Source organism: Mustela erminea, chromosome 7 (genome assembly GCF_009829155.1).
Source record: "Mustela erminea isolate mMusErm1 chromosome 7, mMusErm1.Pri, whole genome shotgun sequence".
NCBI classification, from domain to species: Eukaryota; Metazoa; Chordata; class Mammalia; order Carnivora; family Mustelidae; genus Mustela; species Mustela erminea.
Genome location: NC_045620.1, coordinates 79,760,215 through 79,832,303, shown reverse-complemented (window position 1 = coordinate 79,832,303; position 72,089 = coordinate 79,760,215). Strand labels below are relative to the sequence as shown.

The following is a 72,089-nucleotide window of genomic DNA, read 5'->3' as shown; positions in this document are numbered from 1 at the left end:
TGATTTATTTGTCTATTCTTTGTAATCAAACTATATCAAACTTTATGATAAGGCTTGAAATCATATAATAAAATTCCTCTGATTTATTATTCTTTTTCACATGTTTTGGATATTCTATGCCCATATAACTTTTAGACATAGTTTATAAATTTTTCAAAAAGTCCTGCTGGAATTTTGGTTGGAATGACATTGAATCTATGGATCCATATAGGTGGAATGGACTTTTAATAATACATGTCTTCTAACTTGTGAGCACAGTATATCTTTCTATTTCTTTACCTCTTCAATTTCTCTCTGTAAAACTTTTTTGTGCCTCATACATTTTCCAACAGATTTATTTCCAGACATTTTATGTTTTTTGATGATGTTTTAAATAGGACTTAACATTTTTTTTCTTTTTTTAAAAAAAGACTTTATTTATTTGAGAGAGAGAGAACATGAGAGAGAGTGAGCACAAGCAGGGTTGGAGGTAGAGGAAGAAAGTAGACTCCCTGCAGAACAGGAACCTCTGGAACTCAATCTCAGAACCCTGGGATCATGACCTGAGCCAAAGGCAGATGCTTAACCAACTGAGCCCCCAAGAACCCCTAAAAAATTATTTTTTAATTATTCATCAGTATTATATTGAAATTAAATTGTTTTTGGTATCTTAGCCTTGTATCTTATAACCTTGCTAAATTCATTGATCACTTCTACTCCTTTTTTAGAGTCCATAGGATTTTCTACTGTTCAGTCAAATTGTCTGCAAATAATAATGGCTTTATTCTTTTCTAACATTCATGTGTTGCATTTTTTTTCTTGTCTTATTGCATTGGCTAGGACTTCTAACATATACTGAAAAGAAGTGGTGAGAATGCATATAAGTATAATATTACCAGTAGGTTTCTTATAGATTCTTTGCATCAAATTAATGAAGTTCTCCCTCTCTTCCTATCTTCTTAGTTTGCTGAGAGGTTTTATGTTTTTTTTTTTTTTGATTGAATGGATATTGAATTGTGTTAATCGCTCTTTCTGTATCTCATGAGATGATTATGTAATTTCTTTTCTTCTTTAATTTTATTGAACAATTTTCATATGTTAAACCAATCTTGCATTCCTGGATCAACTTCGTGGAAATAATCTCTCTCTATATAACCATCTATCTATCTATATATGTAAATTGTTTTTGCTAATATGTGGTTAAGAATTTTTTGTTTATGTTCATGAAGGATGTTTGTTTGTTCTTCTTATTATGTCTTTGTCAGGTTTTGATATCAGTGTTATATGAACCTCATGTGATGAGTGGGGAAATGTTCTCTGTAATTTCTGAAAGTAATTGTGTGAAGTGGATATTAATTCTTTAAATATTTACATAATTAATTGGTGAGGCCATCTGTGCCTGGTGATTTCTTTATTGGTAGGTATTTTATTATGAGTTTAATTTCTTTAATAGGCATAGGGCCTTTTCTATTTTCTGTTATTCCTTATCTGAATTCTAGTAAGTTTCATTTTTCAAGGAATTTTTTGATTTGGTAGAAATTGTTGATATTTTAGCATTCATTTTTACATAATATTCCCCTATTATTCTTTTAATATTTGTAGGATTTTCAGCGATGTCTCCTCTTTTACTCCTTGGTAATTTGTGTTTTTCCTTTTTATCAGTTTTGGTAAGGATTTATGTGTTTTATTAATTTTTTCAAATATTCAACTTTTAACTTTTTAATTTCCTTGTCTATTTATCTTTGCTATTAATTTTATTATTTGCTTTCTTCTAATTAATGTCAGTTTTAATTTGCTCCTTTTTTCTTGATTCTTATGGTAAAAATTTAGGACTTTAACTCTTTCCTAATATAGGCACTTATAGCTCTAAATTTTCCTTTAAGCTCAGCTTTATCTGTATCTCACAAATTTTCCTCTGTTATATTTTCTTCATTAAGCAGAGATGTTTTCTAATTTCTTTTTTAAAAGATTTTATTTATTTACTTGACAGAGAGAGCACACAAGCAAGGGAAGCAGCAGAGGGAGAGAGAGAAGCAGTTCTTTGCTGAGCAGGGAGCCCAATGAACGGCTTCATCGTAGGACGCTGGGATCATGACCTGAGCCAAAGGCAGGTGATTGACTGAGTCACTCAGGCGCCCCACTGAATTTTTTCTAATTTCTCTTATGATTTCTTCTTTGACTTACAAGTTATTTAGAAATGAGTATTTAAAATTGGAGACATTTCAAGATTTTCTTTTCTTTTGGTAATTCATATCTAATTTAATTCCTTTGTGATCAGAAAGTTTATTTTGTTACTTTAATATGATTTTGAGCCTTGATCATCTTTTCAGCATTGATTTATGGCCCAGCATATAGTCTCTCTTGTTGAATGTTTTAGGTGCACTTGAAATTAATGAGTATTTACAGGTTTGGGGAATAGCATTTTATATTTGGTGGTATTGGTTGTGATCTCTCCTCTTTCATTTGTGATTTTATCTATTTGGATACTTTCTCTTTTCTTTTGATAAATATGGCTAGGGGTTTATCAATTTTATTAATTCTTTTGAAGAACCAGCTCTTAGTTTTGTTGATCTGTTCTGTCGTTTTTCTATATTGTTTATTTCTGCTCTAATCTTCATTATTTTCCTTCTTCTGCTGGCTTTAGGCTTTATTTGCTGTTCCTTTTCTAGCTCCTTTAGGTGTAAGTTTAGGTTACGTATTTGAGACTTTTCTTGCTTCTTCAGGTAGGCCTGTATGGGAATGTACTTCCCTGTCAGGACTGCCTTTGCTGCATCCCAAAGGTTTTGGACTGTTATGTTTTCATTTGCTTCCATGTATTTTTAAAAATTTTGTCTTTAATTTCCTGGTTAACCAATCATTCTTTAGTAGGATGTTCTTTAACCTCCATGTATTTGAGGTCTTTCCAAATTTTTTCTTGTGGTTGACTTTAAGTTTCATAGCATTGTGGTCTGAAAATATGTATGGTATGATCTTGATCTTTTTGTACTTGTTGAGGGTTGATTTGTGTGATCCAGTGTGTGATCTATTCTGGAGAATGTTCCACGTGCACTTGAAAAGGATGTGTATTTTGTTGCTTTAGGATGAAATGTTCTGAATATATCTGTTAAGTCCATCTGGCCCATTGCGTCATTTAAAGTCATTGTTTTCTTGTTAAACCTCTGCTTAGATGATCTGTCCATTGCTCTGAGTGGGGTGTTAAAGTCCCCTCTATTATTGTATTATCACCAATGAGTTTCTTTATATTTATTATTAATTGATTTATATATTTGGTTATTCTCAAGTTGGGGCATAAATATTTATAATTGCTATATCTTCTTGATGAATAGACTCCTTAATTATGATATAGTGCTCTTCATCTCTTATTACTTTCTTTCATTTAACATCTAGTTTGCCTGATATAAATTGGCTACTCTGGCTTTCTTTTGACATCCATTAACATGACAGATTGTTTTCCATGCCCCCAATTTAATCTGCAGGTAACTTTAGGTCTAAAATGAGTCTGTTGTGGGCAGCCTATAGATGGATCATGTGTGTGTGTGTGTGTCTGTGTGTGTGTGTCTTGTCAGAGAGGCAGAGCACAAGCAGGGGGAGTGTCAGAGGCAGAGGGAGAAGCAGGCTCCCCACTGAGCAAGGAGCTTGATGTGGGACTCCATGTTAGGACCCTGGCATCATGACCTGAGCCAAAGGCAGATCAACAAACTGAGTTATCCAGGTGTCCCTTTTATGTTTGTTTTTTTTTTAATCGATTCTGATACCCTGTGTCATTTTTTTTTAAAGATTTTATTTATTTATTTGACAGGCAGAGATCACAAGTAGGCAGAGAGGCAGGCAGAGAGAGAAAGAGAGAGAGGAGGAAGCAGGCTCCCTGTGGAGCAGAGAGCCCGATGTGGGGGTTGATCACAGGATGCTGGGATCATGACCTGAGCTAAAGGCAGAGGCTTTAACCCACTGAGCCACCCAGGCACCCCCCACCCCCCCGTGTCATTTTTTAAAAAAGATTTATTCATTTGTGAGAGAGAGTGTGCTGGGAGAGGGGCAAGAGGGAGAGGGAGAGAGAGAATCTCAAGCAGATTCCTTGCTGAGCGTGGAGCCCGACTTGGGGCTTGATTCCATGACCCTGAGATTATGACCTGAGCTGAGATCAAGAGTTAGATGCTTTATCACTGAACTACCCAGGTGCCCCTCTAATACCCCATGTCTTTTGATGGAGCATTTAGTCCATTTACAGTCAGAGTGATTATTCAAAGATATAAATACAGTTGTATTGTGTTACCTATAGAGTTTGTGTTTCTGGTGATGTTCTCTGCTCCTTTCTAGTGTTTGTTGTTTTTGGTCTTTTTTTCCCACTCAAAATTTCCTCTTAATATTTTTTGCAGGCTAGTTTGGTGGTCATGAACTCCTTTAGTTTTTGTTTGTCTGGGAAAGTCTTTATTTCTCCTTCTAATCTGGATGGCAGCTTTGCTGGATAAAGTATTCTTGGCTGCATATTTTTCCCATTCAACATGTTGAATATATCCTGCCACTTGGTTCTGGCCTGCCAAGTTTCCCTGGACAAATCTGCTGCAAACCTAATCTGTCCTTTCTTGTAGGTTAAGTACATTTTCCCCCCTTACTGCTTTCAGGATTCTTTTCTTGTTTGTGTATTTTGTGAATTTAACTATGATGTGACTTGGTAATGGTTAGCTTTTGTTGAATTTAATGGAAGTTCTCTGGAAATTTTTGGAATTTGATACCACATCCTTCCCTGCATTAGAAGTTTTCAGCTATAATTTGCTCAAATAAACCTTCTGCCACTTTTTCTCCTATGACAGGAATGTTATTCCATTTGAATAAGCTGCTGAGTGTCTAAGTCTGCCTTCATGATCCATTACATTTGTTTCTCTCTTCTTTCCAACTTCATTATTTTCCATGGTTTTATCTTCGATATCACTTGTTTGTTCCTCTGATTCATCCATCTTTGTTTTTATGGCATCTCTTCAGGTCTGCATTTTGGTTATAGCATTTTTAATTTTGGCCTAACTAGACTTTAGTTCTTTTATCTCTGCAGCAAGGGATCCTCTAGTGTCTTCTGTGCTTTTTTTCCCAAACCCAGTTAGTATCCTTATAATTGTTGTTTTAAATTCTAGTTCAGACATCTTACTTATATCTCATTGATTAAATTTTTGGTAATCATTTCTTCCTGTTCTTTCTTTTAGGGTGAATTCCTCATTTTTGTCATTTTGGGGAGCTATAAAGCAAAATAAAACAAAATTAAAACTAAGAATTGAAAAAAAATTAAAAACAAAATAAAATACATAGAGGCTAGACCCTAGGTGCATTTTAGTCTGCTTGTTATGAGAATGTTAATAGAAAAAAGGTAGAAAGAAAGAAAAGAAGAAAAGGAGAAAAAAAAAAAAGAAATATATGAAATAAATTAAAAAATAAAAAATTCTTTCTGTATCCAAAAAACAAACAAAAAACAAAAAGATAAAAACAAGAAACGAAAGACATAAGGACCCCCCAAAGGACACTAGCTGCTGTTTTCCCTAGAGCTAAAGTTTTGAAGCACTCTGGATCAGTAGACTTGGTGTGGACAATGGGTTTGTTCTGGTTTTCTGGGGGAGGGTCCTGCTGCTCTGATTCTAAGCCCTGGTGGAGTTGTGCTTACCCCATGCAGGGGGCAGGGGCTTGGTGTAGCTACTCCGTTCTCCACTTGGTGACGCTGTTCTGCTCACTGAGGTGGATCAAGTTGGTGGGCCAGGGAGAAAAATGGCTTCACCTTGTTCTCTCTCTCTCTTCTGTGGAGCAGGAAATGCATGTCACCCCTCTTCAGTAAGCCCTCACAGATGCAGTGACCCTACCTTTGTCCTTGGTTTCGGTCAGGTCCCTGCCTTCACCCTGTCTGAGTCTGAGCTGTCTGCCTGCCAAATGGTGCATCACTCCTGTGTTTTATCTCAGGCATGGCTGTAGTTTCAAGACCCCACACTTCAGAGACCCTGCACTGTGGTCCCCCATTGATCCTCTGGAGGAGGAGCTCCTTGTTTTGTTACTAGTGCTGGCTTGTCACAGAAGACAGTCACATGACTGCACAGTGGTTCAGAGTTTATGGTAAATCACAACACAAAGATGATGCCAGGGTTTGCAGCCCTTCATCAGTGTCTTTATTCCTACACTGGTGAATGGGTTAGCTCCATGGTGCCCACCGGATCCTCTGTCCAGGGAGAGGCCATATGGCTTCTACCAAATGCACTCTAAGCAGGGGAACTGCTTCTCTCTATGTGATCCCCGGGGATCCTCAGACTGCCCTCTGCTGGGGCTCAGCTCTGCTCTTCCACCAGAGCATGGCTCAGCTTCCCAGGCATGAACATGGCAATGTTGCAGACCTCTGAAACATCACAATCTGTGCTTCACTGTTTATAGAAAACTGATGGTATTGTAACTCTCTCCTTTTCCCCCACCCATGGTTTTGGGGAATGGTTTTCTTGTGCAGTTGCCTGACCATGTTTTAACTCTTTCCCTTCTGTCCCCACTTTTTCTCTTTCCCTCTCTCTTGCTACTCTGGGCAGGGACCATGGCTCTTTTCTCCCACAAACTCTCTGCAGTTTCTATCTTCCATGGGTCATTTGTCTGGTTTGTAGATGTGCAGCTTAGTTCTCTTCAACTTCAGATCATTTTCTTGGGTGTTCAGAATAATTTGATATTTATCTAGCTGTGTTTGAAGGAGGAGGCAAACTTAGCATTGCCCTATTCCTCCGCCATCTTACCTCTCTGCAGCTGGAAAATAGCACTTTATAAATGTTAATTATGTTAAGCTGTTTCAATGTGGTATTCAATTCTTATATTCTCTTACTGACTTTTTTTTTTTTTTTTTGGCTATTACATCAGTTACTGAGAGAAAGGTATTAAAATCTACAGCTGTGAAAGTAAATTTCTCTTTAGCTTTGTCAAGGTCTGCTTTTTGAATTTTGAAATGCTGTTATGAGTCGCTATGCATTTAGGATTAATTTTAAGGTCTTTCTAATGAATTGACTTCTTTTTATTAATTTTTAAAAATGTTTTAATTTTTTAAATTAATATATAATGTATTATTAGCCCCAGGGGTACAGGTCTGTGAATCACCAGGTTCATACACTTATGAATTGACTTTTTTTTATAATTATGGAATGCTCTCTTTATCTCTGGTAATATGTTTTGTCTTGAAGCTTACTTTGTCTGATTTTACCATAGCACACTAGCTTTCTAATACTTAATGTTTATATAGAATATCTTTTTCTGTCTACAGCCATACCACCCTGAACGCACCCAATCTTGTCTGATCTCAGAAGCTAAGCAGGGTCGGGCCTGGTTAGTACTTGGATGGAAGAATATCTTTTTCTACTCCTTTCCTTTTTTATTATTTTTATAATTTTAATTTCCATTATTTTTTCCAAAAAAGTATAAATTTTAGTTAACATACAGTGCAATATTAGTTTCTGGAGTAGAATTCAGTGATTCATCACTTGCACACAACATCCAGTGCTCATCACAAGTGTCCTCTTTATACCCATCACCCATCTAGCCTATCTGCCACCCACCTCCCTCCATCAACCCTGTTTGTTCTCTGTAGTTAAGAGTCTCTATGGCTTGTTTCCTCTCTCCTTTTTTTTTCTTGCCCCCCTTCCCCTATGTTCATCTGTTTTATTTCTTAAATTCAACATATGAGTGAGATCATATGGTATTTGTCTTTCTCTGACTAACTTATTTCACTTAGCATCATACACTTTAGCTCTATCTACATCATTGCAAATGGCAAGATTTCATTCTTTCTGATGGATGACTAATATTCACATATATATATATATATTTATAGTTCCATTGGGTGTACATATATACACACCACATATTCTTTATTCATTCATCAATTGATGGACATTTGGGCTCTTTTTCCATAGTTTGGCTATTGTTGATAATGCTGCTATAAGCATTAAGCATCGGGGTGCATGTACCCCTTTGAATCTATATTTTTATATCCTTTGGGTAAATATCTAATAGTGTAATTGCTAGATGGTAAGGTAGTTCTGTCTACTCTTTTCCTTTTAATCTACCTGTGAATTTATATTTAACATATGTTATTTTTAAATAACATGTAGGTAAGTCTTTTTTATCGAGCCTGACAATTTTTGCCTTACCCTGGGTGTGCTTAATCTGCTTACATTTAATATAATTAATGTATGATTGGGTTTAAGTCTACCATCTTGGCTTTTTACCATCTGTTCTTTGCTCTTTACTTCCTTTTCTCCCCTGTATTTTTTTGGACGAATCAAGTATTTTTTGATATTCTGTTTTGTCTTCTCTATTGCTTTTTAGCTATGCTTTTTTATTATTTTTATAGCACTTGCTCTTTAGAAATTAAACTTTGTGTCTTTAAATGGTCACAATCTACCTTCAACTATGTTTATACTATTTTAGGAACAGTGTAAAAAAACCTTATAGCAACAATTCCATGTACCTGACTCTTGCCCTTTAAATCCTCTTGTTTTTATATATTTTATTTCTTTTTGTATTATAAATCTCATGACATATTATTATTATTATTGTCATTATTATTGTTTTAAAAAGTCAATAATTTTTTAAAAAGATTATTTATTTATTTATTTGACAGTCAGAGATCACAAGTAGGCAGAGAGGCAGGCAGAGAGAGAGGAGAAAGCAGGCTCCCCTTGGAGCAGAGAGCCTGACATGGGGCTCGATCCCAGGACCCTGGGATTATGACCTGAGCCGAAGACAGAGGCTTTAGCCCACTGAGCCACCCAGGTGCCCCCAAAGTCAATAATTTTTATAGAATTTAATATATAATATACATTAAAATATATTACATATATATATAAAGAGAATAAAAATATATATTTTATACACATACACACATAACTTTTGGGGGGCCTTTGTTGTGATACTGGTTTTCTGGGGATGAGTTCTCTGTTTTTATCTATGAAGATGTCTATATATTTCCTATATTTTTAGAGGATGTGGAACATTAAGTTGATAAGTTTTTTCCTTTTCAGCACTATACAGTTGTTTTAGTTTTCTAGCTTCATTCTTACTGTTGTTTCCTGTAATAATATATATTTTTCCCCCTCTGGTTACTTTTGTGAATTTTCTTTTTATTTTTGAGTCTCAGCAGTTTAACTGTGACATTTTAAGGTGTGGTTTTCTTTGTATTTGTCCTGCTTGGGTTCACTGAGCTTCTTGGATCTACATGTTGATTTTGGAAAGCACTTGACTGCCATTTCTTTAAAAAAAGAAGAAAGAAAGGAAAGAAAGAAAAACATATTTGCCCTGTTATCTTTCTTTTTTTCTTCTAGAATTTCAATTACATGTTTTCTAGATCATTTGATATTATCCCTCATTTCTGTCCCCGCCTCCCCTCCACTTTACTCTGTTTTTGTTTGGATATTTTCTATTTTGTCTTCAAATTTATTGATCTATTCCCTGCTATATCTAATTTGATGTTAAATTTATTAGACACATTTCTTATTTTTGATCTTTTTTTTTTTCATTTCTGTTGTTTCATTTGGGTCTTTTTTATAGTTATCTTCTGTTTTCTGAAATCCCTAATTTGTTCATGCTTTTATTTTTCTCCCCTAGATTTTTTAAAATGTCATTGTTATTTTAAAGACCCTACCTAGGCCATTTCTGGGTCTTACTAAATTGACTATTTCCTCTTTTGACATTGGTAAGATTTTCTTGCATTTTTGTATCTTTCATGTAGCTTGATGTTTGGAGACATTTTGTGTAGAATAAGAGTGGAGTAAATAATATTCACCTCCAGAAAAGAGAATCTTTTTTTTTTTTTTTTTTCATGAGGGCATTTGTGAGAGGATTGAGTTAATCTCATCTGTAGTGCAGGTAAGTCTGGGTTTGATTGCAGCTTAAGTTAGAGTCTTTGTTCCACTGGTTTAAAATGGTTTGAGAAAAAAAATAAGATTTGCTTTATCAAGATTAAGGATATGAATACTGGTGAGATTCCAGAAAATTCCTTATGCCTTAGAATCTGGCTGTCAGCTTTCAGCTCCCTCACTGGAGAGTATTCTTTGCTTTCCAATTTTGCCCCAGCTTTCTGCATCTTGAGGGTTCTTTCTCTTGCCAGATGCCCTGTCCACATCTTCTGGAAGATGGCTGCAGTGCACTTGGTGGAAGCCCAGAGCACCTCAGAGTGATTCCAAATTTCTTGTCCCACCCTGACCTTCAGCCTTGTGTAGGGAAGGTTGTGAGGACCTCAGGGGGATCTGTGTCAGCTCTTTTGTCCTCCCAGCCCTCATGATTCTACCTCTGGGCCTACATGAGAACAAGGGGAGCATATTGGTGGGTAGATACAGATTGACAGCTTTTTTTTTATATATATATTTTATTTATTTTATTTTATATATATATTTTAAATATTTTATTTATTTATTTGACAGACAGAGATCACAAGTAGGCAGAGAGGCAGGCAGAGAGAGGGGTAAGCAGGCTTCCCGCTGAGCAGAGATCCCAATGTGGGGCTCGATCCCAGGACCCTGAGATTATGACCTGAGCTGAAGGCAAAGGCTTTAACCCCCTAAGCCACCCGGGTGCCCCCAGATTGAGAGTTTTGCTTGGGTTCCTCGAGGTCCTCATCTGTCATGCCATCCAACTCACTGCTATGTTTGGTGGCTTTCTCCTAATCCCCATCCATGGCATATTCTTCATTCTCTACTCCTTCACTAATGATGAAAGCATCATAGCACTCTTCTTGCCAGAAGGGTAGCATCACTTTTTGAAATTTAGTTCAGTTTCATTTCTTTGCATCTTAGCTCTCTGATTTTTGTGATGTTGTAGCTTATCTGGCTTTTTTCTTCATGGTTAGGATGGAAGCAACAATTTCTTGTCATTTTCTGCATTCTGATTGGAAATAATGTTTAGTTTTTTCTATTTTTATTTACTTTCTGTTTCCAGGACCTAAACACCTATCCATTGTAGCTGGGATAGGGATAGGTTTGATTGATTCCAACTAAAAATCTTTACTCCCTTTCCTTGTGGAAAGCTTTCTCTTGGGTGAAGCTCAGAATTTCTGATTCCATCTCTCAGGAGGAGTTGTCCCTCTAAGAAGTTCTCAGACCCTATTAAATGTGTTTCTGTTGGGCCCACCCCATCAGTGTCAGAGATATCTGCATCTCACTATTTGAGATGTGGCAAACTCCCCCACTCCTCAGGTACACAGTGTGTCACTTTGATGTGAGAATACCTCAGAGAGGGGTGACATTTTAGGGACATTTTCAGGTTCGTGACATTAAGGCCTATGGGAAGGAGAGAGATCTCAAAGTAGGGGTGGGGTTGGAAACTCCTACCTACTAATATTTACTTGGTATCTACTTTGAGTCACCCTCTTTCACAGTGGTGGCACTTGACATAAATTTTCTCACTTTACATGTGAGGGAGTTGAGACCCAGAGAGATTATATAACTGCCTAAGTGGCAAAGCAGGGATTTGAGCTCATAGCTAACTCACTTCAAAAAAAATTTTTTTTCCCTTTACTTACATGGAGGAAGGCATAGCAGAGGATGGGAGTGGGCTGACCACTGCATCCCAGTCTAGGCTGGAGCTGACCTTGCTAATGTTGGACATAGGGTTGGAACCAGCATAGGAGCTCTAGTTTCTAAGACTAGAGCTCTTCCTATTAGGATCCCACTATAATCAAAACATGCATTCACTGGGTGACCTTGAGCAGTTTACTTTTTTTTTTTTTTTTGGAATATTTGTATTTTTCTGAAAATCTGATGTTCCCAAATTCTTTGAAAATACTCCTAAGGGAAATTGGAAACAGTACCTCCTCCATGGGTCCTCTTTTCAGCAGGCCTTCCTCCCATTGACTGGATTTGTAGGAAGGAAAGGAGAGAAAACAGCACCCCCACACCCACCCCAACCCCTGCTCATCCCAATTCGCATAAGCCTTCTCTCCATGCCAAAGGCCACTTCGCACTTGGCCTCTTCTCCCTGGCACTGTGACTAACGCAGGAAAAGCCAAAGTGTAATTAGTTAATAGCAGAGCTCCTCTGTTAATGGAAAGGGCATTTCAAACTTACTTATGCAAACCGATACTGTAAGATTTGTCAGAAACTATCAATAGGATGCAACAGAGAGGATTCACAGGTCACTTGTCAAGTGGGGACAAAGCTTTTCTAGCCTAAGCTTTGAGACCCAGAGTGGCTCTCTGGACCACAAGCTAGCCTGCAAATAAGACTGCCGGGATAAGAGGCTGGAGACCCTCTTCTGAACATCTCCCCCCAGTAATAGCCATGTGTCAGAACAGTTGTTGCATACCCAACCAGCATTATCTCAGCTTTTCCTCTCTATAACCTGATGAAGTAGGTGCTGTTACTGTCCTCATTTTATAGTTGAGGAAATTGAGACTTAGATGTGTTATTGACTAAGGCCAAGAAAGTGGTCAGTGGTGGGACTAGGACTTGAACCCAAGACTACCTGAATTCTAAGTCTAGGTGGCACCTCCCCACTCAGCAGTTAGAGCACTCTAAAACCCTAGTTACTAATAGAAGATGACCTTTGGGTCTTCTTAGGGCTGGCAAATGATCACCATACCTATTTTTTCCCTTTTCCTGGGCTCACAGTTATACTACATCTCCTCCCTACCCCACTCCACTTCCCACATGTGATCCTCATGCTCTTAAGCTTTCTGCTGGTCTGAAGTGGACATGATTCCCAGGGCAGCCTTGTGAACCATGTGTCAAAGAGGGTGGATCCACAAGTTAGAAAGAGCCTACCTAGGTCCTTGATTCACCATTTGGAGGAGAACATTCCTACCAAGAACACCTGTATCAGATTCTTTTATTGTGTTAATCCAGTTAGATATGAAGGTTTATCAGTTACAGCAACCAGTGTTGCCTTAAGCAATAAAAGTGTTACTGACCAGGAAGAAGTTAGAAGGTCACTGAGGAACTGAGGGAGCCAACCTTAATACTCTCTATGATTAAGCTGCCTCAGGTCGTAGGGTTGAACAAGCTTGATCTTTGTTCTATAGATTCAGGTTTGGATGCAGCCTTCACCACAGGTTAGCTGGGAGAGCTTGAGCAATTCATTAAATTTTTCTGAACATCATTATTTTTTGAGAATGAGAATGACATGTATATTGTTCTGTATGAATTTAATCCATTAAGCAAATTTTATTGAGCACTTACTACTTGCAGCACTTTTTCTAAGTGTTGATAACAAAGACAGAATCCTTGCCCTTATAGAATTTACATTTGGGTGGGAGGGCTGGACAGTAATCATATAAATAAATATGTCATATGGTGATCAATGATATGGAGAACTAATAAAGCAGTAAGAGGAGATGAGAATACCAGGAATAATAATACAAACAATTCATCTAGGAAAAGTATCTCCAATTAAGGATACTTGAGCTGAGACCTGAAGGTCGTAAGAAAGTGAGACATGCAGGTATTTGGGCAAAGTGCTTCAGGTAGAGGGACTGGCAGGTTAAAAGGCCTGAGGCTGAATGGTGCTTGGCATGTTGGAGGAGTAGCAAGGTGGTTGGTACAGCTGAAGTGCTGAAGGCAAAGGGCACATGTTACAGTGTGAGAAAAAACATCCAGCATAATATTTTTCAATAAATGTTAGTCCTTTCTTCCTGTATGATGGCTTTATAGTCACTCTAGGAAGTCCTCATTGCCAAAAACAAACAAAAATTGAAGCATATCAAACTCAAGTTTCCTTTATTGACTGGGCAAATGCTTGGAATTTCACCAGGGAGTATTGTTCTTTTGGTCCATGGCTTTGGTCCATGCACATACTCCTGGCAAAGGATAAGATTCTAAGCTATTTTTCATTATTTTACTTTAAAGGGGTTGATTGGAAGTTTGAGGTTGGAGGGAGAAAAGAGTTTGAGAGAGGAAGCAACTGGGAGTATGGAAAGAGTTGAAGGAAAGATTGAGCTACAGCTGGGGAAAGAGGGAGAAGAGAGATCATGACCTGGCTTGAGGTCACAGTTTGAAGCTCCTCTGTGTTGTAGCTTACATGGGTGTCAAAGAAACTTACATTTTGCAGACATCACTGATTGAAAGAAAAGATTGCTCTTAATTTACAAGGTTGCCTTGCATTGAAAGAATGAGTTCCCTATGTCCCCAGGAAACCATGACCCTTGTCCTCTACCCTGTCACTAAAGACTAGCTGAGGAAAGAGTCCCCACAAGAGCATAGACAGTATCAAAGTTCTGTGTGCCCCTAAGCTACTGTGCCCTTGACTCCTGAAATGCCCTTGGTCAGCACTCTTGGTTTCAGACAACAGAAACCGCTTTGATTGTTTCAAGAAGAAAATGGATTTATTATGTGATATTTGGTTCCCACCAGAATCATTGTGAGTTAGGAGAGAAGTAAATTCAAGATTAAACTTCCGGAAAATATGCCCCAACTATACTGCAGCACTGGTCTGAAGATGGAACCAACATTACAGCTGCTGAGAACTCAATGCCAGGAACCCATCACCTCTACAGCATGAATTGCTGCCTCCTTTTGCATCTGGAGTCAGACCTGGTCTTCCAAGGTCTGTTGCCTCTGTGTTCGCTTGGCAGAGCTTGGTTCCTCACATTGTGCACTTGCTCATTTCCAGAACAGAGCCATGTATGGATATGTGTAATGACAGAGCTAGGTCACGGTCCTGTATTATACTTGCAAAAGAAGCTCGGAGTTTGAGTCAACTAGGGGTTCGACTCTATTGAGGATGCAGGGCTGATATTCGGAATGTCCCCCAAAACAGATAGGACTGGTAAAGATAGGTCCAGTGTTTCTTGCAGACAATGTCTACAGAAAACCCTATTAAAATTCAAAATTTGTACAAAGAACAAAAGGGTCATATTACTTTTTCAGGCCCTAGAAAGAAGGATGACTAGGAGGATGGTTTTGGCATGGAGTAATCACCCAGGACAGCAACAGACTTCACTGCAGCATGGCAAAGGGACATGCTGGGGGTGGGGTCCTCAAGAGCAGGACCACTGTCAAGGAACTCGAAGAAGCCCAAGATAAGCTTATTGGGCTTAGTCTTTTGATAGTATCCTGCCCTGCAAAGAGAACAAGGCCTTTGTGGGAAATGACAGGGAAGGCAAAAAAGCCATCTGAGTTTGGTTTGTGTGGGGACTTAATTACTGAGTTATCCTGAAGCCTGCATAAACTCACAGCTCAAAAGAGTGAAGAATTCTTTCTGAGAAAGTTCCAGTAAACAGAAGCCTGTAAGTCTTTAGAACTCAGGGATGTTTTCCATTTATTCTGAGCTGGACTCCAAACAGACGTATGTGTCTTTCCCTAATCACTGAGAAGGCCTCTTCCTGTCCTGGATCAGTAAACTACAGATTTGACAGAGATGATATCCATTGCCATTTTCTGATCTAACCTGATCCCATTTAGAATTTTGGAATAAATTTGGAATAAATTGGAATCTTTGACTCAAACTGCAACACAAGTTAGAACTCCAAGATGACTCAGTAATGAACGCCCCACACAACTCAAGACACAGATGACTTTGGTGTTATCCAAAGCACTTTCCCACAAAGGGTGAGATTCTCTTGGCAGGGCAGGGCATGATCAGAAAGAACTTTGCAAGTATCTTCTCCCATTCAGTGGGTTGCCTCTTTGTTTTGTTGACTGTTTCCTTTGATGTGCAGAAGCTTTTTATCTTGATGAAGTCCCAAAACTTCATTTTGGCTATGACCCAGCAATTGCACTATTGTGTATTTACCCCAAAGATATAGAGGTAATGAAAAGAAGGACCCTATGCACCCCAGTGTTCATAGTAGCAATGTTCACAATAGCTAAATTGTGGAAAGAGCCAAGATGCCCTTCAAGAGATGAATGGATAATGAAGATGTGGTCTATATACACAATGGAGTATTACTCAGCCATCAGAAAGGATGAATACCCAACTTTTGCATCAACATGGATGGGACTGGAGGAGATTATGCTAAGTGAGATAAGTCAAGCAGAGAAAGTCAATTATCATATGATTTCACTTATTTGTGGAACATAAGGAATAGCATGAAGGATATTAGGAGAAGGAAGGGAAAAATGAAGGTGGGGAAATCAGAGGGGGAGATGAACCATGAGAGACTATGGACTCTGAGAAACAAACTGAGGGTTTTGGAGGGGAGAAGGGGGGATGGGTTAGCCTGGTTATGGATATTAAGGAGGGCAAGGATTGCATGGAGCAGTTGGTGTTATATGTAAACAGTGAATCGCAGAACACTACATCAAAAATTAATGATGTACTGGGGCGCCTGGGTGGCTCAGTGGGTTAAGCCTCTGCCTTCGGCTCAGGTCATGATCTCAGGGTCATGGGATCGAGTCCCACATCGGGCTCTCTGCTCGGCGGGGAGCCTGCTTCCCTCTCTCTCTCTGCCAGCCTCTCTACCTACCTGTGATCTCTCTCTGTCAAACAAATAAATAAAATCTTTAAAAAAAAAAATTAATGATGTACTGTATGGTGAATAACACAACATAATTTAAAAAAAATAAACACTGGAGATATAAAATGGCTTTTCACTGAAAAAAAAAGAAAAGAAAAGAAGGGAGAACTTTATTTCCTGTTTCCAAACAAGCTTTCTGTCTTGGCTGGGCCCTATGCTCTCTCACCCCTTTGTTCCCAGTGTTGTGCCTTGTCTTCTGCTCCTTCACCTCTCTGGCTTGCCATTTTCAAGGCAGGCCCATTGCCTCTTCCTCGTGAAGCCTCCAGTCTGACTATTTTGTGAGAAGGGATACAAAAGGGAGGTGCTTTGGAAGTCCTGGAGGCCAGTTTGGTTCTGACTTTTGGACTGCAGAAGCTCCGCAAAGCCCAATTCCTGAAGACATCCCATTGACTTGTTTGGCTCCTGAACTTGTCTTGGTTTTAATTTCCCTGCGAATTTTCTGTTCTCCAGCAACATATGCCCCCCTTTTTCTACTTCAGTAGCCTCAGTGGTAGCTCTCACCATGTTAAACAACGGTCTGATTTGGCATGGAAAAAAAGCAGCCAATTGTTTTCTTTAAATCTTAATGTTTTAGGCCCTCGGAACATTTTAAGTAACTACTTAATGAGAAGACTTCTGGTGAAGCACAGGTAAGATCTTAAAGGCTCTAATTGCTCCCCAGAGAAAGCTGTCAGGGTTAAGTAACCTCATTCAGGTTGTGTACGTGGAGCAGGATGAGCAAAACAAGGCAGAAACGAGGAGCAGGGGCTGCAGGGGAGATGTCCCCGAACCTGCTGGATGAAACTTCTTGGACCTGGAGGCTCTCTAGAGCTATACCTTGAGCTGTCGACAGTCAGTACCTGCTGGCTGACTGCTATGCCCCCAAATGGTCAAACAAATGACAGACTTTTTCCTGGGCCTGGTTGCTTTCTAATTTGGAACCCAAATTACAGTTCTTTCTTCTGTTCTTTCATTTAAATACAAAACAAAACCAGACAAAACCAAACCCCCAAACTCTGTTTTCCCTTGTAATCCCCGCTTGAACTTTTTATTTGTGCATCATTCATTTGTTTATTCACTACACAAGTGTTTATCAAATGTCTCAATGCTTTTAGGCACTGCTCTAGGTACTGGGGATGCACCCAATTATTCAGTGTGGCTTTACCGGCAATAAAATGAACTTAACCACGAGAGGCAAGAGAGCAGATAGGATCACCACATCTGCTGGCAGGGGTGACTCCTGACATAGAATCCCAAAGTGCTGGTGTTTGGGATGGGTCAGTACCCCCACCCCCAAGTAAAAGCTGCATGTGGTATGATGGGGGGAGTTCTGTCAGGTAATAGTAGTCACTGTGTATCTAAGGCATGTGGAGAGTGAGGCACCTTTAAAATGGGGCTCAAATTGACTTCTTATTTCATTGAACCTAAAAGTCCTTTGTGCGGGCCTTCCCTCTTCCCTCTTCCAGGCAGTGGTGGTGTGTTTGCCCAGCAGGCCCTGCAGCCTCCAGGGGTAGAAATGCTGCTGGGCTCCCAAGAGCCATGTTTTCTGGGACTGTTACCCAGACCTAAGTGGGTTTGGGAGCTGTACCTTGGAATTCAGTAAGAAAAACGGAGGTGAGAGAAGGGCATGCTGTAGCCCAGACAATTCAATCTTCTCTTGACTTGTGTGAGACCTAAATTGGGAAGTATTTGGCTGATGGTGAGGGCAGATAAACGTTACGGATTTGATGTAATCCCAGACCTCAGGCTTGAAACTGAGCTTGACCCTTCCCGTTGAGCACTTTTATGCAATACTACTGGACATGTAGTAACAAGAAAGGAAACAGAGGAAGGATATCAGTTCAGCCATATGTCAACTCTGGGAGAGAAGATGACAGGGAGAACAAGGCATGAGATGTGCATCAAGTCAGGAGTTAAAAGAACAAAAGAAAATTCTGTGAAGTTAGAGCTAGTGTGTCCTTGAGGAGACAAATGAGCTGATGTGAGGGGGGCTGATATTCCACTATAGTCCATGGGAGGTGTGCGTGTTATGGGGGGCAGGGGCTAGGCATGTCATCTGGCTGTTTAGAAGTCTGACAGAACCATATGGCCTGAAATTCAATTTATAACAATTACAAATTGCACTCATTTGTCCTCATAAGCCTAAGTGTAGGAGAAGGAGGAATAGCTATCACTCTACCAGCATTTCAGATGGAGAAACTGAGGCACCGAGGGTTTAGCTGACTTCCTCAGGGTTGTACAACTGGTGGCTAAATTTTGCCTAAAGTACAGTGTTTGCACCCAGTCCTCCTATAATGGTGATGCCCTGAACTTATCAAGGACATTGGTGTTTATTATCTCATTGAAACAGCCCAACAACACTGTAGGAGGCAGAATTGGCAGGAAAACTGAGGACCAGGGGAAGATTGAGAATGGACTGGAACTCCCATTTCTTGAGCACTTGCTATGTGCTTTATGTATGCTGCCTCAGAAAATACAATCTTTTAAAGGTAGGTACCATTTATCTCTGCTTTAAGGATGGGGAGGCTGAATTACGGGACAGTAAGAAACATGTCCAAGGCCACCCAACCAATAGATGGTAAACTTGAGATCCAGACCCAGGTGTCTAACTCTGAAGCCTGGGCTATTCCAGCTCACCAGCCACCACCTGCCTGTAGATGCCCTGCAGACAGTCAGGACAGAGTCAGCTTTAGAACTGCATTTTCCCCACTCTTAATGTTTCCATCAAGCTGTTGATACAAGTTCATCGTGAATAGCAGGAGAGAGGAGTCAGAGAGTCCTGGGTTTGGATCTGAGCTTCCCTATATACTAGAGGAGGATCTAGAGTAATTACTGTCTCTCAGGTCCAGTTGCCACATCTGTAAAATGATGAATCGTCCCACCCCCCACCCCTGGCCCCACCGAAAGCTTTGTGGTAGGGGTTAATGAGAGTAAACTGCTTAAAGCAGCATCCAAGATGTGGTGAACACTCAGCAGTGGTTGCAGGGGTAGGTTGGGAGAGCTGGGCATCTGTGTCCTGTCTTGAGCCGCCCACGTTCCCCTCTCCAGGCCCCTCCTCATTTCCATAGGCAGGCACACATTTTCGAAATCTTCCTGTGTGCTCTCATCTCTCTTTTCTTCTTTTCTTGCTTTGAGTTGAAGTAACCTTTTTTTTTTTTTTTTTCCATTCATATATGCCAAAGGCAGGTATGTGTAAGTGTGCAGGATGGAACAGTAGCTTACTTTCTCCCTGCCTCCTCCTCAGCTTCTGTATTAGCCAAGGCTCTTCAGAGAAACAGAACAAGAAATCAGCTTACCCAGTTGTGGGCACCAACAAGTCTGAAGTCCGTCAGGCCGCCCTGCTGGAGGGCAACTCAGGGAGGAGCTGACACTGCAGTCTTGAGGCACTATTTCTTCTTCCACAGGGAGACCTCAGTTTTGCTCTTAGGGCGCTTCAATGGACTGGTTGAAACTTCCTCACGTTATTGAAGATAATATCCTCTACTTAAAGTCAGCTGATTGTAGGGGCAGCTGGGTGTCTCAGTGGGTTAAGCCTCTGCCTTTGGCTCAGGTCATGATCTCAGGGTCCTGGGATCGAGCCCCACATCATCGAGCCCCACTCTCTGCTCGGCGGAAAGCCTGCTTCCCCCTCCCTCTCTGCCTGCCTCTCTGCCTGCCTCTCTGCCCGCTTGCGATCTCTCTCTTTCTGTCAAATAAATAAATAAAATCGTTTAAAAAAAAGTCAACTGATTGTAGATATTAACCATGTCTATGAAATAACCCCACAACACTCATATTAGTGTTTGGTTGAATAATTGAGTACTATAGCTTAGCCATGTTGATACATAAAACTAACCATCGCAGCTTCCATCGCTGTCCTTGGGTGAAGGTTCTCAACTGGCCTTTTCTTCCTTCATCTGATGCACTGGCTCCTTTATCTTCTGTCTACTCCTTAAATATTGGTGGCCTTCAAGATTCCGTGGTTGTATTTTGCTGATTCTAGGTGCTCCTCTGGGATGGTCTTATCTCCTTGTAGCAGCTGAACCTCTAGCTATTGCCTTGTTTGTATTTCTAGAAACCTATTTCGGATTGACCACTGAACACCTCCACTGGGTACTCCCCCTCAATTTCCACCTGATTCTTTGCTCCAACCTCTTTGCCTTCCTGAATTCTGCCTTCCCCACTCACCTGGCCAGTCCAACCAGAAATCTGGTTGCCATTCTTAATTCTTCCCTCTGGTCTCTTTTCACATTTAGTTAGTGCCCAACTCTTGCTGATTTCTACCTTTCCCATTTACCTAGTTAAGAAAATATTTATTGATTATTTACATGCAGCACCAAGCAAGGCTCTAGGGCAGGGTTTCTCTATCTTGACATTATTGACACTGCGCCATATGATCCTTTGTTGCAGAGGGGGTCCTGTGCATTATATGGTATTTAGCAATATCCCTTTTTCACTAGGTCCACTTTAACAAAACACTAGAGACTGGTACTTAACACAACAGAAATTTATTTTATCATAGTTCTGGAGGCTAGAAGTCCAAAATCAAGTTGCTAGCAGAGTTGGTCTCTCCTGAGGCCTCTCTTTTTGGCTTGCAGATGGCTGCCTTCTTGCTATGTCCTTACATGGCCTTTTCTCTGTGCACACACATCTCTAGTGTCTCTCTTCTTATAGGGACATTAGCCATATTGGATTCAAGGCCTACCCTGGAGGCCTCATTTTAACTTGATCACTGCTTTGATGACTTTATTTTCAAATACTGTTACCTTACTTATAGGTACTGGGGGTTGGGACTTCAACATATGAATTTTGGTATGACAAAATTCAGCCCATAAACCTGGCCTCTACTCGCTACCCATCAGTAGCACCCCTCACTCCAGGTTGGGGCAACAACCAAAAATATCTCCCAATATGGACAAATATCCCCTGAGTACATACTTGTCCAGGTCAAGCACTACTGCTCTATACAGCAGTAGTTTTTAATACTGTCTGCACATTAGAATCACTTGGAGAAATTGAAAAACAAAAACAAAAACAAAACAAAAAGCAAAAAACAACCTCACCTATAGAGATTCTGACTTGATTTTTTGGGATGGGGCCTAGATAGGGGTATTTTGTAAAAGTGTTCCAGACTATTCTAACGTGTGGCCAGAGATAAGAACATTCTAGCAGTGTGAGAGTGAGCAAGGCAGATATTAATATTAAATTTCGTAATTAAAATTTGAAAACACAGTTAAGATTATGTTTTGCATACAGTTTGTAACATTTTCTTTAGCAGTGTATCTTAGACACTTTCCTGTATCATTAGATAGTCTACAGGTAAAATTTAGTGAGTTTACATGTGGATATGCTATAAGTAATTTCATCAGGACCCTATTCTATATATTATTTATTTATTCATTCATTCATTTGTTTTTAAGCTTTTATTTATTTATTTCAGAGAGAGAGTGAGGGGAGGGAAGGGGCAGAGGGAGAGGGTGAAACAGACTCACCGCCAATCAGGAAGCCCGTTGTGCAGGGTGAATCATGACCTGAGCCCAAGGCAGGTGCTTAACTGACTGAACTACCTAGGCACCTCCTATTCTATATTTTAGAGGGTGCAAACTCTTCTCTATTGAAGTAATGCTGTATAGGATATTCATGTATACATATCTTTGTAAGAAGATCTGATCATTCACTTTGGGTAAATTTCAAGAGGTGGAAATCCTGGGTCAAAGAGGTGAATATTTTTGTGTTTTTGATATATATAGCTAAATTGTTGCTCAGAAGTGTTGTATTAACTTATAGTGCTGCCAACAGATTTTTTTTTAAAAAAGCTATTATCCTATATTCTTATCAGCCTCAGATATTTCAGTTTTTGAAATTAAATGAAATGTGGTGACTTGTTTTAATTTGAATTTCTTTGGTTATTATTTAAACTAAACATTTCAAACACTTACATGTTATTTGTATTTTTTCTTTTTCAACCTGCTTATCCATGTCCTTTGCTCATTTTTAATGATATTTTTAGTTTCCTTATAGACTTGCAAGAGCTGATTGTAAGAATATTAATTCTTTATCTGTTATGTGTTGCAAGAATTTTTATCTAGTTAGTATTTGTCTTCAGTGTTTGTCATTTTTATTTTTGGAAGTAACTTTTATGTAGTTAAATCTATTAATATTTCTTCCCACCTTTCCTTCTTCCCTTCCTAATTTTATTCATAGAAAAGCTTTCCATACCTATCATCAGATCAATATTCATTTAGCTTTTTCTTCTTTCTTATTTTTTGAATATTTGATTTTTAAAATCTATTTGGAATTTTGGCATGCTTGTGATTGAATTTTATATTTTATTTCAAATAGTTGCCTTGTTTTCCCAGAACAGCTTCCTAAAAATTTCAACCTTTTCTCCTTAAAAAAAGATTTATTTATTTATTTATTTATTTATTTATTTGACAGAGAGAGAGAGAGACAGTGAGAGAGGGAACAGAAGCAGGGAGAGTGGGAGAGGGAGAAGCAGGCTCCCTGCCAAGCAGGGAACCTAGCCTGATGTGGGGGCTTGATCCTAGCACCCTGGGATCATGATCTGAGACGAAGGCAGACAACTAACCACTGAACAATCCAGGCGCCCCCCCCCCCTTAAACATTTTATCTTTTCTCATTTATTTGGAATGTCACACTTTTCCTAGACTAAATTCTTTTCTGATTTCTATCAGGGCTTTCTATTCTTTTCTGCATTGTTTTATTTACTAGAGTTATAGTTTATTTTGGCAGCTGAAGTTCTAGTTTGCCTCATTATTCTTGATATTTCAAATCAATTTTTGAAATTCAAAGCTACTTTTTTTCAGATTCCCAAAATTCTAATTGTGGTTTTGAGTAAAAGCCCATTACCTCAGGGACAATTTACAGCCTTCTAATACTAAATCTTAGCTTCCTATTCATCTTCCTCTTCCTTCGCAATATATAGCATTCCTTCCTTTCTCAGGATATTCTTTATGGATCTTTGTAAAGCATATTGTTTCCTTTATAAAGTCCCTACACATTTCTTGTCAAATTTATTCCAAGATACTTTATATTTTTGTTGCTATTAAGAGTGGAACCCTTTACCCATTATATGCACTGAGTAGTTATTGTTGCTTTTTAAAGAAGCTGTTCTTTTATATAGATTTTTTTTGTAATTATCTTGTTTACTGGGTAATTAGTTTCAATGTTCTATTATCTCGAGTGTTTTGGGTTGGTGAGTGGTTGGGTCGGTTATGAATAGTGTTAATTTGGTCTCCTTTTCATATATGCATTTCTTATTTCTTCTTGTCTTACTGCATTGGTTAGATGTCTAGAAAAAATATCCAGCTACAGTGGAAATAATAAGTATACTGAATCTGACCTGATACGTTTTGATCTTTTTACTTGTACTAGTATGAGATTGACAAAAGTTTTATACTACTTATTGTGCTGTTTTTTCTTTGTCAGATTTTTTAATTGGCATTATACTATCTTCACAAAATAAGGGAGCTTTAAAAAAATGATATGATTTGCAACATTTTATATAGCAATAGAAGAGTTGATTTCTTCAAAGTTTGAAGGAATCTTCCCATAAAACCATCTGGGTCTAATCCCTTGGCCAACTTTTCCAATTTCTTCCATGGCATTCATTTGTTCAACTTTCCACTTCTTTTGGATACAGTTTTGGTAATCTGCATTTTCTTAGAAAATAACCTGTTTTACAAAGATTTTATTTTTTAGTTTTAGTATGGCACTTGAGATTCTTGTGTAAATAAAATCATTTGCATGCTGGTGGATTATACCCTTTTATGCCCAATTTTGAATATTTATATTTTTTCTCTTAAATTTATTTATAACTTCAACTCTTTTTCTTTTTTCATACATTAATTTTGTTTTACTTTTGCTAATTATTTCTTATTTACTTTTTATAAATCATTTGATTTGAAATTTTGGTTTATTTTTTCTTTTTAAAAATTACTAATGAAAATTTTTTTGTTTTTTAAAGATTTTATTTATTTATTTGACAGAGAGAGATCACAAGTAGACGGAGAGAGAGGCAGGGAGAGAGAGAGAGAGAGAGGGAAGCAGGCTCCCTGCTGAGCAGAGAGCCCGATGCGGGACTCGATCCCAGGACCCTGAGATCATGACCTGAGCCGAAGGCAGCGGCTTAACCCACTGAGCCACCCAGGCGCCCACTAATGAAAATATTTAAGGCTATTTATTGTCTTCTGACTGTAGATTTGAGATCATCTCTTAAGTTCACATATATAGTTTTGTAGATAGTTCTGAACTGACTTTTTTCCTCTTTAACTGAAAATTATTTATCAGTGAACTTTTAAAATTTTGAGGACCTGAGGGTATTTTTTGGGGGGTGTTAAATAATTTCTAGATTTGTCTTATGGTGAAATGAGAATGTGATTTAGCCAATTTTCACTTTTTCAAATTAATTGTAATCGTCTTTTTTGGAAGGGTCTCCCCCTTTGTGCATAACCTTAGTTTAGCATGTATATTTTATTATAGTCATGTGTCTACATGTCTATCATTCCATTAACCAATGAACCCTGTGTGACCTTGGCCATTTCTGTATTTTCAGTGTTGAGAGCAGTGCCTAGTAAATGGCAGACATCAATAAATGTTGGCTGACTTGACCTTGAATGACAGATGGGAGCATGACATGAATTCAATTGGCTAAGGGAGCTGAGACTGTAGATCCCATTTTTAGATGTACTAGTTGACTTTACTGGTCTATAGCAAAAGACCAGGTATAAGGGAGTATTTATAAAGCAAAGTGAAGTATGGGTTCCATATTGGTAACAAATTAGTGTCATTTATTGGTAGTATTAAAGTTAATTCTCAGGTTTTTGTGGTACAACCACATAGTAGTGTACTTAGACCCAAAGTTATGAGGAGTAGCAGCTGAGATAGAAAACAGCTGGCCTAGACCTGCATCTAGCCAAATATCACACCATGATTTTCTTGGGCAAGTCATATAGGTTCTCAGGACCTCGGCTTCCACATCTATCAAGAGGGAGATAGGGTTCTTTCTTTCTTTCTTTCTTTCTTTCTTTCTTTCTTTCTTTCTTTCTTTCTTCTAAGATTTTATTTATTTATTTGACACAGAGAGAGATCCCAAGTAGGCAGAGAGGCAGGCAGAGAGAGAGGGGGAAGCAGGCTCCCCACGGAGCAGAGAGTCCAATGCGGGGCTCGATCCCAGGACCCTGGGATCATGACCTGAGCCGAAGGCAGAGGCTTAACCCACTGAGCCACCCAGGCGCCCTTAGATAGGGTTATTTCTAATGATTAATAAGAGGATCTTTAATAAGTGGCAGGAAAAGATAATGCATGAAGCCAAAAGAAATTTTGTTAAGAGGCACAAAAAAGAAACATTTTTATATTATAGTATTAATTATTAAACTACTTAAATACCTGAAGCAATGCAGAATTTTGTGTTTGTGTTTGTGTATATGTATATTCTCGTTCTTCCTTTCTTTCTCTCTCTTTTGCTCTCTCTTTCTTTTTTTCCTGCAGAGAGGAGGGTCTTATTAGGTTTTCAAAGTATCTATAATCTAGGAAAACTTAAGAACCACCTTTGTAGAGGGGTTCCAAATCTGAGGGTTGGTAGTCCTGATGAAATATGAGAGAAATTTAATTTCTTTTTGCTCTCAAACCTTCCTAATGCATTACCTGTCAGTCAAGCAAGTATTTATAAAGCAGCTCCCATGTTGAAAGTGTTCTGCTCTTCCAATGAGGAGAAGTAAAAAAGGGCAAATCCTGTCCCTGACTCTTAGAAGCTTATGTATGACTGGGGAGAGAGGAAAAATAAATGTGGAAAGTTAGCAAATAAGATTTCTGGTACAGAGCAAAACATTAGTTATAAGCCAAAGCCTCCCCTTTCTACCTTGAGCACTTACAAATGAAGAAAAAAAAATTTTTTTTAAAGATTTTATTTATTTGACAGACAGAGATCACAAGGAGGCAAAGAGACAGGCAGAGAGAGAGGAGGAAGCAGGCTTCCCACTGAGAAGAGAGCCCAATGCAGGGCTCGATCCCAGGACTCTGGGATCATGACCTGAGCCTAAGGCAGAGGCTTTAACCCACTGAGCCACTCCAGTGTCCAAAGAAAAATTTTAACAAGAACATAGTAATGCTTAAATCAAGAGAGGAAATTTCCAGCAGTCAAAAATGGAGAAGTTTCTGTACAATAATTTAACATGTAGGCCACACTGGAATTTGGAGGCTGAAGCTGTTAGGCTTGTGGGCACTGGGGTTGGAACTGGCTTATCAGAGGGTTCAGTTTGGGACCTCATTACCCTGAAAGCTTGCAGCTGGAGTTATACAGCTATATAAAACTAAGACCCAGATATAGTTTTTGTCCATTAAATTTAGGATGGGGCAGCAGAAAAACCCTTCTTTCCTGCCTGGGATTGTGGCTAAGGTCCTGAGAAGTGCCTCCCAGCCTGATAGGATCCTGGAACCATGCTATATGTTCAGGCCAAATCTGCTAGTTAGCAGATAACTTTCAATTAAAAAGCCTGGACCTGAGTGTCAAGTCCTTCTTAAGACTGGCCTGGGTTTTCTGTATATTTACTGGAGGAAATTCTCATAAAAGATAGTTTCACAAGCAAAAATTACAAAACACCCCAGAAGTCCAACATCATGAAAGACAAATAATAAACTCAGCAAATAGATGAACCAGCATCTAAAAGAAAGACCTGATAGAACAATAAAACAAAACATTTTCAAACAAGTAATTAAAGTGTTTTCAAATATAATGGAAATCATGGAAATGATGAAATATGAACGGAAAGAAATGAAACAAGAACAGGTGCTCATTAAAAAATTTAGAAACTTCAGGGCGCCTGGGTGGCTCAGTGGGTTAAGCCGCTGCCTTCGGCTCAGGTCATGATCTCAGGGTCCTGGGATCGAGTCCCGCATCGGGTTCTCTGCTCCGCGGGGAGCCTGCTTCCTCCTCTCTCTCTCTCTGCCTGCCTCTCTGCCTACTTGTGATCTCTCTGTGTCAAATGAATAAATAAAATCTTTTAAAAAAAAATTTAGAAACTTCAAAGATGAAGAAGTCATTACTGGAATAAAAAAAATTGAGTCTATGGGTATATTAGTTAACAAATCATGCCAAAACTTAGTAGCTTAAAATAATAAACATTTATTATCCCAGTTTCTTGGGGTTAGGAATTCAGGAATGGCTTAGCTGACTGGTATTAGTTCAGGTTCTCTCCTTAGGTTTTAGTGAAGGTGTCAGCCAGATATACAGTCCTATATAGGTCTGGCTGGACCTGGAGGACTTGCTTCCAAGATGGCTGCTTCACAGATCTTTTCACAGATCTTCATAGATCATTCATCTTCAGAGATGAACTCAGTTCCTCCTCCTGTGGGCCTTTCCAAATTGTACCTTGATGTGTCCTCATGAATAATAGCTTGCTCCCTAGAACTAGTGGTCAAAGAGAGAGAAAAGGGGAAGGAAACCATGATATTTGTTGTCATCAAATCTTGGAAGTTACACACTATCATGTCTACCATATCCTATTCATTAGATGAGAGTCATTGAAACTAGCCCTTACTCAAGGGGAGAGGAGTAAGAGACCACCCTTTGGGGGCACCTGGGTGGCTCAGTGGGTTGAGCCGCTGCCTTCGGCTCAGGTCATGATCTCAGGGTCCTGGGATCGAGTCCCGCATCGGGCTCTCTGCTCAGCAGGGAGCCTGCTTCCCTCTCTCTCTCTCTCTCTCCCTGCCTCTCTCTCCATCTACTTGTGATCTCTCTCTGTCAAATAAATAAATAAAATCTTAAAAAAAAAAAAAAAGAGAGACCACCCTTTGGAGGAAGGACTATTTGAGAATTTAAAGGTGTATTTTAAACCACACAACAGACCAAACAGCTTACTGCACACAAAGAGAAATGGATTATCCACCTGGAAGACTGAGCTGAGAAAATGTCCCAAAATGTGGCAAGAAGAGCTAATGACCCTAAGAAAAATTTTTCATGGGGATCAGATCACTTTGGTTGGCTGAAGGGGTTTTTTTTTTCCTGATATTATTTTCTCTCTTCAAATGACTGATTTTGCCAGCTAAATCTTTTACTCCCATGGATGAAGAGTGGTGAAAAACATGGAAATGATGGAAAACATGAAAAAAAGTAAAGAGATTTGGAGGACAGATAAAAAAAGCTCCAATACATGTTTAAATAGGAGTCCCAAGAGGAGAAAATGACGTAGAAGCAATACATGAAGATGTATTGGCTGAAAATTTTCCAACTCTAGAGAGAGTACTGTATTTTCCAGATTGGGAAATCTCTTTTGGGATGAGCTAAAAGTTAACCAACTTTACAAAGCAGTTACACTGGCAAAAGAGTGGTAGAAAAAAGAACTTCAAGGAAACAAAGGGCAAGAGATCGCAAGGGCTGAAGGAAAATCTTCACAGGTGATGGAGGCAAGGCTGGGAAATTCTGCTCGGTCTGGTTCAGTGCAGGGAATGTTGAGCTCAGAGGACAGAAAGAGACCAGCCATGATGAGGTCATTGCATCTCCCACTGACCTTCCCTTGATACCTGGGACAGCTTCCTCCCCACCTCTGCTACACTCAAATAACTGACAAAGATGTGTGAGACTGCCCTGGAACTCTGATGCCCAGAGTATGAAGGCAAGGCCTGAAGACACTGTGCATCTCTCTGAGCAGGATACAGCTTCTTTTGGCCCCAGGCTTCTCTCCAGCTCTTGGCCCTCAAATGTCAAAATGCTGCAACCAGATGAAGACATTTTTCTTCTGCACAAAGGCCTTGACTTGGCACATTTCCTTTTATTTTCACCCCCCAAAGCTGTAATTAGTAGTCAGACTTGGTTTTCCCTGCAGACTGAGAGACAGGAGTAAGTGTTAATTTGAACATTTGCAACTAACAAACGCCTTCCCATTGGCCCTCATGTAACCAGACAGTTTTTAGAGATGTTGGGTCTCTTGAGGAGGGTGTGGAGTGGGTGGGCACTAAGGTTGGGAGGTGGGAGATTGCAGGGAGGCTGAAGCTGGTACAATCTAGCCTTGGCTGCATTGCCATATCTTCAGGCTGAGACTTGGAGAAGTGGCAAGTAATGGCATCAATGGGAGGTGGCAGGAGGAAGATATGCGTAGCCAAATAAAAGGCAAACACCACTCCTCATCCATGGGAGTACAAGACTTAGCTGGGAAAATCAGTCACTTGAAGAGAGAAAACAGTATCAGGAAAAAAAAAATCCCTTCAGCCAGGCAATGTGATTTGACCCCCATGAGAAATTTTTCTTAGGGTCAAACCTTTGCCCTTTGCGTCCTGGTCTCCCGCCTCAGGCTGAGGCTGCCTGGATATATGTCTGTATGCTGAGGTCACTATTGTCTAAGGTTCAGTGAAGCAGGGCCTAAAGGAACAACTTTGGGGAAAGAAAAGAGAAAATGCAGCGGAGAGGAGAAATCAGTCCTAAAATCACAATAATTTGATGCCACCCAACTTTCAGTGTGGCTCAGAGTTCATTCACTATTCTTGCCCCACCCCCATTACTGTTGTTATTTTTCCTGGTCTGCATTTTCCTCCCAGCTCCCTGTAGACTTTTTAAAAATTGGATAAAGAGAAGACATCATCCGCTTTCCTTCCCCTCAAGGAAGAAAAGAAGTTTCCAATATCACCAACCAGGATGGCGATTTATTCATTTTGCTTTCATTTCTAATCTCTGGGAACACTGAGGAAAAGAGGGTATCTATCGCCTTTGTCTTCCCTGCCTCTTTGTCTCATTGTCACTCATTCTGTCTCCTTCCATCACTGGATCTCATTCTAGACCTCTCTCCCTGTCTCTCTTTCCCTCTGTGTATTTGGGTCTTTCTCTCCAGCTTGTTTCTCTGCACGACCAACTACACCCAATATATCAGTGAGCTGTTAAGCACCCTTGGCCAGCCACAATCTAATATCCTACACAGCCATCACATACCAGGTTGTATTTTCAACCTTGTTTCAGCACCCCTAGGCAGTGTGCACACTGAGTAACTTTGGATCTTTCAGCTCTGTGGACGATCTTTTATTTTAGTGACCCTGGGCAGATCACAGACTGAGCTCAGGCTGCAGACCGAGACCTGACCTCTTTTTATGTAGTTATGTCGAAAGGAGCATCTGTGGGATAGCCAGTTTTTCAGGCCAGTAGTTTGGGGATGGTTGCATGTGAGTGTGTGTGTGTGTGTGTGTGCATGCACGTACACACCCATGCACACGAACATGACATCCTGAAGGGATTGATTGATTTATTTTGGGGATGCTTTTTTGATTCCTATGAAGTAATTCTTTTCTTTCTATGAGAGAAGGAAATTAGCGATACTTCAAGCTACTGGGGAAAAGACCTTTCTAGAAATGGGACAGTGCCGAGATCTTATGTCTTGATGCAGGTAGAGGGTAAAGGAATTAGGGCTGAAAAAAAGGACTATGACTCCGTGTTAGGACTGGAAATAGCGTGATGGCAAGGAGGCCACTGGAACTCCTCCCTGGGACTGGACACAAGCTCTGGCATGATTCAGACGCACAGCAGGCTTCCCTATGATTCAAGGACTCTGAGTGATACTGCACACCGGGGAAATTGTGACCTATGGCTTGAGTGAAATCCATGGCTTTTGTGGGCACTGCAGTGGTTGAAGATGGAGGTCAAGTTTTTTAATAACTTTGAACAGCACACCAGAATTTTAGGGAAAGAATTGTTATTTTCAAATTGCTGGATCTTTTTTCGGTGAACAAGGTGCCGGTTGACATGCTTGGGCTCCTAGGGCATTACAGAGATTTGTGGGAAGCCCAGGGGAAGAAGGATGAGAGGCCAGCTGCCGAGATCAGGGACAGTTCCTGTACCACTCTGAATATTGGAGAGCCCTGCAGCTTTGCATCTCGACCTGGTCTTGGAATGCTGGCATTTTGGCAGCTGAACAGAGATTTTTGCCAGCTTTTGCCTTATATAAATATAATGGTAGCTCAGAATCTTGGCACTTCACCCCATGGATATTTTCATGATCACATCTTCCTCCCCATTGCTAATCATCAGCAAAATTGCAAAGTGGGTGCATCTTGCCTCAGTGACTTCAGCTTTTGTATTCATTCTCCTCCCTTCTTCCATGGCTGCCCCCACATACTTCCTTCTTCCCTCCTTGACTTAGCATCCTGTGCTCTTCCCACCCCCCCCACCCTCACCCCTGAAAATTCCCTAGAGCACACAGATATTAGTTGCTTATACCCTGGTTATCTTGCCCAAGACTGCTTGTACCCCTCACTGTCTTTTGAAAGGCTGTGTCCTTGGTGGAGGGATGGTGTGGAAATTCCATATGGACAAATATTTCTGTTAGTTTTGTTCACTGTTGTGTCTCCAGGACCTAGCACAGTGCCTGGCAGGTGGTAGATAGTCAACAGATTTTCGTGAATGAATGCACCAACTAAGTGAATTCAAATTTTGGCCAGCACATAGGGGCATATTTTCCTTAGGGGGTGGGGGATGACGGAGGATAAAGAGGTACTGCGATCACCTCTGCTGCCCCTGGGGTTTCTCATAAGGCTCCTACCTTCTTGCTAACCCCTCCATCCCTACCCCTGCATAAGGCCAATCCCTTAAATAACTTTTTTTTTTTTTTTAAAGATGTAGTTTTCTTTTGTCAGGCTCTCTGGGATCCCGAAATCCCCTGCTCTGTTTCCTGGCAGATTTTCCACACTTTCAGGGCAAAGATGGTTTCCTCTCCCACTCTCCCAGGCCCCTGGCATCATTACTGTGACCTCTTCGTCAATGTCTAATGTTCCCTCAGCCCTAAGGGAGAGCAAAACTGCACATTCAATGCCCACCTCTGTCCTTACGGAGTTGAGAATGGAACAGCGTCTTTGCTTTTGCAAACCTGCAGTGCGTGTGTCTCCTTTGTATGACTGCTTAATATTAAAATTGATTTGCTTTTGGTCAGGGGCTGCAGTCCTGGTAACTTGGCTTTAGTCAGTCCTGCAAAGGACAATTGCCCAGGGCTGTCTCTTTCTGAGGACTGCCCCTTGTTAAGGTGTGAGATGGAAAGTTGACAATGGAATGAAAATATTTTGGGCTGTTTGGAAAGCTATTTTTAATACGTGCAAGGGATGTGGTGTTCCTTGTTTAGACCATCTTCAATTTGCCAGGGAGCTCTGTGAATGGAAAATGTGAGCCAAAGGCCTGAGGTGGAAAAGGGAATATAAACCGGGGGACCCTTGTGATCTGGAAATTTACCCACTGTTCCAAACTGCTGGAGGTTTGAGTTCTGTATGTATTAGGGATGGCTCTCCTTTTATTTCTGGATATTCTTTCTTCCACCTTTCAGCTGGCATGTAAATACCCATCAGCACCCTGGTCCGCAGGACCATCCCAGCCAGCTGTACCATCCACAGTGTATTGTATACATAATGCAACACCATTAACTCTAATGCTGTCACACGGCAGCAAGAGCGCTTGGAAGTGCTGGGTGGAAGGCAGGAAGCTGCTGACCGACTGGTTCCCTTTTATATAATCATAAACTCAAACCTGCATTTCTCTGAAAGCAAGAAAAATCACCCAACCACCTTTTGATTACACTTTTACACAAATTAATGTCATTTTCCTTTCCAACAGTATTGACTGCAGGATTCAATTTGGTCCGGCAGGTGCTGGGTAACGGGAAGCCTGCTAAGAGCAGCTGTGTTAACAGCATCCCTTTCGAGAAAGGATTCTCTGTGGAGGGTGAAAAAAGAGGGAGAAGAAGATAGAGAAGAAGAAGGAAAGGTGGGGGAGAGACAACAACTTGCACACACATCCACATCCCTGCGTGCTGCTGCTGCCGCTGCCGCTGCCACGGCGGCTGCTTGGATGCGTCTAAGATGGCACCTTGGTGCCCTGCCACATTCGGTCTCCTTGGTACCGAAGCGGCGCTCAGCGTCTTGTCACTGAGTGGATGATGATTATCTGCACCAGGGTCTCAAGGGTGCTCAAGCTTTGCTGGCGATTGGAGCTGAGATGCTTCAGCTGAAGGATTTTAAAAGCTGTACAAGGCCAAAGAACCATTACCAGTCACTTGCTGTGTGATGCCTGTTGAAGAGGGGGTAGGTGTGGAAAGGAGGGGCTCTGGGGGTGCAGGAGAGGGGAGGGCACATGATATCTTTATCCCTTTCCCTGTCCCCGCCCCCCCCCCCCCCGCCCCACTGCCGCTTCTCCCACCTCTCCACCTCCCCACACCTTTTTAGCCACTGTACCCTTGCTGAGGCATGACAAGGTTATGTCAGTGTGGTCTGAGAATCTATTGATCACGGCCATCAAAGATCTTTGCGGGAGTTTAGGGATTTGGTGCTTTGCATAACACCCCACTCATCTCAGTTAACTCCTCCTGTCCCGGCTTGGGCTCCCATCACCTCAGAGCTGAGCTGTTGGCAAAACTTGCTAATTTCTGTGACAGCTGCTTTCCAAACTGTACTCATAAGGCTGTCAAAACCATTGTAATTACTATTATAACAGAACTCAGGTGCGTGACCCAGGCACCGAAGAAGTGGAAGGATTGGACCAGACATAGCAGAGGGAAAAAACCCACATATAGATACTAACCCCCTGACCCCCCGCCCGAGACATGAAATAAGCAAAAAGGATCTTGTTGCTCTCCTACCTTGCTGGTTTTTCTTTTAATCAGTGAAAAATAAAAGAACTGCCAGAAACCACTGAGTCACACACATCCTGCAGCATGTAACGTTTTCCCGTAAAACGCGAAAAATTAAGCGCGCACTGCGGAGCCAGAGCTATTCTAGGTGCTGGGGCTAGGTGGTGGACAGACAAGCATCCCTACCTTCCTGGAGCTGGCATTCCAGATGCACTGACACAAAACTGCCCCACTTCAGTCTATGAGGACTGAAGACTTCCCTGGGACCAGGTCATGTCTGCGTCAGTACTTCCCCCAGTGTGGATTGTACAAACACACATACGTGTGCACACACTTCCACATAATTGTTACAGGCTTGAATAATGCAAGGGTGAGAAAGTATCTGGGACACTTCTCTTTGAGACCTGCAAAAATAGGAAAAACTAAAATGTTCCAAACCCATGACTCTTGGAGAAAAGTGATATTAGTTTTTCAGCCTAAAGGTCCACAAAACTATGGGAGTCCTTTGCATTAGTCAGATTCTGCCAACCTGGAAAGATAATCTCAAAGGCTTGAAGTACCTGGACAAGTCCAAGCACCTTCTTTTCTTTTCTTTTCCTTTCTTTTCTTTTTATTTGAGAGAGAGAGAGAGGGACAGAGCAAAGGTTGGGGAGGACCAGAGGGAGACAGAATCCTGAAGCAGACTCTCCACTGAGTAGGGAGCCTAATGCAGGCCTCGATTAATACCAGGACCCTGAGATCATGATCTGAGCTGAAATCAAGAGTCAGATGATTAACCACCTGAGCTACCCTGGCACCCCCTCCCCCACCAAGCACTTCTTATAGTAAGTGAGAGATGCTGTTTCCATGGAAAGTTCCTGGATGGGTAGTACCTGTGGGTATGTGACCACAGGTTTCCTGCGATGAGGCAGGGAGGGTGGGATAGAAGGCTGAGATGAGTGGCCTCGTTTTGCACAGGAGGCGGAACCAGGATGCAGAGGGAGAGGACAGGGTGCCGCTTTACACATAAAGTTGCTAGGAGCACTTCTGGGGGCACAGGGCATCCTCAAACCCCAAGACCGTGGCCAGAGTGTGGCCCTAGCACCACATCCTCGGTGGGTCAGAGTGCCCAGTTGCCTAGGGATCATGACACGCTCAGCCTGGTCAGAAGTGACTCGCTGGCTTCTGGCCACAGCTGGCAGCAGAGAATCCTCTGCTTGTTTCTCTCTCCCTTAGCACTGGGTGTCACTGCAGCGAATGTAGATCCCTTTAGAGACCCTCCTGGGGCCTGGAATGAATCACCTGGCTAGGGAGAGGGGAGTGGTAGAGGCTGGAGGGAGGGAGAATCCAGAAGAGGGGAGAGAAGGGCCATCCCAGCTCAGCAATTCCCCAACCCCTTCAGAATCTGGCTCTTCGTCCTTTGCTGTCCGAAAAGCCTCATTTGCAGAGACCGATGTGGTGCCTCAGCTGAGCCCAGACGTTTTATGCATTAGTGCTGCCTTTGAACACGTTGGGGGCTCTAGGTTGGAATCCCAGGCACTTATGTTTACAGTGGGACCCAAGCCCTTCTGGCTTTGCAGGGAGGGACATTTGTGTCGCTGCCTCGGATGCAGGGGAATGCTGGGTCTGGGCTCTATATTGGGAATGGGCAGCCCTTGGCGACTTCACGGACTTCACCATCTGACCTGGAGTCCCAACCCCAGAACTCCTGTGTGAATGGGAACCGGCAGAGGGTCAGTGCAGCACACAGCTCCATCCTGTTTTTCATCTCCAGCCCAGGGGGAGAGGAAAGAGGACATTATTTTTTTCTTTTTCTTTTCCTTTCCTTTTCTTTTCCTTTCCCTTTCTCTTTTCTTTCCTCAGTATTTATATTGTCTTTGGAGTTGAAGGGCTGAATTTTGGTGGTTCTCCTTAAAAGGCACCTTGTTATGGTTAAGTATGGTACTTAACCCTACACACACTTGTGTCATGCAGTGATTTTATTCATGGGGTCACTCCTTTCATAGTAGTAGGTTAGGGAATGAAGAGTCTGGGCCCACAGTGAAATAAATCAGGGGCAAGGGCAAGGGAAATTAACATCTCCCTCCAAAAGCATTTATTTTAATAAATGAGAAAAAAAAGATGAGCTGTCCGTGGCTATGAGTGTGTGCGTTATGTCTATGTGCCATATCATGCCGTAACTCCGGGTGAACGTGATAAGCAACTTGAACTTGGTCTTTGTGATTACCTGTGTATTCTTATAACAAACAACAACACGAAAGCAGAGTTCCTCCTCCTCTTTGTCCTCCTTCCTCTCTCTGCTCCTTCACCCTCCTTTCCCCTCCCCCTCCCTCCCCTCTCCTCCTCCCCTGCACCCTTATCAGACAGTTTCACTTCTGTCATGTTTTTTCATTTCTCCTTTAGGTTCTTTTGCCTTTCTGAATACCTTTGTAGTAAGGAGCCAGCTTCCTCCCCACCTCTTCTCACTTCTGCCGTTTTGTGATCTTGCCAGTTTTAATGAGAGCACAGTCAATAACTATGGAGAGGTGCTGACGACATTACAAAGGAACTAGCCCTTAACAAGTCAACGGTAGATGAGGTGCCAACAGGATGGACAAGAGGATTAAAGTATTTATGCCAAAATATTAGAAGCACACGCAGAATTAGTTCTCCCCGTGTTAGATATTTTACTTTTGGCAAGTCCATATTTAAAAATCTTTTATCCTTGTTTTGCTTAAAGTATTACAATAAGCCCTGGATTTTTCACAGTTACACTTGTATATTTTCACAGCTGTTTTAATCAGAAAAAATTAATGTGCTTTTGATAGCTCAGAAACCTATCACTGGCAAAAGCTTTGCAAAAATGTGCTGCAGAGTAGAGTGGAATCCTCAACATTATATACATTTGCTGGCTATTTGAAATTCATAGAATTTCCCCTAAATATTTTCTTTTGCAATTCTTGCCTAAATGAATCTAACAGCTTGGGCTGACTTCTTTGATAATCTCTTTTGTTATGAATGCAGGGATTGCTATTGTTAACATTCTTTGGGAACCAAACATGAGCTGTCTGTCACTGGAGGAAAATACAATTGCTATTTTTACTTGTATTGGAAGTATTTACTCAAATAAAATATACAACATAATGGATAGGCACGACTGGCAGTCTCCTTGATGGCTTTATGGTCACTGGCTTAGCGTCCATGCGCTTCCTTGGATTCTCACAGGCAGCACAGAAGGGAACTCGACTTTTGCTTTTGAGGTCTGTGACACATACAGACCCATAGACACACACTCAGTGTAGGGCATTGTGAGTCTGCGTGGTCTTGGATTCAAGTGCCAGGCACATGTCCTGAAGAATGCAAGAGAGCAAACTACCAAGAGTAAAGTTCTGTGGCTGCACATCAATGATACAAGGCCAACAATAATTTTTTTTTTTTAAATCCACAAAAGTAAAACATTTGCAACAAGGGAAGGAAAATATGGGGGAAGGAACAAAAGAGATGAACAAAAGTCTTGGTTGCCCCTGTCTGTCTGGCAAAGAAGAGGCCTGATTTCCAGGGGAGGGAGAATCAGTGGATTAATGTGAACTTTAATGCTGAAGCAGTGTGTGTTTATTGCTGGTGACCACAAGACATAAATCTTGCAAGCACAATATACAATACGATGCAGCCCCCAGTTTTTTTTTCCCCCTCTCCAGTCTCAATTTGTGTGTAAGTGTGTGTTAAGTGCTGTTGAAAAATAGTGACCTTTAATAAAGGATTGTATCCTGCGACTATTTTCCCAGACACACAGTGACCTTTCAAACCAGACTGAGGTGAGGGGGGGGGTGTGGAGTTTGGACTTTGAACCGGCCAGACCCCGCTGTGCTCCTCTGTTAGCCTGGCCACTTTTTATTGTGTCACCAGGGAGCGTTCTGTATGCAAAGCAGGCTGGGCTGGCAGCCTGAACCTTTGCAAATCAATTTGTCTGTGAAGGCGAGTCCACTGGAGTGAAAGATGGTCTAACAGGGCACACTGCCCCCTCTCTTTGTGACATCATCGCCTGTGGTACTCTTGTCAGTCATGTCTGCTCAGAGGACTGTTGGAAGGAGGGGGAAATCCCTGGGTGGGGGGTGAGGGGGGTGGGAGGGGTTAATCCTCATGACCAACTGTGGCCCGAGAGACAAGGGGCATTCTTCTTAATAGGACAGAGCTTGGGGGTGGACAATTAGTCTGCTTGACTGGGAGGGTGGTGGGGGGAGGGCGCCATTATGCCCAATACTGTTGCCTAGCTGTGGTCGTCAACCCTACTGTTCCCCCTCCTTCCTGATGGTGACATGTTACAGGAGGAGATTGCTATCTCCCTCAGACTAGGGGAAAGCTTGGGTTCTGAGGAAATACTGAAGATCATGGTAGCCAGAAAGTTTGCTCCACCCCTGCCAATAGAGCTGATGCTTACAAAACTCTAACCTTTGATTGTTTTCCATCCAAGACCCTGAGCCACAATCCCTTTGCATAGCAAACCTTGTCATAAGGGTTAATATTATTATCGATCTTTCCAAGTCTTTCCAACACCCTGGACTCTACATTAATCAGTAGCTAAAAATGCCAGGAAAGACAGAAAAATTCAATTACTTTGTTCCTTAATTCAAATTTCTTTGAGAAGTTCCTTTAAAGATATGGAAATCCTGCATTTTTCATAAAACCGTGGTTAGATCAATTTCTGTGTAAGCAATTAATCATCTTTATACTCCACAAAAGATGGGGGGCAAAGGTGACCAACTGCAGCCATGCCGACTGATTAGTCTCTTGGTGAGGAGCGTAGTGGAGGGCACCAAACACCGGTCCTAGATGCATTAAAATGTAAGCCCTCTGTGGAACCCTTCAAGGGGAGGAACGTGGGGGAGGAAGTGGCTATGATGGGCTCTGGGGCTGGATGAGCTTAAGTTCTAATTCTTGCTCTATCACTTGCCACATTATGGAAATTTTGTCAAGTTACCAGTTGCCTTTAAGCCTTGGTTTCCTGATCTGTTAAATGGGAATGATAAAGAATAGCTACCTTTTGGGGTTTTTGTGAGAATAAAAAGTGAAGGCACATATGCTCCTTACCATGGTTAGCTCTCTGTAAGTGCCAGCCCTGGTGATAATGTCATATGTGATGATTACTGAGGTAGAATACTAAGCAGGATGTAACTGTATCCACATGAATGCAGTATAGTTGGGGTTTTGAATAGCTTTATTAGCCATGAGAAGCTGGTCTCATTCAAAAATCTCTGGATTTGGGGGTAGATGTTGTATTTTATTTTACAGATTATCATATTGGATTTAAGGCTATTGACATATGCACTGTATATGTATGTATGTATGTGTGGGTGTATATATATACACCCACATATATATACACACACACATATATATGAAGTATTTTTGCCATACACACATCATTTTTTTTTTTTACTACCAATCTATTTTCAGTTATAACCCCCAAGCATAGGACACTAAAATTTATTTGTGTATCATGTCCTTTCTACATGGGATCACAGGATGATTTGCAGGGAGTCAGTGGTAAACTGACAGGGAGAAAATGTTTTTGGGAGCAGGATTTGAAGGGGAAGTCACTGTGAGGCAAGACTTGCCATCCATTTGTAAAGAGCACAGACATGATTGACATGGGCTCAAATCTGGAGGAAAAATTCCAAAAACTATTTAATTTTTAAGTTGAGTTTCTATGAAAATGGTGAAGGGGCATTGGCTGAATATATCTCATTTTGAGAGGAAAAATCTTACCGACATTTTTATTTAGGAACTCACAACTGAGGGAAGATTAAGGTGAGGTTGGGAAGGAATATGGACAAAGGTAGGGATTTCAGAGAAGCCCAAAACAAGATAGAATGTTCTGGGTGACAAAAAGGAGGTATTAGAGGCAAAAAGCTAAGAATGAGGTCAAATATCAGATATTTGAACAAGAGTTAGGGTCTAGAACTAGAAATCTCTTAAGGCTAGTAACAAAACACAACAAATAGACCAAAAAAACCCTCCAGATAATACAGAAACAACCAAAGCAATACTTTTAACCACAAATTAGTGGTAGAAAATGAAGACCTTGAAAGAGCAAGCCAAAAAAAAAAAAAAAAAAAAAAAAAAAAAAAAAAAAAGAAGAAGAAGAAGAAGAAGGAAAGAAAGAAAGAAGAGACTTCTATTGAGCATCCCTTATGAAGCACTGAAAACGTTGGGACCGAAAGCCAATATAATGTTTAGTATGGAAGAAATTAACTATATATTCCAGAAAATGAAGAGAGGGTGATAAAAGTGGGACATGCAAGTCCAGTAGGATCCTGTTTACTCTTTCTTGGATTCAGTTATCCAAAATGTCACATCATATTTCCTGAACTGTAAAACTAGATGGTTCCAGAGCCTAAGTCAGCACAAGTAGCATCTGAGGTGGGCAGCCTTCTGGTTCCTCAGCTTCACCTTGCCTTACAGAGAGTTCCATTGCACTCCCCAAGGGAGAGGTGAGTCGAGGTCTTTGTAGCCAGAGCCTGGACAAGGTCAGGTTGAGAACAAGGACAAGGGAGAGTAACTTGTTGGGAGAAGATGAGCAAAAGCCATTCTTAGGAAGGCTAGCACTGTGCGGACCATTAAAAGTGCTTTAGGCAGGGCGCCTGGGTGGCTCAGTGGGTTAAGCCGCTGCCTTCGGCTCAGGTCATGATCTCAGGGTCCTGGGATCGAGGCCCGCATCGGGCTCTCTGCTCAGCAGGGAGCCTGCTTCCCTCTCTCTCTCTGCCTGCCTCTCCATCTACTTGTGATTTCTCTCTCTCAAATAAATAAAAACAAAATCTTTAAAAAAAAAAAAAAAAAAGTGCTTTAGGCATAATGCTTCCAGTGTGGCCAGAGGTCTCAGTTGGGAGAAGCGGTGTGGGAAGCTGGAAGTGGTGTAGCCTCTTTCCATTGGTTATGGTCTGCTCTGTTTCTTAGACCTCAGAAAACCCTTGGTGAATACTTTCCTTCAACTGCTTATGAATGCAAGGAATTACATTATTTCAGAAGGCCTCTTCCACAGTGAGAGAAAAGTTGATGACTCTTACCAGCTGGAATTATGGGGAAAACGAGAAGAGATGAGGAATCCATAATGAGACAAAAGCCGGACATTAGTCACCCAGGGCAGGGCTGCCGTTAGCCTGATTAAAGTTCAAGTCTAGATGAAAGGGATCTGGTAGGGAGATCTAGGTGAGAGGGAGGTGGTAGCCAACTGTGCTGGCAGGACCATAGAAAAGTTTGAGAAAGGGAGCTCGGACACTGTCCTTCCCCCTCTGTCCACAAAGGAGGGATTACAGAACTGGTTTCTGCTATTGTTCTGGCCACACCATGTGTTCTGACAGGGTTCATGTCTTGGGACCTAGCCCAGCTTGATATTGTGAATATCCTTGAGGCATGAACAGTCTTAGTGTGATCTGTATGAGATGTGTGAGAAATGGAAAAGAGCAGGCCTCTCCTCCTGATACACTCAACTTGGTGATTTTAATTATTCATCAACTCATTTTGCACCTCTGACAGCAGGCTGGAGGCTCCCTGGTAGTTTTCAGCTGTTCCGACAGGTTGTAGGGTACCTGTGATTCCTGGATGAGGAGCTGGGAGCATTATACATGACCATTTCTGGGAATGTAGCTAGCACAGTGCCTGATGAGCACAAGGTGCCCAATAATTGGGGACTGTCTCCTCATGTCCCTACACTAAATTGTATGCTGTCTCTTCAACCACAGTGTTAAGCCTTGAGGGCAGGGTCCATATCTCTACAATGAAATCCCCAGAACCTAGTACTAAACTGGCCTGCAGTGGCCAGAAACTCAGTAAGTGGGGTGAGCTTGCCATTTAGATATTTGAGTGATAGCGGAAGGTGAAGAGGCCCCAGAAAAGATACCCCAGCCACTGGGAAGGCAAGAGTGTATGATGGTTTTGAGGGAGTGTAGGATGTAAGGGTGGTTAATGCCATTACTTTTAAAAGACTTTTTTTATTTATTTGCCAGAGACAGAGACAGTGAGAGACAGTGTGCAAGCAGGGAGAGCAGCAGGAAGAGGGAGAAGCAGGCTCCCCGCTGAGCAACGAGCCCGATGAGGGACTTGCAAAGGCAGACGCTTAACCGACTTGAGCCACCCAGGCGTCACTGATTAATATCATTTTTTTCTGAATCCCCATTAACTTTATCCTTTATGTTTAGAGCTTATCTGATATCCACAAGAACTATATAAAGCTGCTAATGCTAGATTCTTGTCTGGATCTATAAGATCAGGCTATGAATGTCCTGGAATAGTCCCAGAATAGTGCCAGTCACCAGTTAGATCTGGGGTTAGGATTTATAACAAAAGAACTTTATTTTGTGTAGTGCTTTACCATTTTCAAAGTTGATTCATACAGTTGATCTCGAGATAGAGTTGCCAGATAAAGTACAAAACCACCCTAAGTTATATTTGAATTTCAGACAAACAACAAATAATCTTTTTAATATATGTATGCCCCACATACTGCATGGGGCTAACTAGACTAAAAAATAATTTGTTGCTTATCTGAAATTCAAATGTAGTTTGGTATCCTGCGTATTTTCCCTCCCCTAGATCTGGAAATACTGTCTCTGGGTGGAGGACAGGCATAACAGCTAAAGCACGAGAAACTGTTAAGATAAATGTGGTTTGTATGCCAAGCTCTGCAACTTACTAGCTTTGTGTCTTTGGGTAAGATTTCCTTTTAAAAATCCACCCAGAGTTTTCTTGTGTGTGCCAGGCTGTGCGGTGAGGACTTAATGAGCTAATGCATGCATAGGCTTAGCACATAGTGACTACTAAGGAGGTTGTCATTATTGTTATGCTCTTATTTGAACCTCGCCTGGGACGCGGCCAGGCATTTCTTAACCCATATAACAGAGGAAATTAAGAGAAGCTCCACGTCTCAAGTTTTGATTCCTAGGTCAGCTTTTCATACTAGGTTGATGATACCATAGTTTTATTCTGCTGCCATCTTAACATGGAAAAGCAGACTCGGCTGAGGAACTAGCCAGTGCTATCTGTCTTCCCACAGCAGGGAGAGCAGGCTTCTCCCTCAGGGGTCCAACCAGGAGGCTGGTGAGTCCCTCTGCCTATCAGTACCTGTGACCAGCAGGAAAAAAAGGGGTGTTGCTTTCAGGGGGTTTCAGTCATGAGTGCTTTGATGCTGTAGGCCATGACCGCTGAGAAGGACTTCCTGCCTCCACCCCTTCTGTTTTCAGCTGCAGACCAGCAGAAGCCCTGTCCATGAGGAATCCATGGCTCAATTCTTGCCACCCACTTACCTTTATCTGCAGGATGGCCTAATCCGTACTTGTTCTTGATGCTAATTTACATGCCCTTCCTGGGAAGTATGTGTTTTAGGAGAATGCTCTGGGTACAAGTGACAGAAACCTAATCTAAATAAAAGGGGGATCTGAATCCCCATAACCCGGTTTCAGGCAGAAAGGCTGTCTTAGGGATCACTGCAGCCAGGGCTCGAATGTTGTCATTATACTCTCAGGTTCTGTTCTTCTGTTTGTCTCCTTCATTTGCTCTAGTCACAGCTAGTTTCTCTCTTCTAAGAAAGGACAGACAGCTCCTGGCTTTCATGGTTACAACCTCACAATCAGAGAAGGAGGTGGAGGTCCTTCTCTGTCAGTTCCGGGTGGTGGTGGGGTTTGAGGAAGGATCCTATTGGCTCAGTGTGGGTCATGTGTTCATCCTTGGACCAATCACTGGGACCTGAGAGTTGGGATATACATCCTGTGGTTATCTAGGACCAACTATGGAAACCAGAGGGATGGGTTGCTGACCTCTTATCAGAACCATTATGTTATGTTCATTAGGTTATGCTGAGAGTAGAGCAGTTTCCAAACAGCTGGGATGGGAAAGTGCGATTATCAGAAGAGGGAAGGGTTGATGCCTGTGTCTCCTTGCATAGGAAGAGTTTAGGTCAAGGAGAGTCTGGGCAGGATGGGACTGGCTGGATGATCTTTATGAGGAGGAGGTGGGAGATCATGTGGGTCATGGTGCTAGGATTATTGGGTCTCTATTTGGGTTTCCTCTGGACCTTACATCATTTTGGTTTCGTTTGGGTACTGGGGTAGGGCTGATGCTAACTTCTAAAGGAAGAACAGAGATATGCATGTGACTTGTGGGGCAGCTGATGCATTAGCACTTTATGGGGGTAATTGCACCTATGGACATTCTGCTAGGTGTTTACTTGATGCCTGGTGAAGGGCTAAGTACTTCAGTAGTTTCAAAAACAATGGAAGACAAGATTTCAGCCTTTGAGGAATTTATAATCTTCTTAGGTCAACGAGATGTCCATATGTAAAACACTTAGAAAACCCTTTAAGGAAGTGCCAGATGGTGCCTGTAGAATGGGCTCTGAGCTCTGTGACACAACAGGGCATGGGGTTTGGACCTTGGGCTGAAAGACAAGGCTGCCTAGAGGAATTTGAGCTGGGGCTTGGAGAACAAAGTGGAAGATGAATGCAGGAGGCTGACCTCCCAAATAATTGTGCCTTAGTATAGATAAATGAAAATTGGGTTTTGCAAAGACCCAGGTCTCGCCCCAAGGGATCTGAAGAAATATGTTTGTTCCCAGGCTACAACGTGGGTTTTGGGGAAGGGACAATTCACTTTCTAGGGAGATCTAGGCAGATCTTTCTAGGCAGATCTGCTTTGCTAATACACTAGGAGTTACATAGCCACGGGTCATTTAAATGACCACGGAATAGAGAAAATCACTTATTTTTCTTATTTCAAGAAGGTTAGGACTTGTTTATGAATGAGTAAGTGGGAAATGTTGAGACAAACTTTAAAAAAAGTTTAAGAAAAGGCAAAAGTTCTCATGAATATTGTGAGGGTTCAGAAAGCAGTAGATGTGTGCAATAGGACAGGGCTTTTTAAAGTCCAGAAGATATGGGTGTGAATTCTATGTTTGTGGCTTACTAAGGGGCATGACCTCAAATACTGAGCCTTAGTTGTCTGACTTATAAAAGGGGAATAAGGTGGTACATACTTCACAGGGTTTTATTTTTGAGAGTGCAATATATTACTTATGTAAAATACTTAGGACAGTGCTTGGCAAGTAAAGACTCAATGATAAACAGTTGTAGTTATTATTATTATAAGGGAATATAAACTAGGTATAGGCAGTCGGAGTGGGAACCATTGTGGTTCACTACCTAGAATGTGCCTGACACTGGACTACACAGGCACTTTACACATATGATTAAATGTAATCATCACAAAAGACATGTGAGGGAAATAGAGTGATTTTCCTTTTACAGATGAGGAAACTGAGCCTCAAGGGGCTTAAGGGGCCCCAGTGAGGTTGATTTGAACCTAGGTTCACCTGATTCCAGAATCTTGCTCTCTTGTCCTTAGGGGTAGGAGCAAACATGGCTGGAGGGGATTGCCAGGCAATTTCCAGACCAGAGCTTCCATTGTCCACTCTCCATTCAGATGTCTTAGAAGAGACCCAGACTGTTGGAGGTGAGAGGGTAGTGAAGCAAACCTAGTAGAAATGGTTGCTAAAGACAAGATACAGGTAGGTGATCTCTTCTTGAGCCAAGCTCCCCAGTGTGCTTCTGACAGCAGCATTTGCCCAGGAATGCCAGGGAGAGAGAGAGAGAGAGTCCCTGAGAACCCTGGGAGCTTCACTAAGCAAGTGTGACCTTTCCCTTCCCTTGGGTCAGCGCCTCCTCTCTCAGGGAGGCCTGGAGTCCTTGGGAGCCCTTTTGCTCTGGTGACCCCTCTCCAGTCCCACAGAGGAGGGATGCTGGCTGGAGCTCCCCATGTGGGCGTGGCAGCTGGCCTCTGCCACGGCGATCCCTCCCATCTAATGAAAACATTTCGAAATGGCACAAAGCAAAGGCATAAAGCAAAGCAGAGCCACTGATGTGTGGGCAGGTGCGGGCTGAGAAGGGAAAAGGGGGGTTTGAGTATGCAAAGTTGAATTGCTGAGACATGGGATATCTTAATAGCGTGGGAAACGGGATTGTGAGATCAAAGGCTATGATAAGAGGGAGATTATTTCATCACGACTGTGCAGAGGAGAGGGACGGTCATACATGCAGGGCAGACAACCCACACACGCCCATTTCTTTGATTTCAAGGTGGGAAACATTCAGTCCAAGCCTGGCGCCCTTCCCGGACTCCCTACCACTGGTCAATTCTGTACTGGTTTTACTTGCTGGTGGAATGCAAGACTTCCAAGGCTCACCACATTTGCTTTTGTGTGATTTCTATTTTATTTCTTCATAGCTAACTATTTTTCTCTGGTGAAGCATCCTGGGTTTTGCTTGACGTCCCAGCCTATGTTCTTTATTTGGTTGTAACCGTTGAGAGTTAATTTGGAGTCTTTTTTTTTTTTTTAATTATTATTGCATTTTAAGAATGACAAACCAGTTTGCCAGCATTATTTCCAGTTCTTAAAATTCAAAGCAGTTTGTTAGAGATTGTTCTTTCCTTTTGGAGATGGGGCTGGTTTCAGTTTTATAGTCTGTTGTCTTCACACCCATCTCGGTGACTAATACTCTAAGATGGATTTCCTTTTTTTTTTTTTCTTTCCTTGAAGTGGGTTTCAAATCCCCAAAGAATTTCTGGGAGGGGAAAAAAATCCTTTAATTGAAAGCAAGAGAAAACAAAACAAAAAGCATAAGAGAGCTGACAAAAATATCATGTTTAATGAAACCAAGTTCCATCCCTGCAGATGGCTGTAGAGGCACAGAATGACCTAAAGATAGAAAAACGGGTTTCCTTTATGTGCTTTGTAAAGGATGTTTTGTTTTTGTTTTTGTTTTTTCGTTTGTGAACGTTGCATGTATGACTGACCAGCGCCTCGCAGAGCCCCCTGATTGAGCAGGTAAGAGTCCAACCCACCCTTCTGGATGGGTTGGGTCCCCCATGGCAGTGCTGAGATGGTTTGGGAGGGCCTCCTGGGTTCCGCTGTCCTCTGACTGCCTGTGGCACCCGAGGTGTGTTCTACATCATTGGGCACTCAGACGCAGCCACCTCCCAGCTATGTGACCCCAGACAAGGGACTTAACCTCCTTAAGCCTTGGTGTCTTCCTTTGCAAGCTGATGGGAATTGTATCCACCTCCATGGGTTTTTGTGAGGATTAGTGAAGATGTGGTAAGGGTAATTCTTGGTACAATGTCTGGTTCTTGGAGAAGGGTGCTGGTTCTTCTTGTGGCCTGATCTTCCTACCTGTGTGTGCAGCCAGATCACAATCTCCCGTGGGGTGGATCTGGGCCTGGCACACTTGAGGGTCTTCCTGGGTGCTGGGTACCCAAGGAGGCCCTTACAGTCTGTGTGGGCTAAAGAGTAACCAAGAATAATGGAATTACTGAGGCACATTTCTTAAAATAATCTGAAAAGTACCACCTCCTTGAACTTCCTGCTGAAAGAAAGAAATTAAGCAAAACGTGAAAAAACCGAGCACATTAAAAACCTCTAGGAGTTTGAAATGAATTTTACTTCATTAGGAATTAATGTCTTGAAAGTTCTCCTGTTCTGCTCTCAATTCTTACATCTCATTGGTAGCTTTTCTTTTCTGCCTTCTGTCTATGGAATTATGCTCCCCGAGGCTGAGAGGACATGGGTAGGTTTTGCAGCTGGAAATAGAGTTGACCTTTTCCCATTAGGGAAGGCTACTGTGGCCCTAAGAATGGTATATAACACTTTGGTCCCTGAGATCCCAAGGTAGCAAAGGCATAGTTTCTTTTGGAATCTTCTTTGCTAGAGAACAAGGGTAACCTGTATATCTCCAAATCCCCTTTTCTAACTTCCTCTGTACATGCATCTGTACCCGTCCAACCTAGAGCTATTTCAAACACTTGGCTGGGGGCCTCTGATCACCAAACCCTCACCCCCCAGTACACGCAGCCTGTGTGCATTTTTCCTGACCTCACTCCTTTTCTCTGCCTTGCTCTCTGTGCAGTAAAACACCCCCTCTCTTTGGTTGTCCAGCTTGGCAGTTCATCTCTCTGCATGCTATTTGCTCATCTTGGTCCTTTTTAAGATGGGGTGTGGACACCTTAATCCATTAAATTGGGCTCATTGACCCAAAGACGTCCTGTCTCTCTCTTGCGTGCACATGCCTTCTCCTCTCCTTTCTTCTTTCTTCCCCTTCCCTCCCTCCGTTTATTTCAGTACATGTACCTTGCAGCTACGTTTCCGGCTCGTGTTTCATATTTTAAAAAATTCAGAAAAACCTTCTATTTTGATGTCCTTTACTTTATAAAAATTCCATATCATACCTAGCAACCCATATTGGCCTGAAAGATAAATAGCAGCTACTCCTTCTTTTTCAGATTATGAAAGGTTTCCCCCTAGGAACAATAGCTGGTACACGGACAGTGAACCCATTTATTAAAACAATTTATATTTCACTTTTATGAAATATGTCTATTGTATAATTTGAGGCAAACCTGTGTTTCTTTATGGGTTTTTCACCTCCTCCTTTTTACTCTGGTCCTTCCTTCCCCTGTCCTGGCCATGGCCGGTTTGGTAGAAACTTAGCAACCAGAGCACTTTAATATATTCATCTGGTGAGTAAAGTCTACCAGATCCCTTTGATTTGAATCCTTCCCTTGTTTTATCAGGCTAAGATGGGGGGTGGGGGACAGGACGGGTGTGAAGGGAGTCACACCGCTTTTTAATCACTTGGAAAACATACCCTTCCCTTTGGCTTTGCTTCTGTTCAGAGGCTTTCAAGCTTGTTAAGTCACACCTGGCCCCCAAATAATTGCATCCTCTGCATTAAAGTTTATTGCCCCCTTCAATAGAGGTGGAATGAAAACTGGCGGAATTTAGAGACAGACCACAGGCTTCATGGAGCAGTGAAATCCACCCAGGTGCGACAGGGTGGGGAGGCAAAGCATCACCCCGGAGGAGAAGAACGCACGGGGTAGAAGGCACCCATACTTTCCCACGGGTCCTGGAATGGAGGAGCAGCAAGAATGACATGGGCTTCGAACACTGGTGAATGATGCCGGCCCTGTACTTGCTCAGTGATCTTTGTTTTCTACATTTTTAAAATCCTTTCTTGCAAGCAGCCTCAAAATACCTTTTTGCTTTCATCTCTGCCAAGGCCAGAAGAGCAGCATGGGTTAAATCTAGTTCGCTGTGCCCGTGCTTACAGACAGCGGCTCTGTCTCTCCCAGACACACACACACACACACACACACACCATCGAACTTAACTGATTTAATTTCCATTACGAAAGGTGAAGTCCTGGTAGGGAAGTAGGGGACTGCCTTTGGGAACAAAGTTAACAGCACACAACTGGAATACTGAGTCTGAGAAAGATTGCCCTTCCTCTTTTTTTCTGTAAGGGCAATAAGGTGACTGACTGGCCTGGAGAGTCTCACTTACTTAGACAGACAGGCTGTTTTTGCCCCTTCTTCTGGCCATCTGATCTCTCTCCATGTGCTGCTTTTAGAACTTCCTGGTGTTCAGGCCTGGCCTCGCAAAAGGCAACCGCCATTCATGTCCAGACACATTTGCAGACTTCTGGCAAAATAGCCAGAGCTCACGAAAATTTACACTTTTCCTGGCACCTGGCCGAGAGTATGAGCAGGATTTGGCTTGGGTTTGCTTTCAGTTAGAAAAGCCCTTTGGGGGTGGGGGTGGAGAGTAGAGGGTGAGGTGGCAGCAAGATCCTCGTGAAGGGTCAGAGCTGCTAAAATAAATATCAGCTCTGCTACAGAGAGCAATTCCTGTAATTATATCTGCCCGATGACTTATAATCAGCATTCTTAGCAGAGTCTGTAACTTTCATGTTTTCTCCTCCTGTGTGCGATCTGGGTGGCACCGATGGTGTGGGTGGGAGGGAGAATAACACCTTGATTAAAAAAAAGTGGTGTTAGTGGTGGTTGGTGCTGTTAGCATGAACATCATTCTCATTGAGATTACCTTTGAAATCATGCCAGTGGGGCATTTGCTGGAATTTCTGGTAGTGGGGAAGGGGCCGAGGGACTGTGTATTGTTTTTCACCAGGAGAATCCTGTGTGTACAGACATTTAAAATACCAAAAACAAAGCTGAGTGTGGGAACGTAGCTCAGACTTGCCATATCGGTCCTGCCCTCGGAGTGAGGGTCCGCTTTGGATCCCAACCTAACCCATCCTCTATCTCCCCCTTTTGAAACACTTGAGAGGAACCAGCCATCTGCCAGTCCGCAGGCTGTGTGTCATTTCCTTTCCTCTCCAAGCCTCACTCTTTCCACAGAGGAGAATTTTCAAATTAACGTTTTCAGTTCGTTAAAGACCTTTTCGCAAACATTTCATTCTGGTAAAGGCAGTGTTTCATCTGGAAACGGTCAGGCTCACATTGGCACAGAATGGTGTGAGAAAGAAAAAAAAAATCCAATTCCTTCCTACCAAGTGGACAGTGTGCAGAAAACCTCAGATGGGTCTTCCTTAGAGGACGGAGAGACTCCTTTGGAAGTAAAAAGCAAAGTCAATGAATGAAAATTATTTGCTCATTTGTTTTGCAAAACTAACAAGGGAATAGAGCAGCTGGGCTTTCGTTCCCTTTCTTTAAAAAAAAAGACAAAAACAAAAAACAAAAAAACCCCCGATTCTCTGGGAAGAAGAAACTCACACTGTGCCCCTTTGTCTTGCTTTTGCTAATATCCATTGCAGCCTCTCCAGAGTTTGCTCTGTACTTGGGGAGTAATGCATGAAAATCCTTCTGCCTCCAGATGAAAATACGCATGGCCTTCTTTTCCCTGCCCAGCTTTAACCAGAAACTTGGGAGAGTCTCATGCAAATGGCTGGCTTCTCCAGAAGAGACCAATGGAGCAAAGCAACAGTACCTTGACAAGCTTGAGTGCTTGGGGCTTGTTGGACAAAATTACAGAAAATATCCAGTCAACATAGGGCTAGAGATAAGCATACAGGATGTTCAGTTTCTGTTGTTGCTGTTGCTCCAACCTGGGAGGAAGATAGTGCAGGAAGGAACCTGAGAGATTAGCTAGTCTGTATGTGGATTTTTTTTGTTTTTTGTTTTTTTTGTTTTTTTGGTTTTTTTTTGGAAAACTGTGTTTTGTAGAGCCCCACAATACCTCAGGATTAGTTCCATTTCTACATGGTGGAGTTTGGTGTAAGATTTCCACTAGACCTCAAACTCCCTGAGGCTTTGGGCCCTATTTGTGTTGTTCATGTTATTTGTGCAAAATGGGTTCTGGGTAAAAATTTGCTAAGTGCATAAAGATTGAGTAATGTAGCTTAAAAGGAGTTTGAAAACCATGGATCTAGTCTTTTTGCCTTTCTCTTCCCCCCATTTTATGTCAAGGCCAGAGATGCTGGTTGGGTTTCCCAAGGTCCCCCAGTTAGCTACTGGCAGGGCCAGGGCTGGAAACGTAGGCCTAGTGTATAGCTCGTGTCTTAATGTTGCTGTCAGTGGACCCAACAAAACCCACAATCGCCAGCTTCTTGGGGGCAGCTTTCTGGTAGTGACACTGCTCCCGTTCACCATTCAATCAGTGGGCATGACTAGGTGAAGTGTTTAAGACTGCAGGCTGCACAAGAGTAGGGAATATGTTTGTTTTGTTAATCTCTGTGTTCTGTGTGCCTAGCACAGTGCCTGAAAGTAGCCTCAGCTACTTTAATATTTGATTAATAAATAAATGAACACAAACACAACTTCAGCCAGAGTTCTCTTCTCTTGGACAATCTAGAGAGAAAAGATTATTCTCAGTCCCAAGTTTGACCTCAAGAACTTTAGGGTCACAGAGACCTCTGGGTCTTAATTGAAGTGTTAGCACCAATGGACCATCACCCTCAGCAGCAGCCAGTGTCCTTTATCATCATCATCACCATCAATAGCACCAAGCAGATACAAAGAACCTTACTCTTATGAGGCTGTACCTTTCTTCTAAAGGAAATAAGTAGTTCTTGCCTTGTTTGAACGTGGCTTCTGTTTGGTCTTTCCCCTATAATCTTCTCATTCGTGTCTTTTGTAAATCATAGACTTCTATAGTCTGAATTCGTGGCTTATCCAAAAAGTACCGGCTTCCAGAAGTAACAGATTTGGGTGTAGAGTTGGCTCCACAACTTCTGAGGTTCTGCAGTCTTGTACACATCCCTTGTCCTATTTGACTTTTGGTTTCTGCACCTGTCAAAAGGGGAAATGGATTTGTCATTTACCAGGTGTGTGATGTTGGTCGAACCACTTAATCTTTAGCTCTAAGCCTCAGTGTTCTTACCTGTAAAATGAGTTACTACGAGTATGTAACTTTCAGGGTTGATGTCAGGATTACTTGAGTTAATGTATGCAAAATGCTTATAAGTGCTTGATACATATATTGTCATGCTTGTTCTCATCTCACAGGAATTGTGAAAACCATATGGAATGATTCATTCTATAGAAGATTCTACATAATATGGGGGATGGCTATTGAATTTTTAATTATTTTCTCTGTGTAGCCAGTTAACTCACCAGTATTCACACTTAGCCATTTGAAAGAAATACCAAAGGTAAATAGTTCCAAATGGAAGTTGTGACCTTCGCTCATTTCCAGGACTCTTCCCATCTCCCTCACCCTCTGACCCCCAATTTATCTCCTCTTCTTGTATTTACTGTTTCAGCAAATGGTGTCAGCAACTTTGTAGTTGCCCAAACAACTGTCTAACAGTCAGGAAGATGTCAGTTTCTACCTCACCTTCATAACCAAGCAATTACCAAGTCCTACCAGTATCCCCAGTTAGTGGACTCTTTCCAAAAGCAAGATGTACTGCTCCCTCAGCACTGTACTACCCAGCAACAAGCCAGAGCTTATTGCCTGGGCTTGACAGCTGTCTTTCAGTGGCCCTTCTGCCCCATGCTTGCTGCCTACCCTCATATGTTTGTGTCTCCACTTATTGCCTCTGGCCTTTATACAGACTACTTCTCTCTACCTGGGCAACACTTCAGAATTAAGCTTAGACAATTCCTACAGGAAGACCCTTGATTGCTCTTCTCTGGTCTGAGTTTCTTCTAGGGGCATTTTAACTGTACTGCCCTGGGTATATCTCTACCATAGTATTTGTCATCAGACCATGTTAAGACTTTGAGAGCTTCTAAACCTGGAAAGGATTAAGATGTCTTTATTTTTATATTCAACCTAAAATAAGAGCAGTACTAAACTATATATGTCATAGTAATAATAGCTAACACTTATTGAGTGCTTATTATGCAATAGGCTTTGGTGCTTTCTGTTAAAATTCATCTAAGTTTCACAATGGCTAACAACAATCATATAATGTGCCCTGTGCTATCCCCATTTTATAGATGAGGAAATTGAGGTTCAGAATGTTTAAGAAAACTGTCCAAGGTCACAGAGCTAGTAACTGGCAGAACTGTGCTTCAAATATAGGCAGAACTGCTCCAAAATCTATATTCCTAACATACACTGTAAAGAAATTTAACACAATTCTGACTTTTCCCCTTTTTTGCATTTTCTGGGGGGAAAATCCAATACGAAATTCTTTCAAAAGCTTTCTCTTTTTCTCCTGTTGTTGGCACTGCTAGGCTGAGCCTCTGTGCAGGTGCTTAGCTTGCCTACCAGTCACCTTGTGTTGCTCAGCTTATAGTATGAAATTGTGTATGGCATGTCTGTCTTCCTTCTGGATTCTGATCCCTGAGGGCAGTTCTTGTGTCTGTGTCTGGTTGCTCCACAGGGAGAAGCTCACCCAAGATTCAGAGTCAGTGTGGGCAAACACAGCCTGGCTAGGTAGAACTCCAGCTCATGGTTTCCTGTTTGTTCTTTCCTTAATCAGTTTCAGCTTACCTTGCCAGAGCTAGTGACAGGGTGGGCTGAAGTAAGTAAGGGCGACTTAATTGTCTCTGGAACTTTCTATTCCTTAGCCTATGCTCCTGCAGCTGATTCCCTGGTAGTTTCCTGCCTCTCTCCACAGTTCTCCACATGCCCTCAAAAACTTGTTTCTCTTGAGCTGTAGTTGGTAGGAGTTGTGAGTTGTAAATACATTATAATATACTAAATATAAATGATAAAGAAATAAAGGCTCTCCCTCACTTCCCTTGTTCTCAGGACTTCTCATTCTAAAAAAACCACTATTGGAATATACATGAAAGGAGCTGCTTTCCTAATTGGGAGGAGGCTGAGGTGGGGTTTCAACAAGATCTTTCTGAAAGGCTCTTGACCCCTGCAACCATCCCCAGTCCTGACCCTGGAAATATAGCTGAACCCAGGAGCTCTTGGTTTCTCCTTGGGGTTCTCCTCCATAGGATTAGTTGTTTTTCTCTGTACTACTGAGATGTATTACTAAGTACTTATCCACTTGGTATTATGAGGAGAAAGCTTGTATTTACCTTATCAGTATTTTGTTTGCTTGTTTCTTTTTGGGTGCTAAATTCCCTTTTTCTTCGGCTCTCAAAGAGATTTCATCCTCCAAAGGAAGCAAAAGACGCTTCTCTCTAGAACTTTCTCTTTTCCAACTCTTCTCAGTTTTATTTAACTTGAGCTAACCTATTGGAAACATGGCTCTCTATATGCATTGCATTTTGTTCTTTCAATAAGTAAGGATCAACCCTACTATGTGCCAACAAGGGTGCCAGGCTTGTTTTGGGAGAACTCGTCATGGCAGGGGAGCAGGGCTGTTGGGGTAGCACTGAGAAAAGATGGAGAGAAACGACTGTATTCACAGTCACTAGGAATCCTACTGGGTGCAAACAATCTCCTAGGTATGATAGTTGTAGTGTTCCCTGGCAGGGTTCTGCATTCTGTATGCATGTGTAGATTAAATGTCTTCTAGCCTTGATTACTTAAGGTGTGATTTCATGGGAGTCGGGGGACAGAATTACCTTTAACTTTTCCATCACTCTCAGATTCTTTGACAATTAAACAGGTGAGTACAGATTTTGTACTTTTGCAGCTGATTACAAGTAGGGCCAAGATATGTGTAGGCCTGGGAGACAGCATTTTATTTTTAGATTACGAGACTTATAGATCCTGATTCCATTTGGGCAATTAGTTTTGTGCATTGCAACGAACAATGAAAAGTTTCAGCACAAGTATATCCTCAATGTTGCCTGGGATATACTTAGACTAAATAAGTATTTGCTATTTACATGAAATTCAAATTTAACTGGGTATCTTGTTGTGGTGGTTGTTTGTTTGTTTGTTGTGGTTTATTTTCAGGTTATATCTGGCAGTCCTAAAATTTAGACACTTGAGGAATGGGCTTTGAAAAAATCCACATGGTATGTGTCTGATTGTGTTTGTATTTTAGGTATGCGTTTGAGGGAGAGAAGGGAGTGTCTAAGGGAGAATTACTTGGGTAACTGGACAAGAGCTTGCTATAGGAAAAGCCTGATGGGGAACTTAATTGTGAGTATTTACTCATAAAATATTTCTGGTTATCTCAGGAGAGGCAACCATGGGCTTAGTGATTTCTAGGGAGGATTGTCTAGGCATCATGGCCTTAGTAAGGGGCATGGTGAAAGGAAGACTGCAATGTGCCAGGAAGACTGAGTATCTTTATTATGGTCAGTTAGTTTGGTCTTGAGCAACCCATTTCAGTCTGCTTTGTCTCATTTTCTGTATCTGTCAGATGGGGCTTAATAATAATTATTTTATTTACTTCAAGAGTTTGAGTCATAAGTTTTGAAACAATGCTCAAGCTATTTGAAAGATTAGTAAAGTTGTGGTAAGCTTGCTATACCACTAAAGGAAGTGGACCTTTTGTCTGGCCAAAATACACTGGACCTATACCACATAGTTTTGGGAATCCAGGCCTTGGAATCAATGCTTTGGACAAGTGAACCAGACCCCTTTTCTCCATGTACCAGGGAAAGCCCTTTGGATGAGTTCTCAGATGATTTTGGTTTTCTCTAAATCCTCTTTTGAGGTGGCTACTGTTTTCAGAACCTCAATGGGATTCTAAAGTGTAACTGGAGAGGATTTGGGATATTTATATACAAGCGGGTTTAACTTAGCAGAGAAGGAAGATCTGGGTAAAAATTGAGAGTAGAAAATGATTGAACATGCATTTCTCTACAATGACTTTAGTATCTCTACTCAGGTGAATAAACAGAATGTGTCACATACATAATAAGATATATAATTCACATTGCACTTGAGAGTTTACAATGTGCCTTTTTACACACATTATCTCATCCATGTGTATATTATCTCTCTGTGGGCAAAAACAGACTTTTGTTTCTTTGTACATATCTAGAGAGGAATGCAGGCTCCTGAATGGGTGACTGAGCAACCAGACCCAGCTCACACCCTTCTTCCGCTGTGCATTTGTCTTTTACCGTCTGGGCAACACCAAACTCCTTTGCTCTTCACTCTACTTCATTAAAAATGTTCACTTAATGGTTTTTATCATTGGTGGTTATGTTTAACTTAGTACTTTCTTACACCATTTCTTATAGGACTGTTGAATGAAGTGCAGGGATTTTTGTATCTTTCATTCATTTTCTTATTCTCCATATTGAGAATATTGCATATAACAGCTACTCAAGAAATAGTCATTGAATAAATAACTATCTTGTTCTTCATAGCTTTGTCATATCTTCTCAACCCGATTCTAAAAACTGTGCTACCAGGGAAGTATCTTCATTTCTCGTGTTTCCCCCAGTGTACTTGACATGGTGCTGAAGAACGTGAATGTTAGTGATGTCATTTCTGTGAAATGATCCACACACGTGCATGGGAATGTGTTATGGATTGGTAGATGTGGCTGCTCAGGGACCTTCATGGGTTAGAGGCACTCTTAGTTTTGGAAGTCTCACCCCACATGATATTAATCTTTAAAATGCATGTACATTTCATGATAAGTGTGTTTTTGTGTGCTTGTATGTTTGGGCACACACACACAACAATAATTTTGCTGTAAAATAATTTTTCTAATTTGCATTGTTAATTATGACTTTATCATTTTGATTTCACAGTTTCTGTTTTGCAATTAGGAACTCCCATTTTATTATTTTTTTGAATCTCAAACATTTTCTTGGCCCTTGACAAGCCTGTAGGTCTTAATCACTGTGCCCATAGTGACTGATACACTCAATGACTTTGCTTATGGGTATGTCCAGGACAAGAGTGACCTAAAAGGAACAAAAGGATGTATTAAAATCGAGTTCAGCATCCCAGCAAAACTGTTCTCCATCCCCTTTTATCCTGTTCCTAGGCCTTCTCTCCTGCCCTGCCCTATTTGCCAGACTCCAGGCATGTGCTCAGAGAGGATGCGCTCTGAGTTTTATGGTATCGTAGTTGTCCCCCAAGTGCAAGCGTCTAATTAGGCTTGACACTACTGAGGCGTTTCCCTGACATTTATGTCACTGTCTCTCAATCTTTAGCAGCATTTGGTCTTGTAGGAAGTACAACAAACAATGTCAGAAACAACATAAAATTCCCCATTAGAAGGGGCCCTCGGAAACTGTGCTGCTGTTTATTAGGCGCACTCAAAAGGGAGGCCGAAGGGTGGAGCCAAGTGTGTGGATTCTGGGCTTGGAGGAAGAAATAAAATGGCTCATTTAAATTCTTAAGAACTGCATAGGAGGCAGAAGACACAATGAGTATCTTAGAGAAGAAAGGCCATCAGTTGAACAAACTAATCACATGGTAATCAAAGGGGAGTGATTCGCTGCCTACTGAGAAGTACTTTAGAAGAAGTTCCAGCCAGGGAGAGCAAAGACCCTATTGAATGACAGCTTTCATAAATTATAGATTTTTAAAAATTGCACAAAGGAATGTGTAATAACGTGCGAAATGGATTTAAAGACGAAAAGTGCCCAAAGCGTCTGAGCAAGGCCGGGAATTGGCGTCCTGAGGTGGGTGGGGGAGGGGGGCGCCATACAAGCCTTTGCGGGAAGCACCTTCCCAGAGCAAGCCCCGCCCCCAAGCAAGCCCCGCCTCCATCCGGGTCTCTTGCCAGGGATATAGGGATACCCCATGTAACCTCATGCCCTCGGGGTTTGGAAACTTCGGGACATCCTCAACATGGACTTTAACAAGGCACGGGGTAGGTGCCAGTTTTCTGTCTCCACTGCAAACCGCGCTCGTGAGTGTGCAGGCTGTGGAGTTTAAGCTTTGGCCCCCTCAGGCCAAGAGTAGCAGCCTGAGTCCGAGTGTGGCTTCTGCGCAAGGCCGGGCTCCCTGCGTGGAATCAGGGTGGGCCGCTCCGTGTGGTGGGGGTTGGTGGGAGGACTGCCCATCCACATTTCTCCTCTCCTCTTGTACTACGCTTATCGGAGATGTGGGCCCTCGGTCTCTCTGCCCCTTCTCTTGTAGCCATGAGGTCATGTGGGACTGCGGCTCGCAGGGCAGGGCAGCCTAGGGCCAAGGGCGACTGTGGGTTGATTCCGAGCATCCGGGCTGGGCCAGCCATCAATCAAGAGTCACGTGGGCTGAGTTTGCCTTCCAGCCTATGGCCTCTGCATTTAGCAGGACTTTTCTCCCACCTGTGTCCACTGTAGCTGCCTTGAGGCCTCTTTTCAGGTGACTGCCAGCAATTCCGTATGCACTCTTTTTTTTTTTTTTTTTTTTAAAGGTTTTATTTATTTATTCGACAGACGGAGATCACAAGTAGGCAGAGGCAGGCAGAGAGAGAGAGGAGAAATCAGGCTCTCTGAGGAACAGAGAGCCTGACACGGGGCTCGATCCCAGGACCCTGGGACCATGACCTGAGTCGAAGGCAGAGGCTTTAACCCACTGATCCACCCAGGTGCCCCCGTATGCACTCTTAGCTAGCTGATAACCGAGGTGATGATTGGTAGAACCTTCAGATATTACTCTACACGGGCCTGTATGCCTTAGAAAAGGTGGTTTGAGAAGTTGGGAAAGTTAAGCCAGGTTAGAAGTATTAGGACTGGGTGTTGTTTTTAGGTGTGTCGTCTAGTGACAGTTACTTAACCTTTCTGGGTCAAAGTTAAAATGGATAAATGACTAGTAGCTTTTTCTGAGAGGTGATAAGAGGTTCAGGTGAGGTATTGGGTGTAAAGTGCTCCTTTCAAGGCCCAACTCCTGTACAAGGCCCAACTCAGAGTGAGTGTTCAGTAATGTCAGCTGTTATCATGTTCCTCAAGTCTCCCCGAGTGTGGTGGTGGATTGCAGAGATTGGCGTAGGTGAACCTAGCTCTCTTCCTGACATCCTAGAAGATTCAGAGTAGAGATTGAGCATTGCCTTGTGTGAGTTTCTAACAGCACCTCTTGGGCAACTGTGAGAGACCCTCCTGTTTGGGGGTAATTATGCTAGCTGTTGTAACAGATAACCCCTAAATTTCAATAACATACCACTATAAAGTATTCTTTCTAGCTCACATCACAGTCCCATTTAGATTGATAGGGGGAGGAGGGCCTTTCTGTTCCATGCTGTCATTCAGGGATCCAAATTCTTTCCATGTAAAGGTTCAGTGTTCTTCACGAGATGGCTTCAAAGTGTCCTTGGAGTCATTCATGGTGGACCATGGAGGGGAGAGAATGGAGGTGTGCCTGCAGTTAACTGCCCCTAACCAGAAGAGATCCGTCACTTGAGCTCCTGTCCATTGCCAAGAATCAGTCACAATCTCTGTGAATGTGCAGGGGGACTAGGTAATGTAGTCTAAGTGTATGTTCAGAAGAGAAAACAGACTCGATGAGAACCTGCTTGTGTCCAGGTAGGTACAGGATTGCTCAAAAACTGGGCCTGAGGTTCTTAACTCAAAGTTCTTGAATTTGTGGAGCGTTCGTGAACCTCTTGAAATTGGATTGAAAATGTTGTATATGTGAGCCTTTTCACTTTCATTGTATTCTCCAAGGCTGAGAGGGTGAAGTCCTGCCCCTGCTTAGTCCACAACAGTGTTACTGTACCTGCTTCCTGCGTCAGATATTCTTTGAAAAATGGTGGGACAGGGTCAGGATTTCTATCTCCTTTTGTCTCTTTCCTTTTGTTCTTCTCCTTTAGTTGGTAGAGAATGATGGAGAAGAGGCAGAGATTTGTTAACACCATATCCTATGATGGTGCTCCATTGAGAGGCTGTTAACATTAGGGATGGGGGTTTATGTGGCTGTGAAGAGTCTAGGAGACTGCAGTGGGCAGGGTAAAGACCCAGCCTTGCCCTTTCCAAATGGAGCCAGGAGTAAGGGTCATCCAGACCCTGCCAATTTTCAGTTTAGGGGCATGGTGAGAGGGGAGAGGGAGAACAGAGAGAAGGGACTCCCAGATACCCATCTGAGACAGTCTCTGTAAGTACTGAGTGGTGACTTAATGGGAAATTGGACATTTTTCACTAGTGTCTCAGTGCTGCATCTGCTTGAGATGGGTTCACCAGACTGCCATTTTTTTCTTCCTGGTAATGGGCTTTACCTAAACGACCTTCCAGACATTGAGGGCACAGCTGAGGGGTTACAAACATATCCATGGCTTAGAAAGAAAAGTTGGAAAACCACTGGTGTAGTCTAACAATGGGGCTTTGTGCTCTCGCCTGACCCTGCCTAATGGAGGGCCTTTGTTTCCAGCAGTTCCTGGCACTGAACTTGAGGAGGCCATTGGCCCTGTTTTTCTCCTAAAGTCAGAAATAGTTGTAGCATTTTGTTTTCATCCTATATCCTTAAATTTAGGGACGTGCCCTTTCTTGAGGCCATGGCTGAACAGGAGTGGCCTCCTCCCTCTTCCATCTGTAAGGAGGGCAGGAGACAATACTCTGTCCGGCCCGGAGCGTCAGCTGTCTGGATGAGTGCGACGCCAGCTGTCAGCTTGGGATGAGGTCAGACAGAGGCCACCCTAGTCCCAGGTGGGCAGGGGTCACCCAGGTGACCAGACTGCACTGGAGGCCCAGAGAGTGTGCAGGAGCATGAACTCTGGCTTCCTCTGCAGGAGAGGAGCTGCAAGTGCTGAGCAGAATAAACTGCAGATTCTGGCCAAGATGCCAGCATTCCAGGTGCCTTGATTCCTTCAGGAAGTTCAGGCTGTCCACTGAGCAGTCTGAATGTCTGCAGACTGAACACAGGGGCCTCTGCTGTGCTGGCTGGGCAGCCTGCCACTGTTAATCATTTTTTATCATTTGGGGGAGTCCTTTAGGCAGAGGTGGTATGTGGATCAGACCCTCTCTCTCTCTGGCTTTGGAGGCAGTAAAGTTTAATGATTAGGGGGGAATACTGTGGAGCCAGACAGCCTGGGTTCAAATTCTGCTCTACCGCTGTGCAAGGAACTCAGTTTGTTCCTTTATAAAATAGGCCAAATAAGAGTATGTACTTATTGCATAGGATTGCTGTAAGTTTGAGTGAGTTGATGCATATAACACACTTAAAGCAGTGGCTGGTAAACCATGAACACTCAATAAATGCTCATTTTTATTATTAGCCAAAAATACACAGCCCATAAGCAGATCTCCAGGGGGAGGGGACCTTCTTGCTCGTGACAACTCAAACTCTGTGAGTGGTACTTAGTCTATCTATTATCATCCCTGAGAAGCTTCTCTGGGCTTTTTTTTTTTTTTTTTTTTTTTTTTTTAGCTGCCCTGGTAGTTGTGTTCAGGCACCTTCTTATCTAAATAATTCTTTCAGAGTGGGGTCTCTGCCTTATCTTTTCTACCCATTCTTTCAACAACAAATATAATAAATTCTTATTAAACATTTATTTTATGGTTGATAAATTGTACACTCTGGTCTTTTCTAATAAATTCAAGCTCTTTGAATGAATATCCTTCATGAAAGGAAAAATTTCTGTCCTAGGATAAGATCCTGATAATTTTATGCTTTCTATAAACTCCAATTTAAAAAAAACCAAACACAACACTCTACCAGGACCAAAACTATAGTGTAAAGATACAGTAACAAAACAGTGTGGTACTAGTTCAGGAAAAGGATATATTGAGTAATGAAACAAAATAGAAAGCCCAGAAATACAGCCAGAAATATGTGAGACTTTATGAAATTGTAAAGGTGATACTACAAAGCAATGAAGAACTGGTATATTAATCAGTGGTGTTCAGATGCTGACAAGTCATCTGGAAAAACAAATAAACTTGGATCCCTAAATGTAAAAAGAAAATGTAAGCCATAGGAATATAATTACAAAAAAATGATATTCAATTAAAGCAGACATTTTTTAGTATGAAACCACAGGAGCTATAAAAAACTAAGTAGTTTGATAACCTAAAATTTGAAACTTCCAAATGGCAGAATATTATAAAAATTGGAAATAAACATGGGTAGCTGATTCTACATAGCAAAAATACCATAAATAAGTGAAAAAATTACTAACTAGGAAACATCTTTTAAACCTATATTTCCTTAATATGCAAAGAGCCCTTTCAAATCAGTAAAAAGACAAATATATATATATTTAAAGATTTTATTTATTTATTTGACAGAGAGATCATAAGTAGGCAGAGAGGCAGGCAGAGAGAGAGGGGGAAGCAGGCTCCACAGAGAGCCCAATGCTGGGCTCCATCCCAGGACCCTGGGATAATGACCTGAGCTGAAGGCAGAGGCTTTAACCCACTGAGCCACCCAGGCGCCCCAAAAGGCAAATATATTAATAGGAAAACTCAAGAGTAGACATTTCAAAGAAAAAGACATATAAGTGGCCAGTAAATATATTAAAGATTATCTTGTAGTTTCTAAATAACAGAAAACCATTTATCATTTTTACTTAACTAATTGGTAGTTTCGAGTCTCATAATGCCTGGTTTTTCCAGGGTGTTGGGTAGCAAGCTGTCAAACATTGTTGGTGGACATGTAAATTGGTACTATTTTTTAAAAAAGTAGATTGGTAAGGGGCGCCTGGGTGGTTCAGTCGAGGGTCTGATTTCGGCTCAGGTCATGATCCTAGGGTCCTGGGGTAAAGCCCCACTTCAGGCTCACTGCTAGGCAGGAAGCTGCTTCTCCCTCTCCTACTCCCCCTGCTTGTGTTCCCTCTCTCAGTGTCTCTCAAATAAATAAATCTTTAAAAAAAGGTAGTTTGATAATATCATAATTCAAGCTGTGCATTTCTATTGACATAGAAATGCCCTTTCCAGTAATTTATCCTATGTGCACTTGTTGGATATGTGTACACGTATATATCTTCATACTTATAAAAATGAACATTTAACATGCACCGTTGCTTACAATAGCAAAAATTGGAAACAACCTAAATTTCCATCAGTAGGGGAGTGGTTAAATAAATAATCATACTTTGATACAATGGAATTCTTGTACAGCTGCTAAAAAGAATGAAATAAGTGTTTCTCTCTCTATTTTTATAGAAACTTGTCCAAAATATTTTAAGAGAAATAGTAGTGAAATAGTATGTGTAGTATGATCTCACTCATGTAAAAATACTTGTATGTATTATATTCTTGCATGTGTGTATCAGAGTTTTGGAAGGATGTACATACAAGGAAGAGTTAACAGTTTTTACCTATGTCAGTAGGACGGGAAGAGTGCTGGTAAGGGAAGAGAGATCCTTGAGCTTTTAACTTTGCACCCTTCTAAACTCTTTTAGTTTTGTTTATAACAAGCGTGTATTTCCTTTAACATAAAAAAGTCTTAAAATCTTAAAAATTGTATTGATGTCAACACAATAGCAATATCAATAATATTTTAGAAAATATTTAATATCACCACCATGTCCATTTGTATAGGTTGTTTGTTCTATAAATCCAAATCACAAAAAATATTTTTCAGAATATATTTTAACACCACCATCATGTCCAGTTGTACAGGTGGTTTATTCTACAAATCCAGATGGCATCATTCACAGAAATAAACTCCACAGCCATCTATGTCATTTATTTTAGTCCGTGAAGTCCACCATGGTCTTTTCTTTGTTAGGTCAACATATATAAAGGTTTTGATCTCCACAAGACATCACTCCTGAACCAGCTCCACAGAATCCATAGATGCAGGATAAAGGCTGAAGCACAGTAGGTACCTATTTCAATCGGTGGGAGACTGAGGAAGAAAAAGGGAGGGAGAATAAGAGATTAAATGAGAAGACTTTGCATGGGCTGGCATTGATGGGTGCCATGAACTGGGGCGTAAGGTAACTCAGCTCTGGGGACCTATCACTTTATTCTTTACCTGTCCTAGACTCTAGTTCTTCTGGAATACCATTTGAAGGAGGAGAGGCTTGGCATGGAAGGTCCCTCACCAGCTGACACATTTCCTTTTCTTCTCGCATACCCTTTCTTAGGGCCATTCACTAGCTGCTGGAGAACAATATAATCAGGCCTCCCATTTGTGGGCTGCTTTCTTCCGCGATTTCTATTTCAGGTGGCTTCCCTTCTGCCTTGCCTTACCTTGCCCCAGTGCTGGCATCATGCTCTCAGATCTGAAGGAGTGGTGTAGAGTTTCTTCCTTCTCTTCCTTCTGTTCCTTTGTTCCTCTTCCATGCCCTCTTTGGTCTGCTACTCAGAAGGCTACTTTGGGCACGCTTGGCTTTCAGGGCTCATCTCTGTGTCCAAAGACACGCCTCCTCTTTGCAAGGTGTTCTTTCTTGTCAGAATGCCATTGGTGTCAAGCTTACTCTATATTAGCTGTGGCCAGCATCATGGTTAACTTGGAGATGCATGTGCGTATTTAAACCCAGAACTGACCAAAATTAACTTTCAGTAATTTTAGTCTTTTAGATCCTGGCAGCTCTACTCTCAGGCTCCACCATTCTTGAAAATAGGTTGCCTGTGGATAGTGAAACTTGTAGTTGGTTAGTGGCTCTAATTACACCCGTGATTCAGATGACAACTGGTGCAGAATGACTCTTGCCATTGGGCGTGGAAATCACCGTGTCGACCACCTCTGGCCTATACCCTTTCAATGGCTGTATTCTCCCAAGTTCTGGAGGGTTCAAGCTATGGTGTCTTTCCCCATCATGATTTTTCTCTGTAAGTCTTCAAAGATGAAGAAAGGAGTCAGGAACCTGAATAAGCAAGAACTGGAATTTTGATCCAGCTCAAAATCATTAAAATATTTTCGTCTGGATTAATGCCCTGCTGGTGGTATCTTTCTTTAACTATCTAGGGATAAAATCCAACCGGAATAAGAATAATTAGAAAAAATCCCACTCGAGCCGCCAAGCATCCTATCCTCATCAGAAACTTGGCAGCGTCATTCTGGGGTGGTTTTGTAGAGCCCTGTTGGGAAGCAGAGGTCCAGAACCATGCTCTTCTCTAGTTTTCCTCCCCAAGCTAGGATTCCAGCATGAAGAGTCTGTGGTACTTTTTCCTCTTGGTGCTGTATACTTGTTATTACTTCATCTTCCGTTTTCCCTTTTTGAAGGTTTAAGTAATGTACCAACATGACAGTAGAAGACAGTCTTATGAAAAGGGTCCTTTTGCAATGGAAGTGGCGGTGGAGGGCAGGGGGTAGAAAAAACTGAACAAAGATATGAAGGGTGGGGCGAACGGACTTTGTGCAGGTAGGCATTACCACTCAGCAGAGCCCGTCTCCAGGAATCACTGGACTAGAGGCTTCCTTGGCTTTTAGAAGCTTCAACAGGATGTCCTGAGCCTGCCCCCCCCCTTTTTATTATCGTGAAAGAATCTGGAAGTGGGGACCCAGACCAGGAACACCCACCTTGCCTACCCAATCTCTCTGTTCCTCCTATGTCAGGGACACACTGGACCCATCCTACTGTAATGGAGGTCTTGAGAGTTTGTGCAGTTTGAAACAACCTTTCTTTTTATAAATGGTGACAACTAGGTGCATAAGAAATGCTGTTTCCCAGGTTGATCTTCTTGTTAGCAGAGAGAGAAGAGAGGTCCCTGCAGCTAGAACCCGTGTGGAATCTGGAGTCATTTTTCTTAGTTACTTAACCTGGCATTACAATAATGGACAAGGCATTTGGCCCTCTCTGGTGAGGTGAAGGCAGGTTTCTACTAGGTTCTGGTGATAGGGGTAGGAAGAGAAGGTATAGTAAGGATTCTGTAGGAGAAACTGGGGGATAGAAACCGGAATGAACCTCCATTTGAAATATGCCTAGACACTGTTCAGTGGAAATGATTGTTTTAAAGCTGGCAACTGGAGCACAAACTGTTACACAGTGGCTTAGGAGCATGGTCTTAAAAATAAGCACGGAAACTGTTTCTTGCCCAGACAAATGTTTTCACAACCACAAAGATGGTGGTAGGAAAGCAGACAAAATTGGCATTTATTTTTTCTATGGGGTTGGTAAGAATTAAAACGTAAATAAACTAGGCTTGCAGATAAGGAATTATTTCCAAGGCTATCCTAAGATAACCTTTCTTAAGGGAGGTGGGACTGGGATGCAGGGTTGTGGTATCCAAAGACAAGAAGAACAGTAAATCCAAGCGCAATTTTCTCTTAAGTGTGCCCTGTGTCTTTGGCCTTGAAGGACAGAGACTCAGAATTGGTCCAGTGTGATGCTTCATCAGTCATAAAGATTTAATTACAGTTCTTATTTGACCAGGATTGTAACGTGAGGTATGTAAGTATTTACTGGGATTCTCTGTCATCGCCTCTCACTTTCTCCCCTTCCTGCCCACCTTCCTTTGGCCCCCCTTGTTCAAAGGATGACCAGTTTTGAATTACGGTAATAGCTGCACTCTTGGTTTAGGACTAACCTCCCTGAAATTTTCAGGACCACTAATTTGTGGTTACTCCAGTGCTAGAATGAACTTGGCGCTCTGGCCTTTAGACTGGCAATGCAGTAAAAGTTTAAAGCGAAGACTGCCTCAGAGCCAAAAGAAAAGAGGAGATTGAAACCTAAAGGTTATCCTGAAATGCACTTTACTGTTATCTATGAGAACAAATGAGTTAAAAAAATTTCAAATACCAGAATACCCTACAGGGAGGAGATATAACTATTAAAGGGCTGTTATAGCTGCAATAAATGTAGGAACAATAAAAATAAATTGATGAAGTAAATGTCAGCGCTGTTCCCCTGAGCTGCCCCCACACCTTTGTCCAAAAGTAGAACATCTCCAATTACAGAGGGTGGAAACAGCCTTCAATGACAATATGACAAGGACAGAACACAGAACGCTGGCACAGAGAACACAATTATGCACAGCCTTGAAAAATTGTATCATAGCACAATGCATGGGAGAAATCAATTAATGATGCAGGGCTTCCACTGCTGTCTAATAATTCTAGAAAGGGAAGGAGGAGGGGGGGAAAAACTCCATACACCCAGTGCATCAAAAAGGTGACCCTTAAGTGAAAGTCTACATAATACCAGAGGTCAGTCTTCAGAGTTTATAGCATCTGAAATACTCTTTTTTTTTCCTTCTCAATTTTTTTTCCCCTTAAAAAAAAAATCTAACAGTCTTAAGGAGGCATTTAAGTAAAAGTCACTTCTTCTCTGGTTAAATAGCCTTGCAAAAGAGAGTTCTTTGGTGGAAAGGGCAGGGATGAGCAAAGCATGTGGCTGTCGCCGCAAGCCCACCAGCTGAAAGGGGAAAGGCAAAAGTTAGGCATAAACACAGTGGAAGGTAGAAGGTGATTTATCTTGTGCAATTTACAACAGGTGCTAAACATTACGAAAACCAGAGCTATTAAGCAATCAAATTAAGCTATAATTATAACCGAAGAAAACTGTACAGGAATTCTAATTAATTCAAATCTGAACATGTCCAAGAGGAATGCTCCAGCAACCCCACTTCTGAATAAAACAAAACAAAAATAACCCTTGGATAATGCCTTCAGATTGCACAGGAAATTAAGAAATACTTCTCGGCTGGAATATTCCAGGCATTCCTTACTAAATGGTGAGAGAAATTCCCTGCAATGCCTGAGCACTTGGCTTTTCAGGTACACACCATATAAAGCATGTAGTTGGGGGGCCCTTAACTGGGCAGGATTTGAAGACAGAGCGGACCGAGGGATTCCACCGTACGTCTAAGTACTTCAAAGGGTCTGAAGGGTTAGCTCATTCTTCTCTCCTTTGAAGGTTTCTCCCAGGGCATCTGAGCCTTTTAAAGAACTATTCACACTCCCCTTTTATTTTTTATTTTTTTGTGTCTTTGGACCAATTCCATTTTCTTTTCAGCCACTCCTCTTCCAGTCCTCAATCCCAGTCTTTCCACCTGACTTGAGCTTTCTGCTTTTCTTCCACCCCAGGGAGCCCTGGGGTGTCAGAAGACAAGGGCAGGGTTTTCTGTTGGATATGCCTGAACAATGCAAGTTGTGTCCCATTAAGCCACAGATGTTGCGGGAAGAAGGGGATGTTTAGGTATTTGAATAAGATTTCCAACCCAAAGACTGAACCATTTGACTAGGGTGCTTATTTCCCTAATTCATGATTCTTTAATTTTAACAGTTTAGGAACAGGAACAATGAAAACAACAGTGACAGCTAACATTTATCAAAGCTTATTACGTACCAGATATTGTACTGAATTCTTTACCTTAATTACTTCTTTATCTCAAGTAATTCTCTCAACCAGTCTCTGAAGGAGGCAGTCTTAAAATACCCATTTTACAGAAGAAGAATCAAGGCCCACTGTCGACTGTTAAATAGACTATAAAACAAAAGCCCCTTCCTTTTTATTCAAGTGATGCTCTTACAGTTTCTAAATAATTTAACTTATTTAAATAATAATTTTCTACATAATTTAATGCAAAATATCTTTGTTTTTTTCTCTCACAGGTTAGAGTGGTGGGGAGTGTGGGAGGAAGGAGAGTGATTTTCTCAGGGTAAGTTTGCCTTCCGGACTAAGTGTAGCATGGCCCCAGTTGGTAAAATGGTTTTGCCCGCCATTTTGAATATTCACTTATGAACACATCTTTAACCTTTGCTTTGACTTTGCTTCCATTCACATTACAATATAGTGCTTTGGGGCAAAGATGTGTGAAGAAACACTGGTTCATGCATACTGTTGAATTCATAGCTCTTTTAATCATTACTGGAGTTTGTGTTCTCTTGGGAATCTCTGCGCTGACTGTTGAGTGTTTCTAAAGGGCATGTAGCTATTTTTCTTCCATGCTCTGGGTCCCTCGGAGCCTTCCTCCAGGGCCAGATGCCCTTTCCCTTTGATTCATGGGGCAGGGGAGGGTTGGTAGTTTCTTAGTTTGGCAAGATCAGTCTATAAGCATTTGTTGGAAGCAATTCTAATAATAACACTGTGAAGAAATTTGCATTCCCATGGATGGATGAGGAAACCAAGAATTAAGAGAGTTAGAAGTTTGACCAAGGTCACATTGCTGGTTATGTGGTAGACCCAAGAAATGAGCTAGAATGCAAAATGCTCTTCCCTGGGCCACCCCTTCTATGCATGGATGTGAACATGCATACCCATAGTTTCCCTTCTCTGCCCTTGCAGCACCCTGTAGGGGCTGCAGAACTCCATGTAGCCACCTTTTTCCTCTTACTTCTGAAGGCATCTGCCAAACCTGGGACTGAGGGGAGTGGAGAAACTGTCCAAGGCTTGCCGCAGGGAGATTTATGCCAACAAAAATGGCTTTTGTGTAGGGTGCCAGGTAGGCTGTCCAGCCTAGAGTCTCCCAAAGGGCACCTTAGACATTCACTGACCTAGCACAGGACTTGGCACGCAGTGGCTCCGCAGTAGAAAGTAGATAGTGTTGCAGCTGGGAGGTATAAAGACGCCCCACCCCCCGTCATGGAAATATATACTAGCTGGGCAAAAGCTAAAATCTAGGTACATTAAAAAAGATAGTTAAGAATCCTCAACTTTCGTTAAGTAGCTATTCTGTGCCAAGATCCTTACATACATGTCTTGATTGTCACAATCCAACAAGGTTGATAAAGTTACTATTCTCAGCCCAAGTCAGAGAAATTCAGTGGCTTGCCCAAGATCTCATAGCTAGGAAAGGGCAGAACTGAGATTCTTCCCCAGACAGGTGGACCCAGGAGTCCAGCCTCTAAGCAGTGAGCTGTGCCCATTACAAGTCCATAACATAAGGAGTCCCAAAGATGGAGTGTGAAAAACTGAGTAGGAGAGGTCTGTGGACCTGGGTTGGGTGGTTAAGGAGAGTTCTTTAGATAGCTTAGTGGAGGAAGAGGGTCTTTTCAGCTGGGCTCTGACAGATATGTGGGATTTGGGAAGGCAGTAAAGCATGTATAGGCCTCGCAAATGGCCATTTTGCTTCATGGCCTAAGGTGTAATCTGTGCTTTCTGTACTTTGAAAGATGTGGCAAAGGCCTGCAGTGGCCTGTTGTCCTGACAAGCTCTGCTTGGTATTCTGGCCTCGTGGGAATTTTCCCAGCCTCCCCTCTAGTGACCTGTTCTCCCCTGTGAGGAACTTCTGGAGTTGAGGAGGCCCCGGCATTCCTTAGGCCTGTACACCCTGCTTTTTGCTTTGAAAGTCTCTCAAGGAGTTTTGTATAAGTAATGGGCATTTCTCCCACCTGTGCTTTGAGGTTAATTTTGACTTAATGTGGTAAGAGTTGCTTTTAAACTGGCCAAGGGGGTGAGCCTGGGGGCAGCTCTGGGGGTGGGCTGGAGGCCAGGAATGGGCAAGCCAGTATGGCAGCTACTCAGGTGTCCTGCTCGCTCTCTCTGTAAACTTGGACCAGGAGTCCTTTCTGGCACCAGAGCATGGTGGTGATGAGCTCTGGCTCTGGGATTGGACTACTTGGATTTAAATCCCAGGGCTCTCATCACCAACAGGGTGGCCCTGAACAGGTCGCTTAACTCTTCACTATTCAGTTTCCTTATTGCACCTCTCTCATATGTCTATTTTGAGGAGTAAATGGAATAATATGTGAAAAATACTTAGAAGAACATCTGACATGTAATAGATGCTCAGTAAATGTTGGCTACTGTTTTGCATTGTTAGAGTTCTAGGAATCTTGTCCTACCTGTCCATTTCACTGATGGAGTCCGAGAACCAGACAAGTTGTTTACCTGCGTAAGATCATCTACCTGGTATCAGAGCTGGGGCCTTGCTCCAGCAGTGCTGGACTCCCAAGCCAGGGCTTTTCCCAGATAGCTGAGGTCCTGGGGTTGGGTCTGTTTCTCATAGCATGACATAGGACCCCATGCATCTTATTAAAAATAGATTCCAGGGCTCTATCCTGCACTCATTAAAACTGAGTTTCTGGAGTAGTGCATGAAAATTCTATGCTGTAGCCAAGAGCATGTCCCTTTCGTCCCAGCTTCTACCTCCCAGTTGATTCTTACATACTTTAAACCTTTAAAACTGCCAGCTTAGCTCTGAGTAATTTGGTCAGAATACAAAAGGATCATCTGCAGCAACATCTCTGTGTCTTTCATCCAGGCTCTCTGTGTTCTGCCTCCTGTGTGCCCTGCATGCTGCGCCATCCACCCGTACTCAGGGAGCTTGCGGATCTGCTGATCCACATCTGGAGGGATGGCTGCTGGTGAGAAGGAAGGAAGGCTAGTAGGAGTTTGGATGCTCAAGGAGAGGCCGAGATGATTGTTGACACTGCAATCCAGAGGGAGCAGAGGCCAGTGAGTGGAGTCAGGATAAACCTCTGCACAGGAAGTCCTTTGCAGGATGTGGAGCTTGGAGTAAGCAGAGGAGAGAAGTAAGGGCAGTTCAGCCAGAGCCACCCCTGGGGAGTGGCGCTGCTGGGAGCAGGTGTCACTGTGGGTAGCTGCAGGGGTGTGTAGTGGGGAGAATAGTGTGACCTACCAAGCTACCCACGCCTTCTTTTGATACTGTCAAGTTGCTCTTTTATGATGAAACCTTTATCTTCCCTCCAAAGCTACTGTTGATTTGATTTCATTTGTATACTTTTTTTGTAGCTGCGGGGAGGCAGTTTGCCCCTTGATATTCTTTGTTCCTGCAACCCCTACAGAATAGCAGAGGCCAGCGTGGACATGGTGTGGCTGTAAGAAACATGGGAGCAGCAAGCAGGCAGGGGGTAGGGAAATGGCCTGGTGTGGGGTGGGGATGCCAGCTCTGTGGTGCTGGGTGGAGTCCCACCTCCCTCCTGCATTTGCTCCCTGGTCATCCCCTGTCTGCTTGGAAGGGATAAGGTGGATTGACCTTCATGGCGGATGTGGAAGAAGAGAATACCTGGTTCCTGTCACTGGAGTGTGAGTAGATTTATCTGTGCTGCTTTACATTCCTTCTGGAAGCTGGCAGGATATAAATTAGAACTAAATAAAAATGGGTTTATCAGCACTTTCCATGTTTTTACCAAATTCGGGTGTGGTAGTGGAAGTGCGTCTCAGAGCTCTTGAAGTCAGGGGTCAAGGTGTGTGTGAGTATAAAGACCAGATAGCTGCTGCCATCCCCTGGGCCTTTCCCACTGAGTGGAGGCTCTC

The 72,089-nt window shown here is 42.1% G+C and overlaps 1 long non-coding RNA gene across 1 annotated transcript; it reads left to right on the top strand.

Moving 5' to 3' along the window:
* Positions 1–16,998: 16,998 nt before the first annotated feature.
* On the top strand, positions 16,999–37,077 carry LOC116595618. Its single transcript, XR_004287774.1, has 4 exons — positions 16,999–17,052; positions 18,753–18,891; positions 33,011–33,445; positions 36,373–37,077. It is a non-coding gene; the product is annotated as an uncharacterized LOC116595618 (long non-coding RNA).
* The last annotated feature ends 35,012 nt before the right edge of the window (positions 37,078–72,089 follow it).